At 45.0% G+C, this 72,089-nt stretch overlaps 1 protein-coding gene across 1 annotated transcript; it reads left to right on the plus strand.

Annotated features, from left to right (window-relative positions):
- Positions 1-6,184: 6,184 nt before the first annotated feature.
- Positions 6,185-40,449, plus strand: METRN (meteorin, glial cell differentiation regulator). Its single transcript, XM_069210555.1, has 4 exons — positions 6,185-6,438; positions 18,055-18,482; positions 32,181-32,240; positions 34,228-40,449. The coding sequence occupies exons 1-4, from the start codon at positions 6,344-6,346 to the stop codon at positions 34,542-34,544; spliced, it is 900 nt and encodes a 299-aa protein (XP_069066656.1). The 5' UTR covers positions 6,185-6,343; the 3' UTR covers positions 34,545-40,449.
- Positions 40,450-72,089: the final 31,640 nt, after the last annotated feature.

Genomic DNA, 72,089 nt, shown 5'->3' on the forward strand with positions numbered 1-72,089 from the left:
GCCTCCTACACCCCCCCTTTGGCTTAAATAGAGTTCAGCCTGCCTTCAAATCACAGACTGATCTCCTGAAAGTGCTAGTTAACTTTTATGGATAGGATATTATAAAATCCCTTGCCTACAATGTTAAAAATAATTTGGTAGACATTCCAATTTGTGCTAATTCAACATATTTTCATGTGTAAAATTCTGGAAATAAATAAGCGTAATGTATAGTTTTAAAGTCAGAGCGCAGAATGGAAGACAGAGCAAAACATGGGATTTAAAAAAGCTCTGATCTGGTCCGACGGACTAGACAGAGAGACCAATGGAGACTTTGTCGGGTAAAAACATGAATGGAAGCCATAATTTAAACACAATACAATAGTTTGAAGCAGCTGACTTCCCAGCTTATATTTTTTGTTAGACTTCTGCTTTCGTGGGCTTTAAAACATCTAAAACAATCCTCACAAAAGCTGTAGTTCTCACTCCTAAAATCCCTCAGGTATAATCAGGGCCAATGGAATTAAGCTGTAACGGAAGACCAAGTTATGATAAAATGTTGCCTAAATTACATGGCAGGAAAATGCATGTGGCATAATATGGCACATTTCCTGCAGTATTATTTCCCTCTTTTTTCAAGTGAAAAGAAAATGAGGTATTGCATACAGAAAGAGGCTTATCACACCTACTTCTGCATACATTGGAGTTTTTTTCTCCGTGTTCACCTGACAAATTTAAGCACGTTTGGCCCGACAAAATTTGTCAGGGTAAAATTGTGTTTGTGTGATGTGTAGGAAATACACTTTTTTTGCTTGGTCACCGTGGACTTTTGCACATTTTGCTGGACCCTATATTTCTGCTGGCTTTGGAACCCCTGCTATACAGCATTAAAATGCCTGTGCACCCTCTTTAAACATTGTCAAACTTGCATACTCCTAATTGGTATGTTTAACTTGACTAGAAGTCCCTAGTTACGGCCCAAATGTACCACGGGCCTGGAAGTTAAATGCCACTAGTGGCCTAAGCACCTATGGTGTCATCCACTATAGTGTCAGTTCAAACATAGCTTCAGGCCTGATTGTAACAGAGCAAAACGTGCAAAGTGAACTTTTCTAATTGGGATAAAACTTGCTTTTAAATATTATTAAGTCACTCCTGTGTAAGCCTTATAGCCCAGAAGGCTGGGTGCATGGTATTTAAAAGTAAGTCATGTAGAAATGTAATGTTAACATGTTCTGAAAGTGACTAGCATTCAAAAGATATTTTCACTGTGACAGGCCTAGCTGCCCTATGTAGAAAACAAGAGTACAGATTCAAATACTAACACGGTATCTCAGGAATGGGTGCTAATTAACCTGTTATTTTTAACAGTTATTAAAAATACAATTCAATAGTAAAGTTGGATTTAAATAAATACTAAAGAAAATTGACGTTTACAAAGTTACCCTTACATCTCTGAAGTTCCTGGGAGGCTAGTTTGCATAGTTGTATACCTTCTATCAGCCAGTGATTAGCCTTGAATTAGTGTGTAAATTGTGGGAAGCCCATGTATGTAGCACCTACTACCCCCCGTGGGTCTCTGAAGTGCTTGCTTACATGGATGGCATGCCACTCCATAAAGGGAGTGCGATTGGAAGGGTATTGTCTGTGTTATGAACCTAGGTGCAAAGTGCTTCTCTGTGATCAGTGTTGACCACTGACACCCGATATTTGTATTATAGGATGCAGCACTTGGCAGTGTGATGGATGAAAAGTGTTAGAGGTAGGCACACAATTTATGGTTTTCAGTATAATGGGACAAACAGCTTTTATATTAGTTATATGCAGAGTCTTGTGTGTATAGTACAGTATATTATTATAAAACAAATTAAAGCTTTAGACATGACCTCCTCCCCTTCCCTATTTCCACACATCCAGTTTCACTTACAAACCATCCAGTGTCTTCATGTCAAGTGTGGGTCTGAAACTTGTGAAACCAAAATGTAAGAAAGAAGTAATGACGTTTTATCGTGAGGGTGGATTTTCTTTGTATGGTTTGAAACAAACTTACTTGAACCTAGCTAGGAAGAAACCAAGAGCAGCATATAGATGGTTAGAAAATATGCCTCTGTCATGTTATGTTTTTTAGGTCAAGCATAGCAGCGCGCATGCGCTGCTATTCTGACATGTTGGTATGTATCTGGTATTTTAGCAATGCTCACATTATGCCCATCACTATCACTCGATCGTGGGCTTGCCCTTCAAAAATCCTTTCATGACATTGGTAAATGATTTACGTTTGGCCCTCCCTGGGGAGGTTTTGTTACCGCCGTGGCTATTGCCCCTGTTACATGGCTAATTGTGCTTTTGCCGATAAGTTTGACTGCGAGCGAACTTCTTTTTCCTTTTGAGTCTCTCCTTATCGCTGATGGTCATGGCGGCCGTGGCGCTAGGAATTGGCTTGCTTATGTCAACTGTTTTACTTTTCGTTTTCAATTTATATGACAAGAAAAGTCAGGTTAGGAATTTACAACGCTAATAGCCCTACCTCGAGCAAATGCGAGACCCCTTGCATTGCAAATGCTTGTTTTAGCCTACATGTACATGGAACCTTTGTCTCTGTACAAGCAGGATCATTATGTATCGCTCTGCCTGTCAAAGACTAGAAACATCCTGGGCCACTTTTTTTAAAACAGAAATCATCACTCTCCTTCGAAATCACAAGAATAATACTCAAAATTATCCAGAGCTTTGCAAAAATGTTCTTTATTTGAAGTTACACAAGTTAATCCAGTTGTAAGGATTTTGGGGTGTCTGCTCCATGTAAAAGAGTAAAGATTGATTCAGCTTACACGTGTTTCGCTCTGACTGCATAAACCAGTGAGGTTTCTCAAGACATGCAATTTCAGTCATAGCGAGGACGCCAGTGAAAATAGGAGAAAGAAATCTGCAGCATTTTACATCCTGAAAAGAAACTACACAAATATGCATTCATGGACAGAGACTTTTTTAAATAGACTTTTATTTTACTGATTGTAATGGAGCAGAAGTTGACGAGTGTTGAAAATACGTCTCTCCCTTTTTTCTTTTAAAAATGGGGCAGCAGAGAAAAATGGCAAAGCAAAGAAAACATGGCATACCATAACGTAGTGACATATTGTGACCTGTAGTTCGTGTTACTCGTTGACAGAATAATGCTTGGCAGACAAAGTACATGCTATCTCCAGCTTTACCTGGTTTTCTTCAAGTTCATGCCTAGCAGGCCTGAAGCAATACCTAAGTGGATTTGTTTTTTTTCTCGTTTTTTTACAAACTGACTTCATGCTGCCCTGGCGTCTGCCTGTACCCCTCTAGCACATCAACCTCCAACCTCCACGCACTTGTAAAACTAGTTTTGAAAGGAAATCGGCGCACTCCAGACGTGCAGCCTCTTAAAAAGGCCTGTCTTTAAAATTTCACCGAGAGCTGTGAAACAACTCATAAAAAATAAGAAGTAAAAAACCCAAAGTATTTCCTCGGAACGCTATCCTTATGTACACGAACATCGAACTATCTGTGAAAAACCCTATGGAAACAACAGAAATAATTTCAGTTTCATGTAGCACTTGCTGCGCCGTAAAAAAGGCCTCATTACAAAGTTGCCGGGTGTGGGGGCGTTTATTCTGCACTCCCGGAGTTAGGAATACAAGGGGTCCAAATAGTGCTTACCACAGCACAATTGCACATTTGAGGCAGTCACGTAACAAAGGCCCCCGCAGCCCCCAAGCTACAGAGGAGCACCTCAGACATGAGCGCTCCTCAGTGAGTTTGGAGTGGGGCGCCTCTGTGTACTTTTCAGGTGGGGGGCTTACGTTTCGTTACGCCACTAAGCTTGGGCCATGGTAACCTATTTGACCCTCAAAGCACCCCAATATCTATCAGCCCACGGGTGGATGCCAAAATGCCCCAGGTGTCAGTCCTGCTCCAAGAGTTGGTAATTCCGATTCCCTGGTAATTCATTATTAAGGCCTGGAGGCTCTAGGGCAGTCTTGTCCAACCTTTTTATCGCCGCGGACCGGTAAATGTTGGATAATTTTTCCGTGGCCCGCTTGGGAGGGCGCAATGCTCTGCGCCTCGGCCGCCCGCCACAGTGAAATGAAGTTGAAGTTCCTCGGGCGGCCCGGTGCCGATTGATCCACGGACCGGCACCGGTCTGCGGCTCGGGGGTTGGGGAACACTGCTCTAGGGGGACTGGACTGCTTTTAGGCGCTAAAATCTCTGGAAAACACGAGGTCAAGGGTCACACCGTCGGCTTATTACTGTTTTGGGGTGTTTAAATGAAACTGAGGTGAAACCTAAGCCCATGCAGTTGAGAAATGCAGACATGTCAAAAAATGAAGTCATGCTACCACAAAATGTGTTGCATTTCGCCGCATATCTTGACGAATAATTTGGTCTACCTTGCAGCACAATGGGTTCTCATTTACCGCATAATTTCAGTTTCTCTCGTTATAATGCTCTGAAACGCCTGACCAATTGAATGTGTACTTCTTTGATGCCAATAACAGCAGGGCTGGCCGTGTTTGGTGTTTTCATACCATTACTCTATACATCGCTCTGAAACCCGATTGGGTATAGTTTCCACTTTACAAGGTGACAAATAAACAAATAACATCACCAATAACAGCACATCTGGTCACTGTCTCTTCATATCACAGCAAGTGTGGGCAGGGGCAAGCGGTCCTGGTTGGCATGACCTTGACCTCCGCAGTGTGCAGTGCCAGAGCAGACAACTTTGGAAAAAAGTCAAAATTGATTTTCATTACCTTTCTCTTGAACTTTGCAAAGGAAACGATTTTAAAAATTCCGAGGAAGGCGCCTGATTGGTTTCTGCTCTGTGTGCAAAATAACATTGCCAATTTACGTGACAAAAAAACAAATCAAGAAAAAGTGCGTTCTTTTAATTTTCATTCTTGTGGCGTCCACGGTCCACTCTGCGGACCTGCTTGGTTGTAGACAGAAGGGGGCAGCTGTCTATAGAAGGCACCATTACTTGTCAAACAATGCATTTTTTCTTACTAAATGTTCATTCAATAGTGCTTCGAAGTAATAGCGCTCTACAAGCACCTAGATAAATAAGTCAGATCTTCATATCAGATTCGCTGTGCAGGAGGAGCGAGGAATGCCCACGCCCCTCCCACTAATCCACCCCCCCCCCCCCCCCCCCCGGACTCCTGAACTACTGATGAGTGAGCAAGAGTTCCCTACCCCAGGCCCCGTGAAACAACGTGCTGTCACATGTAGCGCTGACCGTGCAGAACTCAAACACAACACACTAAGAAATAACCAAAGGGAAGTCCAGTGGAAAAGATGTATAGACAAATACATACGGAGATTAACTATATATAACACTGAAGACAATCGCATAACCGATACGTCATCGAAGTGTCGCTGGATAAATTCATGGCTGGATAAACGGTAAAATAAAAAGACTAAACAAATAGATACGTCCAACAGTTTATAGTCATTTAACATGTGTCAACATTTTCTTCACGTATCTATACACACACATATATAACGTAAAAAAATATGAACATATATGTTTATATGGCCCAATAAATAAACAACATAAAAAACGAAAATAAATACACATATGTCATATGTCAGAATCAGAATAATGTATTGTACAATCGATAAGTATATGAATAATATGACAACAAAACACAGAATTTCATGCGTTAATACATTTAATAAAAGAGGCATGCATCAAGCACACGCATAAATAGCTATATCCATAAATTTACAGGAATATAAAAACCTAATGAAATAAATGTGCTTCTGTGTATTTCTCTGCGAATTTATTTAAATATGCGTGTATTTATTTGCCCACGCATATATCTGTTTTATTCCGGAAGCACTGGCGTAAATATTTACAGTCATGCCTTCACTTTTATATTTGTAAACATCTGCTTCTATTCCAGGAGGGTGATAAATCCATAGACCGGCATACAGAGAAAACACCCCCACGGCCCGCGCCCAGCCCACATCTGGACAAGGATTAGCTCCGAGCAGCTCCTATACTCCCTCCCCCACCCACTTCTTTGATGGCATTCCCCCCTGCAGCCCTCCCTTTGTGCGCTGGGGGAGGGGGTTTAAGAAGTTTATCGCCCTTCCACTCTCGACGGTCTCTGATTGGTCAGAAGTTGTCCGGCCCTGTCCGATTGGCCGGCCTCTGCCCCGCTTCCCCCGTGCCCTGCTGGGAGCTGCTGGTCAGTGTGCGGCGGTGGTCGGTGGTGGATGTGTCTCCGCGAGTCCCGGCGCCTCCCTCCTCTTGTGCTCGGACACCATGCGGGCTGCCGGTGGAGGGTGATGCCCCCATGCACTGTGTCGTGCGCAGGGGCTCGGCATGAAGATGCTCTGGGTGGCCTTCCTCCTGTACCTCGGGATGCTGCAGCCCGCGCTGGGCTCCTACTCCACGGACCTGTGCAGCTGGAGGGGCAGGTACGTGATTTCCGCGGGTCACTGTGTGCTCTTGTAATTCCTCTGAGTGAAGGGAGTGGCTCCGAGGCGGGGGCGGCTCTGGTCGGGGAGACCCCCATTTTGAAACAAGCTGATTTAAGCCTATGGTGAACGCTTGGCCGCATCATGTGCAACCAGTTGGGGGCTGGAAGGCATCTGTGCCGGCCTTGGAGGCGAGCGACCCCCTCTGGCCAATACTGGTCGTGTTTTAAACCGTGGGGTTAGTGTGCATAACAAGTGAGCTTTAATAGCACAGGGGACTTCAAGCGAAATCACGAACTCGCCCCGTAGCCATTTAAATAAGAGGTCGTGACCCGCGCCCTGGACCCTCCTCCCCATCCACGGGGTTTCAGTTCTGATGCCGGGGGCGCGCCCGCCCCGGAAGCAGAGATGGGTGATTTCTGAGGGGCTCTGGTGCGGAAGAGGGATGCTGTGGCTGCTCAGGGGGCTGGAGGGCTGGCCCGTGAATGGAGTGGTGGGGTGTCCAGGCATTGCCGCCTCGGAGTGAGGGATTCGTCGGCTAGCCTGCTGGTGGCCGGACCCGGGAGGCTGCACTGGGTGAACATGGTCGGGGTCACTTTGAAATGATGGTGGGGCGTCCATGCTGCAGGCGCATGGGGTATTGAACGGACTGCTTGCAGCTAGAGTCGGGCTGCCGGAGGGGTGTCCAGCTCAGGGTGCTTGCTGGAAGAGGTATGAGACTCAGGGTGCTGGAGAGAATTCCTCGCTCAAGGTGCCTGAAAGGGTGGCCACCTCGGTGCTAGAAGAGGTCTAACTATGGCTTAGGGTGAAGAGTGCAAGCCCCGGGTCCTGGAGGGATCCTAGTGGTGGGAAAGCGGCTTATAATAGTTGAAGTTGTTTGCTCCCCCCCACCCCCCCCGGGTCCTGTAGGCCTGACCAGGCTCAGGATGGTAGAGGGGTTGCCTTAGGGTGCCGGAGTGGTATCTGGGCCCAGGGTGTGTTGCATTGAAATGTTGCAGGGGTGTCCGGGCCGAGGGTGATGAAGGGGTACCCGTGCTACAGATACGTGTCCAGGCTCGGGGTGTCGCAGCGAGAGTCCAGGCTGACGGACGTTGCAGGCGGTGTGCATTCTCGGGTGTCCTGTGGGGAGGTGTCCTCACTGAGGGTGTGGTGGGGTGTCCATGCTGCAGAATCTTGGAATGTTGAAGGGGGTGGTGTCTAGGGTGAGGAGGTTCTATGCTAGAGATGCATGCAGGAAGGGCGAGGTACTGGGAGGAGGGGTCTAGCTCAGGGTGCCGGGAGGAGTACCTGGCTCAGGGTGCGGGAGGGATGTACCGGGTGAGGATGACGGAGGAAGGGTAAGGATGATGAAGGGTTTGCACACTCACGGTGAATGGGTAGGGTGGGAATGTACAACCTCGGGATACTGGAGGGGTGGACCGGATGAGGATGATCCAGGGGTGTAGATGGTGAGGATGATGCAGGGGTGTACCACCCCGGGATGCTGGTGGGGTGTACAAGAGGAGAATGGTGCAGGGGTGTAGATGGTGAGGATGGTGATGGGGTGTACCTGGTAAGGATATGCAGGGAATGTAGATGGTGAGGATGATGAAGGGGTGTACAACCTCAGGATACTGGAGGGGTGGACCGGATAAGGATGATGCAGGGGTGTAGATGGTGAGGATGATGCAGGGGTGTACAACCTCAGGATACTGGAGGGGTGGACCGGATAAGGATGATGCAAGGGTGTAGATGGTGAGGATGATGCAGGGGTGTACAACCTCAGGATACTGGAGGGGTGGACCGGATAAGGATGATGCAGGGGTGTAGATGGTGAGGATGATGCAGGGGTGTAGATGGTGAGGGTAATGCTGGTATGTACAACCTCTGGATGCTGGTGGGGTGTACCTGGTGAGAATGATGCAGGTGTGTACCAGGTGAGGATGATGCTGGGGTGTTCTGGGTAAGAATGATTCAGGGGTGTAGAGGGTGAGGATGGTGATGTGGTGTACCTGGCGAGGATGATGGTGAGAATGATGCAGGGATGCACAACCTCAGGATACTGGAGGGGTATACCGGATGAGGATGATGCAGGGGTGTAGATGATGAGGATGATGCAGGTATGTACAACCTCTGGATGCTGGTGGGGTGTATCTGGTGAGGATGATGCTGGGTGAACCTGGTGAGTATGGTGCTGGGGGGTACATCATCAGGATACTGGAGGGGAGCACCGGATGTGGATGATGCAGGGGTGTAGATGATGAGGATGATGCAGAGTTTTCCACACTCACGGTGATCGGGTGGGGGGGGTAGTGTGCAGCCTCGGGATGCTGGTGGGGTGTACAAGATGAGAATGATGCAGGTGTGTACCAGGTGAGGATGATGCATGGGTGTACATGGTGAGGGTGATGCAGGGTTTACACACTCTGAGTGATTGGGTGGGGAGGAGTGTGCACCCTCGGGATGCTGGTGGGGTGCACATGGTGAGGATGATCCTGGGGCGTGCACACTGGAGGTCATTCGGTGGAAAGGGGTGTACAAACTCGAATACTGGAGGGGTGTGCAGGGTGAGAATGATGCGGGTGAGAATGATGCAGGGATGTACCATCAGGATACTGGGGGGGGGTGGTATCTGGTGAGGGTGATGCAGGGGTGTACCATCGGGATACTGGGGGGGTGTACCTGGTGAGGATGATGCAGGGGTGTACCATCAGGGTACTGGAGGTGTATGCAGGTGAGAATGATGCAGAGGTCTAACATCAGGATACTGTAGGGGTGTACCTGGTGAGGATGATCCAGGGGGTGTAGATGGTGAGGGTGATGCAGGGATGTACCACCCCGGGATGCTGGTGGAGTGTACCTGGTGAGGATGATGCAGGGTGTGCGGTGAGTGGGTGGGAAGGAATGTACAACCTCGGGATGCTCTGGTGGGTGCCCACTTCCATGCGCTAGACCGATCCCAGGCTGCTGGCGGGAGGTTTACAGGCTCAGGATGCTGCAGGGAGGACCTCGATGGATCTCTCCCCGGTGCCGCTCGCCCTGTTTTCGCTCCACGCTCTGGCTGCCTGTCAGGGTTTGTTCTCGATCCAGAGCCCTCCTTCCTCATGCTCCCTCTTTTCCTCCATACTCCTTGCTCCTTAACTCAACGCCCCTCCTGTGCGACCCCTGGGTTGAGGCTCCAAGGACGGGGGTACTTCAGGCTCAGAGTCCTAATGCTGCCCATGGTGAATGTGGCTGGGAAGGGGGCGGTGGCAGGAGCTGCTCTGGCTGCTGGAAGGGCACCCTGGCTCCTGGTGGTGAAGGGGGTGGACACGCTCATTGTGCTACACCCAGCTCTGGAGATACTGGAGGGGTGGACACGCTCATTGTGCTACACCCAGCTCGGGAGATACTGGAGGGGTGGACACGCTCATTGTGCTACACCCAGCTCGGGAGGTACTGGAGGGGTGGACACGCTCATTGTGCTACACCCAGCTCGGGAGATACTGGAGGGGTGGACACGCTCATTGTGCTACACCCAGCTCTGGAGATACTGGAGGGGTGGACACGCTCATTGTGCTACACCCAGCTCTGGAGATACTGGAGGGGTGGACACGCTCATTGTGCTACACCCAGCTCTGGAGATACTGGAGGGGTGGACACGCTCATTGTGCTACACCCAGCTCTGGAGATACTGGAGGGGTGGACACGCTCATTGTGCTACACCCAGCTCTGGAGATACTGGAGGGGTGGACACGCTCATTGTGCTACACCCAGCTCTGGAGATACTGGAGGCTTTTTTGGATGAGGATACATGCAGGTGTCTGGGCTAAGGATGCTGGGGGAATGTCCAGATTCAGTGTGTGAGTGGGGTGTCCAGATTCCGGTTGCCTTTAGGGGTGTCCAGGATGCTGGAAGGATGTGTTTGGGATAAAGGTGACTGCTTAGGACACAGCAAGGAAAAATGTGTCCATTGTCTCAGGATGCTAAGGGGTTAGGTGGTGATGTTGGGCGGGCCAGGTGTCGCCCCAAGTCGGTAGTCTGTAGGGCCCAAAATGCTTTGGAAGTGTCTGGGCGCAGGATAGTGGAGGGGTGTCGAGGTAGCGGTGATGGAGGGAGTTGTACAAGTTCGGGGTGCTGGAGTGGTACCCTGGAACGATGATGCAGCCGGTGGATGTAGGCTCTGGGTGCAGCAGGAGATGACCAGGCTCAACATCCAGTAAAGCTGTCCTGGCGGAGGATGCTTGTGGTGTCTGAGCTGGGGATTCAGGAGCAGCGCTCAGGCTCCCGAAGTTACCGACAGTACAGGCTCTGGGCGCTGGAGGGATGTTCAGTCCAAGGATGGTGGGATTGGGTACAGGCTAAGGATGGTCAGAGGTTATGTTCAGGCATGGGATGATAGGGGAATGTACAGCTTTAGGATGCTGTGTGGGTTTGGGGTGATTGATGCGGTTTGCAGGCTGGGGATACCGCAGAGGTGACCTTACAGCCATTTCGATGCTGCGGATGGTCTTACAATCTCACTACCTCGGGTGCTGATGTTGGGGTGTATGGGCTCAGAGCACTGTATGGGGGGGGTACGCAGACTCAAGACGGATGGGTATGCAGGCTCGAGCCGGAGGGGTACGTATACTCGGGATGCTGGGTGGAGGAGTGTGCGGGCTGGTTATGCTAGGTGGAGGAGTGTGCGGGACCAGAGTGGTGAATGGAGGAGTGTACGGGCTCATGATGCTGGATGGAGAGGTGTGTGGGCTCAGGATGGTATTGGAGGGATGTGCGGGCTCATGATGCTGGTTGGAGAGGTGTGCGGGCTCAGGATGGTGAATGGAGGGATGTGCGGGCTCATGATGCTGGATGGAGGGGTGTGCGGGCTCAGGGTGGTGAATGGAGGAGTGTGCGGGTTCAGGGTGGTGAATGGAGGGGTGTGCGGGCTCAGGATGCTGGATGGAGGCGTATGCGGGCTCAGGTTGGTATTGGGGGGATGTGCGGGCTCAGGGTGGTGAATGGAGGAGTGTGCGGGCTCAGGATGCCGGGTGGAGGGGTGTGTGGGCTCAGGGTTCTGGGTGGGTGTAGGCTTTTGATAATGAATAGAAGGATGTACAGGTTCATGATGCTGGGTGGAGATGCGGATTCAGGGTGCTGGGTGGAGTTGCGAGTGGCTTTATGATTACGGGCCGATGGGTGTGCGGGCTGGGTGGAGGGGTGTGCGGGTTCAGGATGCTGGACGAGGGGTGTGCGGCTTTATGATGCAGGCTTGCGGTGCTGGCGCGGTGTCCGGTGCCGGAAGACGGCAGGGAAGTTCTCACAACTCCGGCTGCCCCCGCAATCCTGGCTCCCCTAGTCTGCTGGAATGCGCCTAGTTTTGGCATCTGGTCTTGGGGGAGGATCGTCGCAGCATCCTTGCTCCTTGTGTAAATACTCCCACTGATCTGTTGTCCAAATTTGTTAATTCCACCCTAAAGACTTGGCGCGCGTTTGAAAGGACATTGCATTATAAATGAAATCCGCTGACATAGGTACAAGTCTGCCATTTATTGGCCCAAGCTCTTCCAAACCTAGGCGCTGCCCCCCCCCCTCTTCGGCTGCTGCAGTGCCAAAACCATAAACCTGTTTCTCAGCGAAGTGCGGGTCTCCGAGGAGGAACATCTGTTGCCCACCCGGGGTCCCAGCGGGACAAACAAGACCGCTGCTGGGGGAGGGGCGCTGAAATCAGAGAGTTGGGGGCGGCGCGACGGCCTTCCGGGGCACGCACCCCCACCTCCCGCCTGGGCGCCAGAGCGTCTCAGCCGAGCACTGACCCTGTGGAAAGGGAAGGAGGGGACTTCAGATGGGACTGGATACAGTGATAAGAATCGCATCTCTTTTGTGGGAGGAAGCTGAGCCCACAGAACTCCGATGGGGGGTTCACGGTTGGGACTAAAACTACCCGCAGCCCTGGGCTGTTCAGTAGATTCATTTAACGCAGGTTTATTATTATGGAAAGTGATCCGTGTCCTTCATAACTCGCAGAAAGGCAGCATAACGGCATATTTATTCGTCCATTACAATTCAAAGATGCATCAGAGGGTTAATGTGACTACTGAAAACTTTTCAATGGGGAGTACTTCCATGCATTGTCCAACTGCGGCCATTTTAGGCAGGATACTTTAAACCCCTTGTCTGCCTCCCCACAACAATGTCGTGGCTTCTTTGCACAAGAATCGTCACGTGTCATCCATGTTCGATAAACCAATTTTATCGCCAATATTCCACTTTATAGGGCAGTTGTCCACAGTCTCTGTCACATGTGACCGCGTTCGCGTGAGTTGCAGCGACGTGTTTGTTGTTTCGCTGCTGTGCATTGCGCCACCGCCGTGGAACCACCGAAATATCCGCGTGGACTCACCAGTTCTGTCGTCTTCCACCCCCGCGCCCCTTACAGCAGGGGCGCACCGCGGCCCCCTCTCCCCTAAAGCCTCCTGCCATCACACAATATGAAAAAAAAAGTGGGGCTCGCGTGAATTACCCGCCTCCCACCCTTCTTTTCAAGGTAGCCCCAGAGATGCCCGTCCTGTTGAGTTCTGCATGCAGCTGTGATTTCCTTTGTCCTGGGAGCTGTGTGCATGCCACGGCCTATGTGCACAGGGGCACAATCTGCATTTTACTTAAGGGTTTTGCAGGAGTTGTGCCCCAATCGCTGCTGACAAAAGCCTATAGAAATTCACTCCCAAACAATTACCTGTTAAGTTTTATTCATAGTTGCATGCTACTGTTACCTTTTTTATTATAGGGTCGTTCCATGGAGTTAAGCTTTTCTCCGCTTTAGAAGAACAGCTAATTACGTGGAATCATAAACCATTTGAAGAAGGAACCTCTAGTATTTTATGTATGGATAAAGCTTTATTACCCCGTCCCTTCTGTGCATGTCCGCTGTGTCCAGATTCTAAAACATGGCGCTGGAGTGTTGACCTTCCGGGTGCAGACACCAGTTCTTCCGGCTGCCCACAACCGCACCCTAAATCGTGTGCATCGTAGGCCGTCATCTCCGAGGGTTGGCTCTGCTGCCATCTAGTCCGCCCGCTCTTGGGGTATTCTGTCGATCAAGAGGAAGCTGCGTGGTTTTTAGCGCCGTGTGCCCTCCACTACGAGGCAAGGTGGATGTAGAAGGAGCAGGTGACCACAGACATGTCCATTCAGCTGCCCAGGGTGTCTGTTCTGTCGGGGTGCTCTTCAGGCGCCTTCCAAACCAGGCATCGAATGAGTGACAAAGCTGGCACTGAATATACCAATGGTTACTGCAATGTGTCTATATTAATTGCCTTGTTATATTTTCGAGTTGATGGGTGTTTACACATTTTTTTTATGATATATTGTGCACATAATTTGCATGGACTCCAACTATAGTGTAGTGGGTATATATAAAAAGATGCTCTTATTTGTCACACTGTGCTTCCTTTTTTCCTGTGAGAACTAGCTTCAAATAAAACTGTTTTTTCAACAGGTTTACATCCACAAATTGTATGCAAAAATTCTCAACCTCTTGTATCCCTTAAACTCCGGCATTAAAAACTGACCTACCAATCACTTTTTTTTTTAAATCAACCTCTGCTTCTTTCTACCTTCTGTCTCCCTCATCTGTATACAACGTTATGCTAAAAATCTCATACCGATCTGCCTTAAAGCTCTTTTGAAACCATAACAATATTAATTCCAGCTAGTAGTTGTGCCTCATGTAGCTGCTCTAATAATCACATCAAATGAAACACGGCCCCACACAGCATGCAAACTAATCCCTATAACCACTAGCTAGACTCTAAGTAGTGTGCTGTTCACCATAAAGTGCTTCAGCGCCTCGTATGGGGTAGTAAGTGCTATACTATATATATATATATCTATATATATATATATATATATATATATATATATATATATATATATATATATATATATATATATATATATATATATATATATATATATATATATATATATATAAAAGTCTTGTAGAAACAGATAAAGAAAGTGTCTCTGTGAGGGGCGTGGTCTGGCCGGCAAGATGGATGTGGAGATCCGGAGACTGGTGGGGGACAAATTACCTTAGCCCAAGGCCTGTTGGTTGGCAACAAATATCCCTTTGGATCCCTTTGAGACATACATGCCAGCATACCCAATACATGGAGACTCACAATTCTTGTAGCCACAAAGGCTTTTTACTTTAACTGTCTCCCACCTACAATTGCCTCTGGTTTAACAGAAGTCAGTGGAGAATCTCCTACTTTCCTGTTATAAACTGTTGGCATGTTTACTGTGAGGTGGGGATTGCTGAACCTGGGAACATGTGAAAAGACCACATAAACACTAGTCTGTCCCAAATACAACCCTAACTCAACAACACTGTACCAAGTGAGTACTGTTCGGGCTTTGGCGCCCACACATACATACATCACTTTTACAGAGGTGTACTATCCCTTTGCTTTTGCTCAGGGTTAAAGTTAGGGTAGATACTGAGTTTGAAGAGGGGCAGTTTCTCCAGTGCTTATGTTGATGCACGTAGGGCTGTAGGGTCAAGTCAAAGGTAAACATTGTAAAAAAGGGGCACCATGACTGCGGATATTCCCATGGAACCTGGTGGGGGTCTCTTGAAGTTCTTTGATACATTTCGGACCGTCTCAAGAGTTGACTAATCGGAGGAGCGTGTTCTAAATTTACCGTACATCTTTGGGGGTGGGGCCCCTCGCCTGTAAGAGCCAGTGCTGTATGGATTATAGAATTTGCAATCACGGTAAAGTCTTTTTGGATGAGAGGGAGTTTCCCCAGATTTTTTTATGTCATGTTCTGATTTTAGGGGTGTAGATCAGAAAGGTGTCTGACTCCATCAAGACGTGAGAACACTTTATAGGGTCACACTGCACTACTTTTGAGTTTTGCGATTAGTGTTTTGGGGTAAATCTATGCTCGAGTTTGAGACTGAGAGGGGCGAGGAGGAGGGTGGGGGTAGCTTTATCCTTCAGTGGTTATGGATCATGGTACAGTTTGTAGAACAGTCTCACAGTGCAAATTGGAGAGTGTTTATCTGACTTTGACCCAGAGCAAGCGAGCGAAAGCCAGAGAAAGGGGGAAGCGACAGGGGAGAAAACAGTGGCAAAGGAAGACGGCAGGGCCCTCCGTGTGGGTCGCAGCCGCCAGAACCACCTCCCGTAGAATGCCAGGATCTTAACTGCCCTATCTAAAGAGCCGCGCTTGGTTCAGTGACGCAGCCGGTGTCATGGCCCTAGCACACAGGAGAAAGTGGCCACCCTGGCATAACACAGGATTCCGTGGGCCTCTCGGGTCTACGGGCCTGGTGCCTCTGCACCTGCTGCATCATAGGAACTTATGCCCCAGCCTTGGTTTGACATTACTCGCGGCTGGTAGGTTTGTAAAAGCCCACACCTGTGCACTGAGGACTGACTGAGCCCTTAGCAAACAATATAGTGCCACTGAACATGGGAGGTCGTGCGCGCCAAGAGCCATCAATAGTGAGAAGAGAGCTGAGGGCAAAACCTAATGCCGTAATGAAAGCATGCCAATGACTGGTGGGGCTTTTTCGAAGCCAATGAGGGTATTTTTAATCAATACAAAGTGATTTAATTTTATATTAAAGATGTAGATGTCAAGAGGGAAGTGGAGGTGACTAATCGGTCCTCGGCAGTCCTCGTGTGAGTTCGGGAGTGTGCAAGGCAGCAGCGTGTGAGCGCAGCTGCTTGTCCCAGGACACCTGGGCATATGCTTCCTGCCCCTTCTCCTGTAGTAGGGCACGTATGGAGGAATGCGCCCCAGAAAATATTCCTAGCGTACCTCGCTGTTGCAGTACCCACTTTCAGCCACTGGGGGCAGAGCTCGCCGGGCCAGCTGTCGTGTGTCTGTCAGCCTGGGGCTTTCTCAGAGACAAACATTACACTCGGGGTGACTGGCCACAAGGCGGGGTCAAGTGGCCTGTCCCACAGGTCACCTTTCAGTCAGTGTGGCCCTAAATCCCGGGCGTATCGCTTCTCACAGGCAAATGGGGAAACCTGTGAGATGTGACAAGCTAGTTTACAACATAAGTGCGCCTAACACCGCGTAAGACTGCGTCTGCATCAGTAGTGAATAAAATACTTTTAGGTCTAAACACTAAAGGATATCGGTAAGATATTACAAATTCATTCCACGAGTCTTTCCTAAGGGATACAATGAATATTGCAAATTTATTTCATGTAGCATATGTATAGCGCTTAACTATACAGAGGAGTAAGCGCTATACATATACACACCCTACATGGTTTGACTTACTGTCTATATAGGTACGCGCTTGAGGGCGCCACATACTGTATGGTTGGAAGGGAGGTGTTTTTTTTCGAGCCTCGTGGAAAGTGTTTTTGTGACATGCGCGATGACCACTGATGTGCGGTTTTCGTGTCATTAGAAGCTGCGCCTGGTAGCGCGATGGGCGAGGGTATGTGAGAGATTCATCCTCGGAAGAAAGTGGAAGAGCAATCAAGGGCAGCAATCTAAGTAAAATCTACACAACTTTTAAAGCGCCCTGATTCCACCGAAGGAAGCCAGTTATGTTGGGCAGGGGTTCACCCCCCAAGCTCCCGAACGCACCAAAAGTTCGGTCGTGCCAGCCCTAGCCAGGCTGGGCATCCTACTAGTGCTTCTTCACCAAGTAGTCGGTGTGGTACGCTATACGTGCCATCCAAGCCTCCAGCCTCTAGATTTCACCCGAGGAGGTGAAATACACTCTTTCGGCGCATGTCTGTAAACTACAAGGTGACCATTTCCTTCACAAGCCCTAAGAGGACCACTTTCAGTGGCACGATCAACCCAACATAACTGGGTTTCAACTTACTCAAGTTTATTTCAAGCACATTTTGGGGAACTTTAAATGTTTTTGTTTCATTAAGTCCGGGGCCTCTGGAATGATTCAGCAGTGGGGAACATTATTATGCGGCAAGGCTAATTGATTTATGCATCAAGAAAAGGGTAATAATGCAGCCCATCGCATGACTGTATTATGCTGTAATAGTGCCATTTTATCATGCATCAGTATTGCCTCGGAAAGCTTTCGCCTCATTAGTACCATTTAAACATCTGGGTGCCGCACTCGTCCTCTAAAAGATGACCAGGTAGGATTAGCAAAGGATCAGCAAGGTCTGCAACCGCACAGCCCATCGTGACCTACTTATATGGAACTATTGATTCATTTGAGCTAGAAACAGCTTGTTTCTTTACTGAAATCTACAAATTGTATCATGGATGGTGGTTTGTGTGGTGAATACAATATACCCATAACTGCGGAAAACGATGCAGAATATAACTCAATGCCACTGTTCCTGGATAATTACGCAGCTGATTTATTATTATTATGGTTCTTATTATTATTCCTATTATTGTAACTGTATTTATATAGCGCTTTATACCCCTGGCGAGGCGTTGAAGCGCTTTTCGGCGAGTAGCACGCAACTCCGCAACCAAAGACGAATTAGTGGTGGATTAGCAAAGGGAAATAATGAGTATGGTATTAGTATGAGTTAGTATGAGTGGAGGGTTTATTGTTGATTATTATGACGATTATTGTAATTGCTATTGTTGTTGTTATTATATTACTCGTGGTAATTGAAGGTGTGTTCTCATCTCGCGCGTCTCCTTTGCCTGCAGCGGCCTCTCGCAGGAGCCCAGCAGCGTGGAGCAGATCTCCCTTCACTGTGGAGAGGGGTCACTGGAATGGCTGTACCCATCAGGCGCTCTACACATCACCTTCTCCCCGAGAACCCCCCTGGGCATGTCGTCATCGGGCACCGGCCCCAGCCGTGTCACGGTCTGCATCAAGCCATCCAGCAGCTTCCGCGGGGCGCAGGCTTACCTGGAGAGGGACGGCCTCTTGGAGCTGCTGCTTTCCGAGGCGGACTTGGCGCTGCGCCCTCGCGTGCACTGCTTCAGCTGGCTGCCCCGCGACAAGGCCGCGCTCTTCCTGCAGGCCACCCCGCACCAGGACATCAGCAGGCGGATTGCCGCCTTCCGCTACGAGGTGCGCGGGGACTGGAACTCCAGACTCACTTTGCCACTGAACAAATTCAGCGTGGAAGGTAAGAGTCATCGCCCAGGCGAGGTGGCACGATTAGACGGCACGAACCCACATACGGGCAGGGGCCCATGCTACCACTGCCAAATGCCAGGGTTTGCCTTAAATTATTTTTCTGGCACTGATTTGCTTATTATTAATGATGGTCAAAGGCTTTCAATGAGTATCTCTGAGGTTACTTTTTATGACATGCACGATTACATCTCAATAAGTGTTTTAAGGTATTTATTTGCACGGTATATTTATTGTATGTATTCAGGGAGAAATTAGTTTTATACTGGTGATCTTATATTTGGATACATTTGACAGCATCTTATTTGTATACTGGTTATTGCTAAGATTTTAATTAATCATGCCAAGAAAGATATATAAAAAGGCCAGGGTTGTACTGAGAAGGAAATATTTTATCAAGACTTTGCCTTGGGTTCCATTCTTTTTGTGACTTTGGAACCTGGAATGGTACATCACCTTGGTAGTTACGCCCAAGCTTGTTTCTTCCCTGCTCTCTACTTCTGTCTCTATCTCCCTGTGAAAGTTCCTTTTCCTCCCTGATTTATCCCTTTGAAACAGTTTTCCTTTCTTTCTCATCCCCCTTCTTTCCTCCTATTTCTCCCTTTCTTTCTTGATCTAGGCCTAATGATGAAAAAAGTCCCAGCCCCCAAAATTGAGCGCCAGAGCCCACCGCTTACAACCCCTAGCACAAATTAAGCAGTTGGGAATTGCTGTCCGTGCAGTAGGTGTTAGGGTAACCACCTCTCGGCAGGTTATTACATACTCTATGTCCAGTCCTGAACCTCTAACCTACAAATCCCTGTTTTGAGGTGTGTTATTTAATTAGGTCAATGGAAGTAAAACAAAACTACAGCACCCAGAATCCATTAGGCTATCACACGGTGTCCTTAATGACCGGAAGGGAAGTGGTTTCCTTTTTGGGCGCACAAAAGTCTGAACTTGACCGAGCAGCACCTTTAGCGCATGGAAAGAATGTGGGGCATATTTATACTCCGTTTGCGCCGAATTAGCGTCGTTTTTTTAGACGCAAATTCGGCGCAAAACTAACGCCATATTTATACTTTGGCGCTAGACGCGTCTAGCGCCAAAGTATGAGTAAAGAGCGTCATTTTTTAGCGTGAACGCCTTCCTTGCGTTAATGAGATGCAAGGTAGGCGTTCCCGTCCAAAAAAATGACTGCGACGCAAATGCGTCGTATTTATACTCCCGGGCAAAAATCACGCCCGGGAGTTGGCGGGGCAGAAAACCCCGCATTTGCGCCACTTTTTAACGCCTGGGTCAGGGCAGGCGTTAAGGGACCTGTGGGCTCAAAATGAGCCCACAGCTGCCCTCCCATGCCCCCAGGGACCCCCCCTGCCACCCTTGCCCACCCCAGGAGGACAACCAAGGATGGAGGGACCCATCCCAGGGACATTCAGGTAAGTTCAGGTAAGTATACATTTTTTATTTATTTTTAGTTTTTTTTGGCATGGGGGGCCTGATTTTTGCCCCCCCTAAATGCCACAATGCCCAATGACCATGCCCAGGGGACAGAAGTCCCCTGGGCATGGCCATTGGGCAAGGGGGCATGACTCCTGTCTTTACTAAGACAGGAGTCATGTAAATGGCGTCTGGGCGTCGTTTAAAATGGCGCAAATCGGGTTAAGACGTTTTTTTTTGCGTCAACCTGACTTGCGCCATTTTTAAGACGCCCTAACGCCATTTGTCCCTACGCCGGCGCTGCCTGGTGTACGTGTTTTTTTTCCACACACACCAGGCAGCGGCGGTCTGCTTGCGCCGGCTAACGCCATTCAATAAATACGGCGCCCGCATGGCGCTTCAGAATGGCGTTAGCCGGCGCAAAATTTTTTGACGCTAAACTGCGTTAGCGCAGTTTAGCGTCAAAAAGTATAAATACGGGCCTGTATGTCTTAATGAACGGTGAGGCCAGTTTCCTAGGTTTTGTTAAGAGAAGCTTACCTACTCCTGGGTTTCCTTTGCCTTCTGGGAACCGTATTCCTATTCCTTCAGCTGCAAAATCAAGACGTACCAAAATGCAAAGAAAAACCCTTGACTGGATAAAATACACATATATGGATTTTGATAACTTGAGAGTTCGTACATGGATCTGGGTAACTTGAGAGTTTTGATAAGTGGGTAATCTCCTATGCAGGTCACAAACAGGCCTGAAGAGGTGCAACGTGTGCATTCCATGGAGACTAGTGCTCCCTCTGATTTTATATGATTTGCTTTTAAAAAAACATAATGTAGCACTATGTAGACTTTTAGCACTTTGAGTTCACACAAATTTGTCAACAATGTGCTATACTGCTCTACATGTATCTACATGTCAAAAAGAGAGAAGGGTGAGACAGCATGAAGAGGCATGATTGATGGAGTAGGCGCACGTATTATGCAGGATTCGACCCATTCGTCACTTGGCGCAGGTATAATAGTTTAAGGAGAGAAAAATCCAGAAGGATAGATTTAGATTGAAGAACGCCCTTCCACCTTTTAATATGACCATGGTACTTTGACCTGGAACCTATTGATCTTCCTTGGCTGGTTATTCTGTGGCATAAGGGAGCCACGATGACATATTTTTCTGTTAGAAAAGGGAGGCTTGTCTGTAGAACATACTGTAACAATTTGCCCCGTACAGATTACGAATTTTCCTATTTTCCCATGCCTTCAGGACTGAATTTCTCACGATCTGTTAAATGTTCTGCATTCAGGGTTTTATGCGATTTTCACACTCCAGCTGATCCTTCGGCTCTCTGGCTGTGGAGCCATGTGTACAACTCAATCTGTCATGATTATTCTCACATGTCCACTGCCAGCTTCCAGAGTGTGATCAGACTCACTGAGCATGGTCACGAGCTCCGAGGGCTCGAGCCATCCGACCTAGCGCGTGGGACCTCCTCTTCTACCCCAGTCTTTTCCTTGCACTGTGGAGCTTAAATACTTCGGCGAGGAGCCAACGTCACTGGCAAATTTGAACGGGTTGAGCTATTTACATTTAACCTCCGGGGCCACACTTTATAGAGACTTGGTGTTGTTACTTTGTGTGAAAAAGTTCGAAAATGGTCCAACACCCGAACGATTACTGAAGGGTGGCCTACAGGTGCTTTGATGGCTGAGTAGTCAAAATTCATTTTTTTTTTGTGGGAGTGGGGGGGAGGGGGGGTTGAAAAAAAATTAGCAACAGATAATTAAGTCTAGATTTTCTACACCTGGCTGCAAGGTACGTAAAGGTGGGAGTCAGGAAAAGTCAATCTATACTTCCCCTTATGCTCTCGTCTTTCGATATATTGCCCCACGATATTCTGTCCTCTGTATTTTTGTATGTTCATATTCTTCATGTCGATAGTCCGTAGTACGATCGGCTTTGATGTATGCAGTAGTTGAGCTAATGTAAAGATTTTGAGCCCATCAGGCAAAATAGAAATTTGCTTGCCACTCACTTATTAAGCCCATTTTGAATGCTCCATAAATAAATGCCTATTTCAAAAGACTTTTCTGTTTTTGTTGAATTAGATGGTTGTGAGTTCAGAGCCTACACATGTAGACTTTTCCAAAGAGCGCTGTATTAGCTTACATTTTCCGACTAGGGGGTCTGCAAGCTCTGGGAAGAGGGATTATGATTCCCTGTAAACGTTTTTGTGGCTACTGTCGTCCTGGCGAGTTGAGAGAAGCAGCAGCTGTTGTTTTGAGCGAGCTGCCTTGGCTCTTGGGATGTTTATAGGTGGAAGTTACCTAAAACAAGCAGCTGCAGGCTCATGGGAATGGAACACTGTAGAGTGTTGGAAAAGTGTGGCTCAATGGTTAGAGCAGCAGACCCTGTCTGGCCCGGGACCAGGGTTCAATTCCTGCCTCTGCGGGTCTTGGGCTCAATTTCCTCGGACCTGATAATTCACCCATCCGTGCCTAATCTAATTCATGGGTCCCACTCTGTAACTCTGGGCAATAGCTTCCTTAATCTCCACAATGGCCCCAACAGCGCTGGGATGCCTGGCTTCACCTTGGAGGTTGCCCAGGAGTGGGCACCTCACAGGGAAAAGCCAGGAGGGGTTCCACAGCAGTATGCATACAGTCCCTTGAGACGCTGACAGGTGTGTAGTGCACTATACAAGTACGAAGTTTACAGAGTAGGACAAGTGTCCAGGGTTGTCCATCTCTCCTTGACACACTACACTGTGCCTACTCAAGAAGGGCTGATATTACCACACCCTCCCAAAATAAGACAGATTTTGGGGGCATTGGTTTCTTAGTGAGGTGGAGTATTTCTCTAGATTTGGGGTTTTGGGGGATTACCCCAAAAGTTTGGGATTGATGTTTCTGGGCTGATTCCTGCATGTTTTCACCCGAAGATTTCGGGTACTTCTAGCAGTCAGAAGTAGAAACTTGTAATCTCGGTGGAGCCGGTAGGCTTGGGCTCATTCATATCTTTGATAAAGAAGGGTCATACGTTTTAAAAGCTGCACCTCGTTTGGGATGAGGTTAAGAGTTACCCAACCAGAGATCATGACATACAGAGGATAATACGAGGTCATTTTGTTTACTCTTTTTCCAGTGGCAGGGACAGACCCTCACATTCTGTTTGCACCTGGACTTCACTTGGCCCGCCTTCTGAGTGCCACACTGCCCTAGTTCTTGGGCTGCCAGTGCTCTCAAGCTGCATACACTGGCATTACTCCACTGGCAGGTAAAACACCTGTTTACGTGTGATGGCTGGGACGGCATTTAGGTTTGTTTAGCCATAATGGTTCTCTCTGACTCTTTTTAGCACCATTTTTCAAGGGACATATATGCATATTTCTATAGCTTAAAGCTAGTTAAAAGGCAGCAGCGCACTACCCATATTTAAAGGAAAAATACAGTCCGGAAGTGATTTGAAGGGCAGCGGTGTTCTGGGAGCAGAAATGTACTGTTACTGCCTCCGTGATCAGGGCTGCTGTAACTAGACGTCAGCGGAGACCAAATTGTGCAGCAGAGTTGACGAAACTGCAGCAAAAAAAGCAAATTGTGCAGCAAAATGCACCACATTTTGTGGTACTGGTATTTTCACCTAGGTTAACACTGATTAAAAGTTTCACCTCTTTAGTACCAGTTTAACACCCAGATACAACAATGAGCAACAGGAAGGAGACCAGTTAACCTATGCAAAGAGCAATACGTGCCACTGTGTTTTTAGTAACTTTTAGTTTATTTGAGCTACAAACAAATCGTTTTGTGAAAATCTGGATGATGTAGATATTGATAAATTATGTGGCAAATGCATCAAATCCACCATTTTGCTGAAAACACCACAGCGCAAAATGACATCATTTCAGTGGTCTTGATCATGATGTAGCTCTGTAACGAAATGGATCTTCAGCTCTTTTCTAAATTGGTGGAGCACTGGGGCAGTCCAGATGGATACATGGATGTTGCTTCAAATTTGGGTGTAAAGCCGGTGAAGGCCTGTTGACTTGCTATTTTTCTTTTTACAGTATGTTGCTTCCAGTCTGATGTTCTGGTTGCATGTGTGCTGAGACCCATCAAAGACAGTATGGGGCACATTTATGTAGCTTTCATGCAGTGCAGCAAGCCAAATAAATAATACAACACATTCCTGCCATTTATTTGCGGTGCCACACTTTTGGTGCCTAGCACCAACATCAGCACCCTTGCGCTGTGGTGCAAGGATGTCTGCGTTGCATGCAGGACTGTTTTTGCGCAGAAGGGACACTTTCCTGCACAAAAACAAAACTCTTATGGATTTTTCCTCTATTATAGGTGCTGCAAAATGCAGCACAAACAGAAAGACGGAAGAATTAGGAGAAGTACAAATATTTCTCCTCGCTATGCCTCCACTAAGAGGGGCATAGCATTTTGACACGTTCCTATGTTTACCAGTATTGATAAATATGGAAATGCACTAAAAACCCATGGGTGGATGCGTGGTTACACCCACGGTCCACCCAGGGAACGCCTCCCTGGGCAGAGTAACGCAACACAGTGATCTGCACTGTGTTCTATGCTCTGAATTGATCAAGCCATGCAGGGCCACCCAAAGGTGTCCTTCTGTGCCTTTATGAATCCAACTTAGGTTGTCTGTCGCCCATGCACCCCCAATGGTGTTGGGGGGGGGGGGCAAAACGTTCATAAATATGCTGCTGTGTTTGTCAGACAGAAATATAGGGGTGGTGCTAGTGATGGATTTATAAATATCATTCTTCAGTAATCCTTGTTACAGATTGGATTTACTCTGGCTTGTGGAAGGTGTCACCTTCACATCAGAAGCTAAATAATCAACCAATCCATCCAGATTTTGACATGTGGTGGTTAGATGTGGACTCCCCTTCTAGGGGATTCAGACAACCTGTTACAAGTAATTTCTATACTATTGGCCTGATTTAGACCTTGGTGGATGGGAACACTAAGTCACAAATGTGACAGATATCCCATCCACTGTATTACGATCTCATTATATCCTATGGGAATCGTAATACTGCGGACAGGATATCCATCACGTTTGGGACACAATATTTTATCTGCCAAGATCTATATCAGGCCCTAAATCCAGTTGTCAACATATTGCTGACATTTATTTTAAGAATATTGCAGATGTAACTTGAAATAGGTATTTTTTTTTTCAGTTAACATCTCCATTTAGTCAGTAGAATGAAGAAGTACAATTCTATATCCAGTTGGAAATATGTGTAACTGGTGATCTGGAAATTCTACTGTGGCTAAGCATGTTTTGATCTCTTAGTGGAGCTTCATTTGTCTTGCACCATGCAGCACTACACTGTTCACTATTCCTCTTAGAGAAGAAGAAGAGAGCAGAGGGGTGGTTTATAGGGAGAAACACTGGAATTATGCGGCGGGGAAGGTCCAAATTAAGCAGCTGGGTTGAGTAGATTATGCAGCAAGAAAAGGGAAATTATGTTTTGTGATACTTTTATTTCAGTAATTTGTCTTTTTTAGGTCGAGCGTTCAACCTTGTGTACACTTTTCATATTCTTCTTATGGCTTAAAGCAATTTCATGTGTTGGTTGCAGTGTCCTTTAAAAATCCTTGCTCGCTAGTGGTCTGTTTGCCTTTTTCTCTCACTTTTTTCTGTTTCAGAGCAGTGACCAACTAATGGTTTCTTTATCTGTCGATACTACTGGGTTCTTTATCTGTGGCTGTGAAGGACTATTTTTGTTATATCTTTGTTGCTTCCCTTTCACTATGGTTGTTTTAGGCTGGTACTAGCCTGCTTTTTATTGCAGCATTCCGGTCCTCTCAACTCCTCCCATGTCACTGACATTTGTTTTAGCTTTATTCCAGTGCTGTCCTTGTTTACCTCTGGCTCCTAAAATAAGCTTATTTTACAAAAGGAACACCCGGTCCTTTAGCTCACTGCTCACGAAAGTCACAATATGCCCTTTCTGGTAGAATGTAGCTACACCTAGAAGCAATTATATGAAACTTGCTTAGCCTGGCATTGCATTCGAGTCTCTCTCTCTCTAGGGCCCCTCCCTGCCAGCACTCACAACATCCCACACAGGGCATTGCTCGCACATGGCATTGCTTACCTCCTTTATTGGGGCTATAAATCTTATCAGGCTGCCCTGCTTGGTCTGTTAAAATAAAAAGAAAATACTTTTCCAGTCTTATTTTCCAATTTCTGTTCAGTTGTAATACAGTTATCTTCTTGTCTCTACTCAAGGGCTTGTGATTTCTGATCTCAGTAGCCACCAGTGACCACCAAAACATTGCAGGAAAGGACAAAATTATGAGACAGGGTTGACCAATTTGTGTGGCAAGAAAAGTCCAGTTCTGAATTTACAGTGCCAGTAGCTCGAACTCATGAAAATACCAGACTTATGGCATTGCAAATGCTTGTTTACACTTATTAAGTCTGTCTGGACATTGGTTGCACCTCATCACCCAAATGCAGCAATAAGCAACAGAAATGTGACAAGTCAACCTTTGCAAAGGGTTTTTCACTGCACTGCAGCATGTATCACTCAGTTTTTATTAACTTTTGAATCGTTTCTTAAAATCTGCAGATTATACAGCAGATGATGGAATATGTTGCAAGTGCAGCGAATCTATATTTATGCGGAAATCAATGCAGCCACACAATTGCATAATTCCAGTGTCTCTGATTAGAGGTGTTTCATAAAACCTCAGGTGAGGTAATACACATAGTCTCACTTGGAAGCAATTTTGGGCTGGTTAAATAAAGTGTTCACAAACTACTAACCCTAGATTGTAAACATGGACTTTTAAATGTTTATACTCACAAGTTTCACTGATGGTGTTTGTTAAAGATGGATTCATCTTGAGTGGTGACGCAGCCAGTTCTTAATGATCTGTTCAGATAATATTCAAGTATATTAACAAGTCATTTGCCACGCAGGAAACACCTTAGATCAGAGATGTTTTAAGGCATGGGCAAAGTGAGCTCTAGCTTCGGGCCCCAGTCTTTCTGATAGACTGGCTCTGTTCTCCACAGTCCTGTCCTGATGATCTTGAGTGATTCTTGAACACAGATTTACTTAGATATTATTTTCCTTCAATTTATTTTTAATATGGGTGATGCGTGGTAGTCTTATACAGATAGTTTGCAAAGAAATCTGTTTATGCTTTTGAACACCATGCAACATCCATAAAAAGTTCATTTCAGATCAAAACAGGACCTCACATATGAAAAATTGCAGAAATTATTTGCAATAATATTAGTGAGCTGCTGCTATATCACAATATTGAAATATCACCCCATGATACACATTTAGAATTGGGACCAGTGTGCCTTTTCAGTGTCAGTGGCCTGGCCAAAGAAAGCATCAAATAGCTAAAATAGGATCTTAAATTTAAAGATGTTCTGAACAGAGGCTCCCAAAGTACGTTCGGCCAAGGGATCCCAAAATCCTTAATCTGCCCTTGCCTTAGAGGGTTACGATATATCCCCTCAACCTATCTTTGATTCCAAGGAAATCAACAGAGGCGAGAGCATTCGCTCTGGGGGTGGGGACGGCGTGCAAATGGCTAAAAATTTTTATGGTGCATGCCAAACTGAACAGTTTATAATTATAAAAAAAAAAAAAAAAAAACACACCTTTAATAACGATGGTCTGAGATGATGCTTTTCCAGTTTCGTTTATTAAGCGAATGTCACAAGTCAAATGGCATGCGAGTCAAATCTTTCTGTTGCAGCTTATATTTTAGAGCTAAACCCCTCCTGTCTCTCTCCCATGTGCTATTAGTCCTCCAGTTCAAACGAGGGCACACATTGTGAGCTTCTGCGCCACGAAATTGTTTCTGTTTTTCTCCGAGTGCTGGTTAAATGTTGTTCTTACTGACTCCTGCTGTGTCCACTCTTAAGGTTTAGCACTGCAGACAGTGTGGCTGGCCCTTGCAGGCGCACAACCCTCAGGCCCACTGGCCTGCTGCGTGTTCGTGCAATGGCTGCCACCTCTCTTTCATGCTCCCTCCCCCATCCAAACTCTGTCCCCAAGCAGCAGAGTAAACAAAAGTTTGGAGTGTCCTGCTGGCCTAGTCACCGTTCACCCCCAGGCCAGACAAGGCCTTCTTGTTGTCATGGAGACCGAGGCACTGCGTCACAGGCTTTGGGCCTTTCACTGCTCCCAGCAGCCCCGCGGCCGGATAAGGCGCACTCCTGGTTACCATGGCTCTTAACTAGGACTTTTGGCCTGCCAGGCCTCTGCAGCAGGATTCATTGTTGCGGTGCTAGTTGTTTCAGGACGGAGGAGTTTTTTTTAAGGAAGGGGTAGGGGGAGGGAAAACGCATGGTCACGCTTGGGGCGGCAGCACCATGACCAAAGTTAAAGGGACTGGGACAGCAGCTTGCAGACTCTCGGGACGTGTATTTGTGCAGAGCAACGTCCTTCTCATAACCGATCGCATCTGAACACAGTAGCATACTCGCAGAACGCGCGTGCTTCACTAGCAGCTTGACAGAATTGTTCCTCTTAACTTTCTCTGCCTATTGCTTATTTAAGGTCGTTATCTTCGACTCATTTTTGTGGAGCATGAGCTCGGGCGCATTTCTGATCCCCAAATGTTCCGCCTTAATAGCTTCTTAGGAGCTGCTCAGGCTCTTGTTGCCTCCAGGTCCAATCCCCCAAAGATCACAAAGGTGGAGCCTACCGTCCTCGGTATTAGCCGGTTTCAGGACGACGTGGGTGGAGCATGGAAGATAATGTTAAGGCAGACGTGTTACCATAAGGTCACACCGAGTTCCATTTGTGGAGCCTTTATTCAGTGCAATAACCGCAGGCCTTAAACACTGGCCCCTCCAAACAGGCACCATTTATTGATTGCACCACGGGTCTTCCCATTGTTTGATGAGTCGTTGATATAACCCTATTTAACTTGATAAGCGCTCTTCGTTACCTACTCCCTCTTGACCGCTGATATCCCTCCAGAAGTTCTTAAACTGCCTAATCCCTAATCCCTACTCTATCTACAGTAACTCACACTCTTGTTTTTTCCTCACTTGTTATCATTCTGTCTTCCCCTTCCTGCTCTCCGCTCCACCTCTGTTTCGTAGGCGTTCCTGAACGCTTTGCTTTTTCTGTGCTCTTCTCAGTAGCTCCTCATACCTCAAACGTGCATATCCTGACGGTTTTAAGGCTGCGAGAGGTAGGTGGGAACTGAAACAAGCATTTTCAATGCAATGGGTCTCGATTTGCTCGAGTTAGCAAGCCCATTCAAAGCGCCACGGACGCCATGAGCCGAAGAAGAGACACAGAAGCAAAAAAGAAGTTTGCTCGCAATCAAACATATCAATTATCAATGTAACAGGGGCAGTCTGCAAGGCTGTAACAAAACCGCCCCAAGGAGGGACAAATGTAAAGCATTTACCAATGATAACAAAGGATTTTTAAAAGTCAAGCCCATGAAGGAGTGAAAGTGATGGGCGTGCAGTGGGTGTGGTTAAAAGCCCACAATACTTACTGCAACAGGTCAAAGTCCTTAAGCGCTCAACCTAGAAATCAACCTACTACTATTCCCTCTCAGCCTTAACACCGCTGTACCCTGCATTACACCTTCACTACTATTCCTTTAGGTGAGCCTCCACCTGCCTTGGACTGTTTACAGTATTGCAGCACATATTTATCTTATGTAGAAGGATTCGTTGCTCGTCCACCATTTCTTTTAGAAATTCATCTTCTGCCTGTAAATAAACTATATTAAATGACCCAATAAATAAATTGGATGCCTCTCTAAGCCAACTATAGGAGCATTTGTTGTTGTTGGAAGGAGCAGAAGTGATGTTGTTTCCCTTTCATCAATTCATTCTCTAAAATTGCATGTAACAAGTCTAGAAGTAAATCGCCACGTGGGCAGTTTAGTTTGAGGATCGCTCCACAGTGATAACCTTTATTTACAAATTACAGGGAACAGAGACTAAAGCTGGAGACCAAGTGAGATTTCCAAGTTTAGTACAGGGGGTAGAGGAGGTTAGGAAAAACCTGCAGTCCAAAGAACCTTAGCATTTGGAGCCAGTCGCATGAACCAATCACATTTTTTCATCTGTGTGCTAGAAGGGCCTTTCTTACGCAAACACAGCTCACTCTGGGATGTGAGTGAATTTAAACATATCCAAATTTAAAGGAACAATGCTACGCAACATCAAAACATGCCTTGATTAACGCAAACCTTAGTTAAGATAGAGAAACTAGGGCGAGTAGGCACTGGCAGCCGATTTCCTCTCCTTTTATCCAGGGGAATCTCTGTTAATTAAAATGACTGGATGGAAACCTTGTATTCTACAAGCTTCAAGTATATCAGTTGCACATGTGGTGGGTGACAAACTAATTCTTTTAATACAGAAGGACAGCTGATTTTTAGTGTTTCCAAGAGAACACCCATAGCAAGGACAGTTTACCTTGGCAACATTGATTGCCATCTACATCTTAAAGGCACGCATGCTAAAGTAATCACTTTTGCCGCCTGAGTCCATTCTAGATTGTCAAGCTGTGCATTCCACCGTCTAGTGGTTGGATCTGTCAATTTCTTCAAGTTAAACAGCTTTATCATTTGATGTCTGCCATAGCTGGAGGTAGTGAGTCTCATCCAGGTGTCGACTGTAAGCCCTCAATGCTCCAGTTGTTTTTATCTCTGAGAGAAACATTACATTATAATAAATTCCGTTGAAATAACTGATCTATGTAGCATTGTCGTACAATTACATTTATGCTGTGCTTGATATATATATATATTAATGGTTTCTTTAGAAGTTCTCTTTGTCAACAGCATGTAGGCAAAATCTAATACTGAGTTGCTGACTTGCGAGAAAGCATGGATTCTAACCTAGGTCCCCGAGGGACGTACCCAATTTTAGGACCATATTTATTGTCTCTATTTAAATTATTGTATATGGATGTATCTCACATGGATATGTTGAAAACGTGGCACAGATTAATTCCTCATGGAACTAAGTTAAGCACACCATACCACAAAGAGCGATCCTTGTTAATAAGCAGCCTCATGCTGGCCAAACAGCGGTAATTGAATTTCACTTACCTAGGTACAGTGGGAGAAGATCAGGAAGGGAGAGACATCTGGGGTATTAGCAAAGATTTTAAAATACATAATGTTCTTTTATTGAAAAATCATGTCATAACATTGATCCTTCTTCTATGTACTCCCATTTTGGGCGTATGTGGGAAGTGAAATACAGTGTGGTTGAGGGATTTTTGGGCTATTCACTGAAAGTGTTGAGGTAGGGGTATAGATCAGAAAATATCCGTAAATAACCAGGAAGATTTCAAAAATCGGAAATCGTGAGATTTACAAGTTAAAGATAAGGCATTGTAGCAACTATACTTCACTCAGGGACTTTCCATTTTTTAAGCTTTTCTATCCCAACTGCCTCATAAAGAAAGTAAAATGCCTGATGGTGAAATTTGCTGTTTCTGGTTGTCAAAGCAACCAAAAGCACTCATCATCGCTCCTGTAATGCTGTGTTTATGTCACTTCATCCAAGACATGGGTGATTGTAAGCAAGTCTTACTTTTCTGGTATCTGCATTTGGTGCCATCACAGATAAAGTTTATGGTGTTCAGGAATGAAACTGTGCCTTGGTGATTGTGTCACAATGAATGCATTTAAAGTGCTGGTTGATTGCTTGATGTGCTATATTGGCCATCTGCAGGTACTTGATATTAGTAGAACTTAACCTCAAGTTCACTCATGTGCATTTGTTTACATACATTTCTTAGATGCACTATGCCAGTCAAACTAAAAGTTGCTTAATAAACTTATAGTGCGGCCTAGAAAACTTTAAAAATCATTGCTTACTTCCTCACAGATCCCATGTTATAATCTCTGCACAAAGGAGAACAACATGGACGAGGTTTGCAACACCTATTTAGTTTTATTGGCAGTTGTAATAGGCATTATGAACCCTTGCAACAGTCAAGCACTCGTGAGACTCGTGTTTTCTGGTTAAGTTATTTTTTTTAACAAGTTCTAACTACTGAAAGAGAACAGCATGTCAGATGTGAGGTAGACATGCTGCTTAGTGTCATGGTCGGATGGGGGGCATCATAACCACTTGATTCCCAGCCAAATGTGTGTGATCATTGCACTAGTGTGTTTGAGAGTGAGCGTGTGGCACCAGCAGTCCTGTCCACTCCCCGCGATGCAGGGTTGTCTCTAAGGCTGATGTTGTGCAGCAGCTTTTAACAGTTCTCTTGTTTCACAGGGGTCTGCCGGCCGTGCAACGACACTGAGATCCTGATGGCGGTATGCACAAGTGACTTCGGTGAGTGAAAAGGCTGTGTGCAGCCGTTTATAATCCCTTCAGGTTGTTCCTTTTATTACACCAGCTCTGGAACTATAATGGGATTCATGCTTTTGGCTAAGCTGGGGAATTACTTTCTGGTGTGAACAGCTGGGCTGTGGAATAGCCCCGTACAATGTATAGCTATCTGGTTCGAGTTCTTGGAGGCACCGTCCCATCAGTGTGGGTGTATGTTAGAATATTAAGGACAAAAAATTCTACCTCCCAAATTACCGTGCCCAAAATTCCCCTACCAGAATATCCTTTGGCAAGCATATGTAGCGTAGTAGATTTACTGTTCTTAATTCCCCATCTGTGCACTTTGAGGATATATATAAAATGGCTAACACTAGTTGATGCGATTTATGTGTGGAAGGGACGGGACAAATGTTCGGTCTTTTACCGGGGTAGTTGCAACAATGTTATCGTCCTTCTTTTCACTCTGCATCTTCTTTCACTTATAGTAACTTCATTCGCGGATAAATAGGAATTTCGTTTTTGAGGCCACGGCCTGGTAGGTTTTAGTCTGGCCAGCTGGTTCTTAAGAAAGGATAGTTTCCTGCAGGCCTGAGGGGTCAAAGCTCCCGCTACTGCCGTGTTGCTGGTTGCCGTGGAGATGGTCTGCGTAGATGGACTGGGATTGTGGGCTAAATCCTGTCTTTCTTGACTAACTGGGTAACTTCAGCCAGCTGAAGCTCCGGGTAAAGGCATTCTTCATGGGCTCCGCAGTGCCGAGAGCCGCCTCGGATCTGAAGCCCGTCCTCGGTCAGTCACACGCTCCAGTCGCCAGCCAGGCTGACGCTGGCATGGAAACATGTTTGCTCTCGAACTCGATGGGTCATATGAAGAAAATGAATAAAATCTGGGCAGGTTGCCCAGGGCCAGAGGCAACTGCTGCCATTTTAAGACGTCACCGACTCGAAAGTTTCTCTTTTCCACAAGAACCAGTTTCCCGCCGCCGCACGTACAGTGACGTTGGGGGTCGAGGAGTTTCTATGACGTGGCTGACAGCCTTTTGAGTGTCCAGTTTCTCACATGCTATGCAGGGGGACTAATGTGACACAACTGGTTCAAGGTCTCGTATGAGACAACCCACCTTCATTACATAGGCCAAATGTTATCTAGTTCTTAACCCTTCCAGGAACGTAAACGTCTTCCTCCCCGTATCCAGTACACTTAGCGAAACTCCGCTCCATTTCCCATCTCTTTCTCTCCCAAGCTTGTTTATCCCTCCACACTCCACTCTGCCCAGTACCTCGCAGTTAGCTTGGAACGTCTGCTTCTTACCACCTGCTTAGCATTCGCCCAACCTTGGGCTAAATTCAAGACACTGATCAACTCAGGTTTTTCAAAAGGTGCCAGGGACTAATGTTCGGACTGGGGAGACCCACTGTACTTGCCTCATTCTTTTGTGTGACTGATGTTTGCCTCTCTCACCTCGCTTCACCACACACAGTGGCACACTTTGTCATGGTGTCTCTGATCGCGCTCCGTGTGGTAGTGTTGCTGCGAGGCTTGATGGACAGTCCACCTTTTTCGGCTGTAGAAATACCAAAATTGATTAACAGGGGCGTGGGGAGAGAGACGACAGGGGAGAAACGGGTGTAAGGCGGAGTAAGAGAGCAGGTGTTTTTCTTCCTCAGTGAATCAGGGCTCGATATCCACTTATGGCCTCATAGGCTGAGGCCCAAGTATTCCTGATCCCAATAGATGTTATGTTTTCTCATGTTGTGATGGCATGGATCCAAAGAGACTACTCCGCTTGCCAGGGGTGAAGGGTGAATTGGGACAATTCTCAAGTTGGTCTTCTGAGCAGAAGTTACAATCTGAAATGTGCTGAGCGCACCTGGTATGTACGAGTGGATTTGTGGTTTGTGCCTGGTGTGCATGATTTGATAGAGCCTATGCTGGTAGGGATGCTTTTTGAGGCTGGTGACACTGACCTCTCCCTTTCCTTTGCCTTCCATAGTTATCCGTGGGAACATCCGGACAGTGTCCAACGATGTGGAGTTGCAGGAATCTGTCATCAGTGTCAGTGCTATCAAGATCCATCGACAGAAGTTCACCTTATTCCAACCAGTTGGAAACTCCTTACGCTCAACGGGTAGCATCCGGACACTCTTACGATGTGGTGTGAAGCCAGGCCCAGGCAGCTTCCTCTTCATGGGTTGGGTGCACTTTGGGGAGGCCTGGCTCGGCTGTGCTCCCCGCCACAAGGACTTTAGGCGGGTGTACGAGGCCGCCCAGCAGGCACATGAGAACCCTTGTGAGGTGGTACTGGACTAATGCAAGCGCGGGCTTCGTTTTGTGGATTTCTTGTCCCCGCTCTGTTATGTCCCATCTCTCTGGAGGATTTTATCCATACCTCAGTGAGTGTGGTGTGAAACATTGCCCCAATTTGAGAACTCCAAGTTGAACAATTATTCATAGTCTGAGCATGGAACTGCTCCTGCTGCGTAACTGGAAAGTGTTCACAGTGACACACGCCTCACAGAAAGATGGTTTGGATTGCCAGGACCATTGGTTTCTCGAGAAAGGATTGGACACTGGCTCTTCCAGTTTCATGACCTTCCGTTATCAGAGCCAGTGCGGGTGACCTGGGATTCCTAGGAGGACCCTTGTTTACCATTCATGTGAACAGAGACTTAAGAGAGACACTAGATCAGTGCCTCTTAGGATGATTGGTGGACAGCAGTGTTGTATGCATTTAAGGCAAGCATTGTATTTTCCGTCAGCTATTTGCCTTTGTTGCTGTTTTTCATTGTCTCTTTTATGCTTTGAGCGATAACCAGTGGGGGATTGGAGGGCCGTCATCGTGAATGGAAGAGGTGTTATAGGTACTACATCAATGCAATAATAATTCCATGTTTTATATCAGAACTCTAACTATTTCTAAAATGGAAATCAAATATAGGGGCTTTTTGGGCTTACTCTCGATATCATAATGAGTCATAATTACTCAACCTTAGCCGACACCCAAATGTTAGATAAAAATACCATAAACACTTCTTCATCCACCACTAGATGGCCAAATAATGCCTATCATGTGAATCTAGGAAGAAACATATTTAGAGGTGAAAACCTAGGCCCAAATTTAAGGATTGATTGAGCCATCTAACACCACATTAGAGTAATTTTCTGATGCTAATGGTGCATTAGATTGCCAAAAAACGCTGCACCATATCTACAAAGTGGAGCAATGCGTGCATTGTGCCACTTTGCGGCCCTTTGCGCCACATTATGCTTGTGCCATGTATAATGTATGGAAAGGGGGAATGATACCTAGAAGATCTCATTGAGTCATTTTTGGCTGAAAGCAGGCGTTAAAAGGACACACCCATTAGAATCAATGGACCTCTTTGCACTGTGCTCCACTAGCATCAGATTTTTTTACACTAGTGGAGCGAAGCACCAAAATATCATCAAAATTTTTGATGCTGTTGTTCCTAATACTGCCATGGTGCGCCGTATCTTAAATACCGCACACACATGGTGTCGTTAGGGGGCGCAAAAAAAAGTGGTGCTTCACACTGTGAAGCCTACTTTCATAAAGGTTCACATGTACTTTTTGTTGCTCTTTGACATTGATTGCAACTCTAACCTTTCTTATGCTGTAACCAGCCATTCCCTTCTTTGCACAGCGGGGTGTTTCCTGCCACTTCCTGGGTGGCCTAATTCTTCGCTGCTTCTGTATGTTCATTCTCTTCACTGTTAGAGGATGTCTGCAGTGGTCTAGGTTACATTGATCTACTGCTCACTTCCTGATAATCCCCTCCAAGCAACCTAGTTGATTAAATGGGCTCCTTCTAATGTTGAGAGGTAGCGCGGGTGCACATTCCAAATGGTACATGTAATTGAAGAGCCAGAACCTGACTGGTTTGACCACCATCTTAAATGACAAAGAGAAAGAATATCGTGTGTAGTGGAGGTGTAGCACAATTTAAAGACATGCTCAACAAGCAGCTACTTCCAATACTAGTCTCTCCTTGCTCACATGTGAATGCAGTGTCATCAACTGTATAAATGATCACATTTTCAACACAGCTTGCAAAATCCATGAAAACCTAGGTATTTTGTTTCTGTGTATTTCTATCTGAAAATCTAGGGAATTGAGCATTTTAGCTATTTTGAAGATCCTCTTGCTAGTAGTTGGACACCTTTGTGTCAGGGCTTTAGGATGTGCTGTAAAGGCCAGAATCTGAACATTAGGAACTTGGGTTCCACTCAGTAGATGAGGCAGGTCAAATCGGAGAATAAAATATACCTAGTTGGATCAGGCTATAAAATAGTGTGAAATTGAGGCAGGTAGAATGCATGAATGAAAGATGGGTGATGGTGCAGAGGATGTAATTGAAGGGCCAAGGGAGGCGTTTAAGAACTGGCAAAGAGCTCAAACGCTAGAAAGGAAGCCCAGCATGAAGAGTTCTGGGAAATGGAATCTTTACGCCCTAAAGGGAGATAAAAAGGTTCAAGCAAGTGTTGTTCTGTATACTGTAATCAAGAAAGAGGTTTGTGCTAGATGTAGTAGATTACTGTGTGGCAAAATTGAGGTTCTGGGAAGCGCAGTTCTGCATACCGATGGAGCTAGTATTGCTGTGCCCTGCAGTGAGATAAATGTAGTCCTGAGTAACCCGTGAGGAAATAGCTACGTTTTGGGAACTGAAGCTTCCCCTGTACCCTATTGGGAGACATAGTATGTGTGGTGGTGAATTCCCAAGTTGTCAACCACCACAATGGCTGAACAATTCAGTACTCCAGTGAATCCCATATCAGGGCATACTGTAATTTGTTTTGTTTTTTCACATCAAGGTGAGGAAAGCACATTAGAATGCAAAGATGCCTCCAGGTCAATCTGTTACGAGAAGTGGGTGTACTTTTTCCTTGAGAAAGCCTGGCTGCTCCTCAGATGCCACTCATTTGGTCACTGTGGTAACTTATAGCCCTAGGTATGCCTCACTAGTGAAACAGCGAAATCAGATGTGTGGTCAAATACCAGGAATCTGGCTCTCACAATTGCTTCCTAAAAAGGAAAAACCTTTTTTCTATTGTTCAGTTGCTCACCTCTGTCCCAACGACCTAACTCCCCCTCCATGCCCCTCTCAACCTGCCTCTGAAACAGTAGAAGGGTCATTGTTATAGTCATTTGGGCATTCATTTCCCAGAAAGATACATAATAAGTAGATGATGCCTGCTTCCTTTTCAAATTATCTAAATGTATTTGCTGAAATCGCATTATATTCTATACTACAAGATACTTTAAAGATTTACCGCTGCTTTTGCACATGCCACTATTGTTTTTGACAACTGTACCAATGCCTCTCTTATAAGGGATGTCTCCCAACTGAAAAAGTTAGCTACATACAGGTCTGGCTTTCAGTGATTGTCTTCTCAGAGCAATGTGACTACCTCTACATAATATTGCGGTGGTTGTATTCTTCAAGGCAATTACTATTGTGTCTCTTTTGCAAGCAGAAACATGATTTCAGGACCGCCCTGTAAGACTCAAGACTTGCCCTATCTCCTGTATGTCCAAAGTCTCAGCACTGGTCTCTACTATTGCCAGGCATAGATCTGCCACTTCTGTATAGGACATGGCTTGTGGTGGTCTCCTGTATGCAGCAGGATATACCTATATGTGACCCTACTTTCTACACTAGATAGCATGTATGCCACAAGACCTTTGCATTTCTTATGTATGGTCTAAAGGTTCAACTCCTGTATGATAGTCACAACTCTGCCTCTTATGTATAGCCCAACTCACATTCTGGTCTATTGGTTCTGCACTCATCCAGGGCTCCAGTTTACCAAAGCACAGCTTTTTTCCTCTTTATTGACTAGACCCACACAGTTTTCATGTGTGAGCCTAGTCGTATGGAGCTGTTCTGTGTGGAAGAATTATCAATCCAAACCTCCATCCTATAAGTTATGAGGCTGGGCGGGGCTTCTTATTCTGTCCAAGTTTTTGACCTGAGTCCCTGCCTCAGAAACAAAAAACGATATCTGGATTCGTCCAAGCGGTGTAAGGGAACAAGGGCTTCCTTTAGTTCTTTCCTTTGAGTAAGCTCTATATAAACTAAGTTGTGCCCCTATCCCCCCCTGAACCATGTGTCTGTCCTTTTAAGATAAAGGATCATGAAGAAGATCCCTCTGACAGATCATTTAGCATCGCTGGGTCATTTTGCTCTTAAGCCCATCTACTCAGCCTAGCTAAGGGTTCAGTGCTTTCTTTCCTTTATAAGTTTTCCACTATGTGCACTAAAGTTCTACCCATACCAAACATTTTTTTAAAGATGATGCTGAAAATGCAATATTTTATTAAATTCTTGTTTTTTTAATGAACTTGTATATATTATATATTTTATGTAACATATTTCTAAACTTGAGGGGAAAGCAGGTATTGGAACAGGTAAAAGAAAAGCATGATCAATGAAATAGACTGCTATTTTTTCCGTGTGACAATACTTGTTCAGTGTTAGTCTCCTGAAATGTGGATCAGGAAGTAATAAAAGAAAAATGCTGATGTAATTTTGATAAGGTATTACCTTTTGTTTAATTTTTTTTTAAACAAGAGGCAGTTGTACCTTCCCTTCATTCCTCTCAAATAGACCTAGGGCCTCATTTACTAGGAAATGACGGAGCATGGTACTGGAACCCAGTTTGCTACGTTGCTCTGCGTCATTGCGAAAGGGCAAGGATCCGTCGTATTTATGACAATATAACACATTCTTGTACTTTCCTCTGCACTGGTGCACAAACTGCTGCCTACGCCAATGCAGGCACCCTTGTGCCCTGGTGCAAGGGTGCCTGCGCTGCAGGGATGATTGTTTATGTGCAGGAAGGAACAACTTCCTGCATATAAACAATCAATAATTGCGTTTTCCTCTTCCTATGTCTGCTGCCGAATGCAGCAGACATAGAAAGAGGAAAAAACTTGGAGAAATAATGTTATTTCTCTCAGTTGCGCCACTTAAACGCCACCCCTGAGATGGCGTAGGAGTCTGATGCATTTCCAGCCTTGTAAATCTGGGAATGCATCCGATTCAGTCACGTTCCATGGGTGATGTGTGGGAACACCAACAGCAACAACCTTTGAAAGCCCCTTTCATGCAGAGTTATGTGTGAAAGGCGGTCATATTTACAAGGCCATGAAAAGCCACGCAATGTGGCTTTGCGCGGCCTTGTAAATATGGTCCGGCACACTGCGCCACTGGAGCATTAAAAAAAAAATATGACGCTCCAATGGCGCACTGTGCTGCTAGGGCCTTGTAAATGAGGTCATTAGGGTTTTGGTTGATGCTACTCTTGCTAAACTGTGAATGTGGTCGCTCAAAACAAGTCAGTCAAGGATGTTATGGTGATAAAGACAGTCCCCTTTGGTTAATGCTAAGGGGTTTACATTTTTTTCAGTTTTGTTTTGCTCCATTTTAGCTTGTTTTAGGCCTTTTCAGCTGTCAGCCAAAACTTCCCTTATTAATATTTTATATTATACATGAAATGGGCTTTTGCTACGCATATTTCACGTATCCCATACTCTTGACCTTTTCATATCAATCCGCTCTGTAAGAAATGGTTCCGTTGGAATGCACGAGGGACTGTTTTACATCTGAAAAGGACGCTCAATTATAAACCCTTTGTCAAGTTCGTTTCTTTATCCCATATAAGCATTATGTACAGAAAACGTTTCTTTTTTGTGCTAATTTTGGCAATGCTAATAGGTCTCAAACAGCGTTTATTCTTGCCTTTGTCATACTTTATTTAGCACATTAAAGTCTGAGCTGTTGGCTTTGCCAATGTTTGTTTTACATTCCAGCTTCCTGGTCCACAATCGCAAGGCTAAGGCTGGTGTGGAGGGGCCGTAGAGCTTGTGCGGTCCGCCCTCCCTGGGACTCATTGGCACTGCTACTCCTCTCCATAATGACTGCTAGTGTCAGTCAGGGTCACTTTATAAAACGACCTTTCTTGTAATGCTGGAACACTGCCATGCCTCTGAGGCTATGTGTTTATGTCGTGTTTGTGCCATTGTGTAGGTTTTTGTACATATCAATGTCGACAATGTCACGAAGAGAAGCAATGTTGTAGTTTATTTTTCTGTATGATATTTGGAATATTGAGCGTTGACAGCATTTCTGTTTGTTTTTATTCGATATTGTTCATGTTGCAAAATGTTTTCTAATTAAAAAACGTATTTTTAGCTGTCCTCTGCATTTGGTTTTCATTTGGTCCTGGAAGGGGCGAAATGTTCTTTAAATGCACTACACCGTACAGTTCTGCCACCGAACCTCATCTTATTAACAGTAACCCAGCTTTTACATACCATAAACGTCTCTTCAGAAAGTGCTTGGAAAAAGGCACTGGCGCTTCGACCGGCAAGGTATGCTCAAATATTAACAGCAGGTTCATTAACCCACTGAGCTTTTCTGTTCTTTAGCCCAGAGGTGGGACCCTCTGCAGTTTTTCATAGAATCTTGAGTCTTTTCAAGAAGCACCCATTAGTTAACGGCAGGACTGTCACCCGACAGCCATTGGCAAAATCAATACATCTATCTTTGGCAAACCTGTACATTTTTTTATTTCATTTATTAATAGCAAACGTGTAATATACATTAAACGTTTCAAAACAATACAAAGTTTATTTGCCACCACAACATACAGCCAATGGATCAGCCCACTTAAGCTACTGACTCTCTTCATTGTGAATGACACCATTTTTTAGTGTTAACGTGCACATCCTCCTAAAACGTAGACCCACTTCAACGGCAGGATTGGTTGACCAACCTCTGGTTTCATCTTGATTTGTGTTTTATTTCTCCTATGGGTCACATTTTACCTATCGTTTTTTGCAAACACATGGACAGGAATTCAGTCTGTGGCAAATTTACTTCTTATTGTTTATTTATTAGAATTCTGGCTTTACCATATAATTGGATTTTCAACAACTATTACAGTGCGCGCTGCCATATGGGTGACAAAAGATACATGGGGTGACTTAATATTCAAAAAAGGAGTTTTTGATAAGGCAGAAGGTTTTGAAAGGCTGAATTACAGAGTTTTAACCACCACCGTCAGGGTACAATGGTAGACCTGAAGCCATGTTTTACACGCGTACTGGATAGCACTATGGGTGCTGCAGTTTAGTTGTGACCTTTAACTTACAGGCCCTGCGTACATTTTGTATCATATACTAGGTACTTCTATGTAAGTTAAATATAGCAATTTGGAATATGCTGATTTGACCAAGTTACAAGTAGAGCATGCCCAGCATATGCAGGACTTGTGGAAAGTTGTGATGTACTACATGCCGGAAACAAAATAAATGGCAATCAGTTCTTTGAATCTTGCGCCCCGGTGACTAAGAGGTCACCAGTGGCTAAGTTAACCATAGCAAGGTAAATAATTCAGACAATGCAATAGAAGCAAGTGTGACACAAGAGTAAAGGCCAAGAGTGCACACTACCAGGAAGAAAGGGGCTAACTGTCCTTCATGTGTCTAAAAATTACATATGCATGACTACAATATGGTCCTCAGTAAACCTTTACTAAACATTACTGTGTTGACATGCAAGCATATAATGAGGCACAGGTGGCACAGACAACACTCAAACATCTGTGCCAGTAACTAGCAGTTAAATAAGTGTGAAAAAGGCGCGAAGTGCCTTCCAGTAGCAAACAATAGGCTAGCCTGAATGGGCAGAGATGACTACTCTTATGTTTACAAAACATGCAGGGTGGGCCTGCGAGCATCCTTTTTGACATCTCATTGTCAAATCCTGCTTGATAGGTCTACAGGGTTTTTACACATATCACTGGAGGCACAATTGAACAGAAGGGAATCAAAATGCTAAATCATTCTTGGGTATTCACTGTCTAGTTGAAGAAAACCCTACTTTTGTTCAGCCAGACATCTGTTTCTCGGTATTACTTATACCTCTTTGGATACACTTGAAAGGAAGGTAAATAGAATGCCAAAACTATTCTTGTGTGCCCACAATCTGGTTGCTGGAAATAACCTACAGTTCTACCAGATTTCTTTCTCTGGATGGATTGTGGATACAGTTTCTCAAAATAGATTTTAGTGTTCGATGTGGGAGGACCCTAGGATTAACGTAGTACAGTCCCTATAAACACCAAGCCCTCAGAGCTCACATTTAGCGTGGGTGAAGACTTGTGTTGTCTTGAAAATAGCCAAAGTGGTTAAGGTTGGCCCCTGGAACTTTTAACCAATTAGTTAGTGTGTGACCAAGAGTCACTCTGACCAACTAGCTTGTGCCAAGAGTTAATGTGGCACCTCAAGGAACTCACTTCAAGAGCAGAAGATGTCTAAAACTGCTGTCAGTGACTCAGGAAGAGCCCTGAAGGACTGGACATGCTCTGTATTGTACCCACTACAAACAGGTGGACCTTTGTGACCTATTGACTTTGCCACTGCTTTTTGGCCATTCTGTACAGCAAACGGAAAAAGCAAATTGCGTTTTACAGATGCTGTGCAGCATCACAAAAAAAATGTATCCCTTGTCATTGGCACGTGTGATGTCAAACGTGTGCACATACATCATCACACTTGTACTTTCCAGCCAGCGTAATTATTTTATCATTTAATAATCTAAGATGGAAGACGCCACTTGAATCTATGTCTATCAGTATACAAAAAAAATAAAAAATTGTTAGTGCAAAAACTCCAAGCAAGTGGCAGCTCCCAGGTTCTCCAAAAATAAAACTGAACACATTTTAAAAAGTTTGGTACAACTATGGAGTGGGGTGGGGATATCAATGGGGAGTGGACAGGAGGGAGAAGAAACAGAGTAGAAGGGGAAAAGCAATACGCTTACTAGAGGGGGCAGCAAAGGAGCTAGTTAAGGTTATTCATCACAGGACGTGACCGTCCAGGGAAACATGACGTAGACAGGAGCAGAATCACTTATCTCCTAAGACATTTCATTTGCGACAGCAAGAGAAACAAAGAAAACAGCTATGTGATCATGCCAAAACCAATGATCCATAAACCACTGGCAGGTACAATTTCAGAACAATTGCAGATAGACGACACACAAGAGACATGAGAGGCAACCAAAAATGTTGAGTAATTGGCCCTCAACCCTTGCACATTATAATTAATGCTACCTTCCAGACAGGCAGTCCCAGTGGCAACTGCCAACACTGCATCACCAGCCACTCCAGCGACCCCAATTTACAATTCTCATCAAACTCGGGCCTCATTTACAAAGCCTTAGCAGCACACTGCACCACTGGAGCGTCATTTTTTTGATGCTCCTCTGGCACAGTGTGCCAGCCCATATTTACAAGGCCACACAAAGCCACCTAGTGAGCCTTTTCATGGCCTTGTAAATATGCATAGCTGCATGAAAGGGGCATTCCATGGGTGTTGGTTGTTAGGGGTGGAGTTAAAGTGTCGCATCGGGGAGTAATAACATGGTTTTTGCCCCGTTTTTCCTCTTTCTATGTATGCTGCATTCTGCAGCACGCATAGAAATTGGAAAACACCATTAATGATTGTTTCTGTGCAGGAAGGTGCCCTTTCCTGTACATAAACAATCATTCCTGCAACGCAGTCATCCATGCACCATGGCGCAAGGGTGCCTGTGTTGGTACTAGGCAGCAGTTTGTGCGCCAGTGCAGAGGAAAGTACAAGGATGCATCGTATTTCTGTAAACACAATGCATGCCTGCACTTTCAAAATGACGCAGTGCGGTGCAGCAAGCTGGCTTGCGGCGCCACGCTGTGTCATTTCCTTGTAAATGAGGCCCACAGTATGTAATTGACTAAATATTTTTAAACATACAACATCACAAACTGGTTGAAGAAATAAATATATTATGGTGCATGAAAATGTGCCATAATCCTTTGATCCAGATTATCTCACTGTATATAAAAGATAAAACAGATGAGCCATGCCTAAATTCGGTATTGGAAATCAGAAATAAGGTCAGGCAGCGCATGGACCCGATTATAAAGGCCAAACTTTTAAACTTTGTGACAAAAAAATGTTAATGCTCTGAGTTAAAGTTGGAACATTTTGCATTAAAAGGTGCATTTTGTGATATGCTACGTTTGAGGTATTTTCTCAAGCATTCACCCTAGTCACTTGACAACTACATTGGACTGAAATGAAAAACACTGGTTTCCACACAACCTCTCTTTGACAACACTAAAGCTAAAGGTAGGATAAGACTAAACCGCATCAGAACAAGAAGATTCAATACAAAGAGTTGTATGATGGAATTTCACATGCCTAAACCACGCCATATGTGGTAAATTCCCCCACCTGCCCCCTAAAATCTGATACCCTACCTTGCAATCCACTCCGCCCCAGCTCTGCCCCCTAAAATCTGATACCCTACCTCGCAATCCACTCCGAGCTACCCCAACCCCGCGGCCTAAAACGTGGTCACTGTCCTTAAAACTACCCGGACCCCCCCACCTTGAGCCCTAAAACAGCCTCCCACCCCTAAAAACTACCCCCAAACCCATCCCCACTTACCTCTCCTGTTCCTTCCAGCTAGTTAGCAACCGCACCCTGCCCTTAAAACTACCCCAACGCCCCTGCTCTGAACCATAAAACCAACCCTGCCCTGTCCTACCCTAAAACAGCCCCACCCCCCCCACCCTGTCACTGTCCTTCAAACTACCACAACCCACCTGGAACCCTAAAACAGACGCCGCTCTACCTTTAAAATTACCTTGACCCCCCCACCCAGAGCTCTACAATGGCCTCCCACCTCTAAACCCCCTCACCCACAAACACAGCCCCACTTAGTTCTCCTATTACTTCCAGCTACACCGCTCACTGCTCCTTCCTGTTCCTCCCGGACAGCTAGACCGCTCTCTCTTCCTTAACCACACATATCCGTGGTTCAGGCACATGCGTGGTAAAGGCAGAGTCGTTGTTGAGGCAAGCATTGTTGCGCTTGCGGGGAAACAGCACGCATGCCTCCGCCCATGTTGTCATGGCCGTTTCCCCAAACAATGGAGTCAAACAACAGTGCGTCCTGTTCCCACTCTTGCTTAGCCATTACACAACATTATGTATGCTGAAGTCATGGAAACTACCTCAGTCACCCCAAAAGCAAATAACCTAAGCATTCCGCTACTTCTGTATGCAGATAATTCAGTTTTGCTAACACTACCACAAAAAGCCTCACAGCTGTATTTAGCTACAGTGGAAAAATTCTGTGGCAAAATCTCCCTAAAAAGCAACCAGTCAAAATCCAAGGTAATAATCTGTGGTCCAAAATGAAGCTGTCACTATGCAAGACAGTAGCATTGAGTAATCAAACCATAGTACTAACGTGCCCTTAAAAATATAACTAGACTTGACTGTAACAATCTATCCGGGAGAAATCACATAAAGGACGCCCTAGTGAATGTGCATGGAGTGGCGAAAGGCATCAGAAAATGGAAAACCACAACATAAAAACCAAATAGCCTGGAAACAAAGACCAAAGTCAAAGCTACGTCGCAGAAATCTGGGGAAGACATTGAACCTATCAGCAACTGGACAATTTAAGAGGAGCTGTATGGAAAAAAAGAATAACTTGGCAAAATTATCAACATCTGTTCCGCTAAAAATACCAAACATCCCTCTAGTTTTCACCGTTAAGAGGCAGTTCAGCCAATCAAAACAAACGGTTGACGTAGCATGGAAAAGAGCCGCATCCCAAAAGAACCAGGTCATTCTGAATATACACAATGATGGATTAGAACTGAACCTGGAACACTTATTGGACTCACACTACACCAGCAACCTCAGCAGAAACCAAGTCAGATGTCCCCTGAAGCAGAAGAGATCAGCGTCAACAACGAAACGGATTCAATCGAAGAAAAACCACCCCAGATGTGAGTCTTTGAAGGACTGCTATGTATTGCTGAATATTGCATTTCAACTGAAAAGACTCATCTTCAAGGGCCAGAACAACCCGCTTTTAGCAAACATCCGGCCACGAGACAGCAGACATTCTTTGGTATTTGACTTTTGCAGTCATCTCTCAGAATCATTAACTCACTTTCTTCTTTTATGCAGGACTTATCTTCTGACAGCAAAAGGACATTATGGCCGCTACTAAAGCCTGGAAATACTCGACTTGCAGCTCCTTATTTCTGACCTTCATCTTGTGTATCAGAAATTCGAACTTGTGGTACCCTGTATGTTTTACTAACAAGCCATTTAAAGTTCTTCCAATGTGCCACAACCCAAATCTTAAAGGACATCAATTCCTTAGTTTTGAAATCCAAACTTTCGGGCTAATTTACAAGGCCCTAGCGGCACACTGCACCACCGGAGTGCCATTTATTCTTTTAATGCTCTGTTGGGACAGTATGCCAGCCCATATTTACAAGACCATGCAAAGCCTCCTTGTGTTGCTTTTCAGGGCCTTGTAAATATGGCCCTCTTTCACGCATAGCTCTGCATGAAAGGGCCGTTCTTTGGGTGTTGCTGTGGGTGTTCCCACGCAACACCCATGGAACACAAAGGAATCTGATGCATTTCCAGATTTACAATGCTGGAACTGCGTCAGATTCCTACTCCACCTCAGGGGTGGCGTTAAAGTGGTGCAATTAGGAGGAATAACATTATTTCTCCTTGTTTTCTTCTCTTTCTATGTGAGCTGCATTCTACAGCACATATAGAAAGAGGAAAAAACCATCAATGATCGCACATAAACAATCATCCCTGCAATGCAGGCACCCTTGCAACATGATGCAAGGGTGCCTATGGTGCCTGCGATGGCTCTAGGCAGCAGTTTGTGCGCCGGAGCTGAGGAAAGTACAGGTATGAGTTGTATTTCTGTAAATACAACACATCCCTGCACATTCTAAATGACGCAGCAATGCACAGTAAGCTGGCTTGCAGCTCCACGCCCACAGGCCCAATTTTAATTAAAAAAATTAACACTATTTAACAACATTTCCTTGCGCCGTCCTTGTGCCATATTTAGAAAATGATGCACCATGGTGCTAAGGGAAGGGTAGCGTAAAAAACATTATGCTAACCATTGCGACACGTCGTAAAGAAAAATGACGCTAATGCTACAAAAGTGACAGAATGATTAGCGGCAGGTGCTAGTGCCATTTTTGCAGCATTATCGTAAAAAAAAAAATGCCTACGACAATGCCAAACAAGCCACAAGGACCTAAGATGGACAATGCAGGTCAGGGGAGACCCCAGAGAGACCCCAATCAGCCCAGTACAAACCAGGATGGTCCAACAAAATCACAGGAGAAGCGGAAGTGTTGCTTCAGTGAGGAGAATAACATCTTGGTCAGAGAGGTGACCGAGCACTAACACCATCTCTTTGTCACCTCCAAATTGCCAATAGGCAGGAAGGAGGCAATATGGCAGTCAATTGTCAATAAAGTCATCACTGTGGCAGAGGTGAAGAGGACTGTCATCGATTATAATAAGTGTTGGCATGATTGCAAGAGCATGAATTTAAGAGAGATTGTCCAGGAACCAAGAGGCAGCACTGCAGACTGGAGGTGGAAGGCCCGCACCCGAGGAGCTCCTGGATGACCTGGAGGGGATGGGGGCAGCGGTCATCCCGGAAGAGCTGGTTACTGGAGTCTGAGGACAGGACAGCACAGACTTCCAAGACCTACCACGAATGCAGGGTAAGTTGCAGTGGGGGCAATCTTGAAACTAACAAATGGCAGAGGAGGGAGGCACATAGTACACACTGAATGCATGCAAAAGGGTTGCACTGGGACACAATAGTGGCCAAATACTTCTAACGTGCACACACCTTCCCCCTATATGCACAGACCATTACCCAATCCCTTCACTGTTGCAACTTAACTACCTGCCCATGTGTAACACTCATTGTGCAACATGTACTATGCTTGTGGCACAGGGTGGGCCAACAAGAACTGTGAGACGCCTCTATGCACCATTGGGAATGGCCACAAAAGTGATCAGACACAACATATGGGGCATGTCTGTGATCATCATCTGTGCTGTTGTACAAGTAGCTTCCATGTCACCAAGTAGCAAGGTTGCATGTGTAGTGGGAATGGTTGGTGTTGCGCACAAAGGGACTCCTTCATGCATAACATCGGCTGCAAGTGGTCTCACTATCGCACTAAGGGCCCATATATACAAGCAATACTGCAACAGTAGCATCATATCAATTTATGCCAATGTGGACTCGAGCCGCCTATTCCCCTTGTGCTACATTAACAAAGTCACACAATCTATACATAGATCCACTTTGTACATCCTTGCACCGCAAAATGCCTGTGCCAGATATGATTTATGCAAGGAAATAATTCCTATGCAGGGAGGGAAGAACAAATGGGGCAGACATTCCATAAAGATTGCACTTTGCTATCTGTTAACCTTATTTGTGAGGCCTGCCAAAGGCAGATGTGAAAGTGATACAAGCTTTCTAAGCAATGGACTTCCCTGTGCTTTGGTGCACTAGTGCCATCATTTATGGTGCCAGTGCTGTAAAGCACCACTATGGTGCCAAAACCCATGAGGCTAAAGGAGAAGTGTCCACCATGATGACCAGTAATGTAAATAAAGTGCTTCCATGGTGTTGTTGGCTGGGGCAAGGGGGCTGCAAGGAAAATATTGGTTTTGGATCAATGTACCAAATACACAGAAAGTTTGCCCTATGTGTGTTGCACAATGCAACACACAATGGACAACTACAATCTTTGGAAATACAAACTTGTCACATACACACACATTTGTCACTCCCACACTGCTCTTGAGTTCCTGGACTACACTGAACCAAATACAGATGTGCAATATTTGTACAGGCATCAGAAGCTGGGTGGGTCACACATGAGTTGCATAGGAGGATCCCAACTATACACGTGGAATGCCTACTACATGCAGTGTCAGGTGTGAGGGGGGACATGAGATTTAGGACAGGGTAAGGTATTCAGCATGTCTTACCATGGCCTGTTAATTATGAGCTACAACTATCCACCACTGGAGTGTAAGGTAAAAAAAAAATGCATTGGTAGAGCACTATGATGTCTGTGTCTGGATATTGTGGCACATATTTACCCATTTATGAAGAAAGACACAGTGTAACAGCTCAGCTTGCTGTGCAGCATCATTTTAAATGTGCAAGGATGTGTAGTTGTCACAGACACTCAGGGGCATATTTATACTCCGTTTGCGCCAAATTAGCGTCGTTTTTTTCGATGCAAATTCGGCGCAAAACTAACGCCATATTTATACTTTGGCGTTAGACGCGTCTAGCGCCAAAGTATGAGGAAAGAGCGTCATTTTTTTGCGTGAACGCCTTCCTTGCGTTAATGAGATGCAAGGTAGGCGTTCCCGTCTAAAAAAATGACTGCGCCGCAAATGTGTCGTATTTATACTCCCGGGCAAAAATGACGCCCGGGAGTGGGCGGGTCAAAAAACCCCGCATTTGCGCTGGATTTTAGCGCCTGGGTCAGGGCAGGCGTTAAGGGACCTGTGGGCTCAAAATGAGCCCACAGCTGCCCTCCCATGCCCCCAGGGACCCACCCTGCCACCCTTGCCCACCCCAGGAGGACACCCAAGGATGGAGGGACCCACCCCAGGGACATTCAGGTAAGTTCAGGTAAGTATAATTTTTTTTTTTTTAAATATTTTTTTTTGGCATGGGGGGCCTGATTTGTGCCCCCCTACATGCCTCAATGCCCAATGACCATGCCCAGGGGACATAAGTCCCCTGGGCATGGCCATTGGGCAAGGGGGCATGACTCCTGTCTTTACTAAGACAGGAGTCATGTAAATGGCGTCTGGGCGTCGTTAAAAATGGCGCAAATCGGGTGGAGGCGATTTTTTGCGTCAACCTGACTTGCACCATTTTTAAGACGCCCTAGCGCCATTTTTCCCAACGCCGGCGCTGCCTGGTGTACGTGTTTTTTTTCCACGCACACCAGGCAGCGCCGGTCTGCTTGCGCCGGCTAACGCCATTCAATAAATACGGCGCCCGCATGGCGCTTCAGAATGGCGTTAGCCGGCGCAAAACGTTTTGACGCTAAACTGCTGAACACATGACTCAAAGTGGCTAGGAGGATGCATGTGGGCAGCTCACACCCTTCCATCACTCTAACAACACATGTAGGGTGGAATTGGAGTCAGTTGCTTACTGAAATATCTGTAAAACCAAATGCAATTTATTTTGTATATCTCCATTTGTGGTGTATGCACAAATCCCTAACAACGTCAATGGCATGCATATGTAACACAGTCAAATCAATGAAAGGGGTACATATGCACAAGACCATGGTAAGTCAATCAAGGTGGGGGTAACACACAGAAAAATGTAGACTGTCAGATTGTGCCAATGGTGACTAAATAGAAATGATTCTCAGGTAGCACAGTGTGCCACCAGGGGGCCATAAATGTGTGCCTTGATGTGTGGGTCAGTACCATGTCACTAAGCCACCAGTAGCAGGTAAATAATGACTCACGTCAGCAGCCTCTACAGTCCAATATTGACCTTTCACTATCCCATAGCAGAGGATGAAGCCTTACCTCTTGCAGAGCTGCCCGTCCTGGATTTTTCAGATGGCCAGCTGTCGACCATCAATGCTGACACTCTTCAGGATGTCCTGGGTTCCTTCCACACACCAACTTCAGTCACAGGGAGGACACACAGCATTGCAGGGTCTCCACATGAACCTCTCAACACAGTGCACCGACTAAACCAGTCACGGCCTGGACTTTGAGCACGCAGACATTACCTTTCAGAGGACAGCGGTAGGAGTCCAGCGGGAGCTGGCACAGCAGGTGCAGGTGGGGATGGAGACCATGGCCGGCAGCCTAGAGGGAGTGTAGAGGTGCCCCAGTCCAAATAAGGACAACTCTGCTGCCATCAGAGGCACCCAGTCTCCGCTAGGTGGACTCCAGCAGTCCCTGACTGATATAGCGGCAGGCCTAAGGAAGAATCTGGAGCAATTGCCCTCCCAAAGTGGCAGCAGCATGAATGACAATGGCATGAGTGCTATCCAAAATGTCCTGGAGTCCATGCAGCGGAATCTGGCATCCCTCCTTGAAAACATGGCTGCTGACCACTGTGATGTAGCTGCTGTGTTGCGAAACCAGCAGTTCCTCCTTACTCCAGTGTTGACTTTGGTTTCCCACAAATGTCAGCTGCTGGGACCTTGGATGCCACATCTCTATCCCCTGAGTGTGTGTGCCTCCCTTCCACTTCAACAACAACACCACCCATGGCACAGGAGGTACCACACACATCAGAGGAGGAAGATGTAGAATGGACCACATTCACTAGAAATTACACCTGGTAGCCACAGTCTGTGCCACATGGACAGTATCTCTTTAGTTCTGTGCTTAAGATCATGCCAGTGTTGTGACAGCTGTCCTCATGCCCTCTTCACTCTACCACAGTTTACTCATCATGCCTGGACTGCCATAATCTCAATTCCTACCTATTGTCAATCTGGACACCTCCTCACTGATGCTCACCTCTCCTACACATCTCATGACATGTCCCTCACCCTTGGACTCTAATTGGACATTCAATGGCTTGGGATTTCTCATGGGGTCAGTGAACTGTACATTGTACATCATGCAAAACAAAACATGCACATGTAAATAGATGACCATAATCACATATGTACTGTTTTTTTCAGTGATCTATCAACTGTTCCAAATGTATGCATTGTGTGAAGCTAGGACAATGACTACAAAAAAGAAAAGGACAGGTGTAGCTTTCTGTCATACACAAAGCCACACACATAGACCCATACATGATTAAGATGACTGATAGCATTGTGGACTACAACACACTTTCTGAGTCTTCCAAGCATGTAATAAACAGGTACCATGCAAGTTTGCATATGACATGCGTGGTTCAGAACACAAGTGTCTGGAAGTATCCCTGATGATTGTACCAGGTCAACATTGATGTGACCAACAAAATAGGGAAATGTAAGACTGTGAAGGGCAGCCATTAGTGTGCTAGTATCCATTCCCCAAATGAGGTGGAGCGCAAACTTCCCAACAATGAATGTTACAGAACTTACAACAAACAATAGATGTTGCCTGATTACCTGTCTTAGAATTCGTATACATGCACAATCAGAGTGTAAGGAATTGCACTGAATAGTGTATTGAGTAGCTGATGTCATACTGCTGCCAATCAGACAGGTCCTTGGTCATAGGGGATACACATAGTCACATATGAAAATCAATACTGAATGCACACCCAAAGGCATTTGTCTAACCTGAGCAGTGCAGACATGATAACACCCAGACAGTGAATCATCATGTACACCAAATTATTGGAAACTAACAAGATTTATTAAAACTAAAAACCACTACCTAATAAAAAGCCTAAACTACACACTAACCTAACCTATACTAACTAAACTTAACTTATCCCTACAACTAATTATCCTTATCTAAACTTATCTTGTACATGTAACTCCACACAATGAATATTGCTCCCCCTTAAGAGACAATAGACAAGAAGGACAACATGAACTAAAGCTAAACATAGACTGCCTAAACCTATTGCCTAAACAAATATATACTTTTGGTATTTTTTATTTTATATTTTTTTCATGTAACCACTAAAAAATAAAATAAAAATAAAATAAAATCTAAATCCCTCCCCTCTAACTATACCAACTATGTCCTAAGACTAACCTACTCTATGCTACCTTACCTTTGCCTACTCATCTAAAACCCACTAAAACTATTTACAGTAAAAAACTAGGGGAAGTAAAGGTACTGGTAAGAGGAAAGGGTTCAAAGTCAATGCCTCTTTAGCTTCTTTTTGATGAACTTCAATAGTTTGTAATTGCACTCATCCTCAACCTCATTTTGATCTCCGCCATGTCCTTACGCATTTCGTCCTCAAATTTAGAGGTAGTGGAAGCTGGCGGTGGCTGTGGCTGGGATGCTGTTGTGGGAGGGGCCATAGATGTAGAGGGGCCAGAACATGCCGACCCACCCCTGATCCTCAGTTGTTTTTTTTTTGCTCGTAGCAGGCTGTTTGGCTGGTCCTCCAAGAGGGAATGTCTGCCACGACCCCAATTACTTCTCAGCCATGTAACATTTGGATATCCTGCGGTACCCTCTCTGGACCTCACAGATGTGCCGGAATCTTTCAGCCCTCTTTTCAAAGGCTTTTGTGCAGAAGTCATTAAGGCCGCTAAAACATGAGGGGAACATGTCATCAGAAACTGCGTTGGGTAGAGGAAGAACAAGCATACAATAGAAACAGCATCTTCTGATGACAAATGTAGTCTACCAGACCTCAGAAAATTTCAAGCCCAAAGTCTATACCAGTCTGTCACCCAAGCATCTCCAATATAATGTTCATGTTGCAGGGACAACCACTATCCGATGATGCACACCCTCTGCACAAGCTTAAAACATCTCCTACGAACCAGGTAAACACTCACCATGCACATCTGATACATGTGATGTGACCATGCTCGCTTATACTCATCATGATGAGTAGATCATGTAGGATCATCTGCAGACATATTATTTACTGCAATCCATAGACATGGAAGCACAATCATCCAGAGAGCTGAAATCTCAATGTGTAGTCAACTAGCAGTTGGTCTTGTCAAAAAGCTCCTTGCATGGCCGGTGCATCACTTCATTTTGGAAGAGTAGTGAAGCACCATGTCTCATTGATAAGCCCCTTGGAGACCTTGACACATGGTCCAGATTAACTTTTTGCAGTGTGTGGCACACAGTGCATTAACATGTGCTGTGACAAATATGTTACCAACATCCATATATTTCTGAGACCCAGCACCTCTGACACATATCTTGACTGACATCACTGTGTTTGTGCGCATATTTACCTTTTCCAAAGACTCACAAATCCATTGCAGCACATGTTGGCACCTGTGCATCATTTTTTCTCATTCCATTCTCATCATTACATCAGAGATCATGTTGATACCCAAGGATAGATAATGGTGTCTTACCTGGAAAGTAGACTCTGCTAGCTTGGAAGTGTGGATTCAGCCTGTCTGTATCCATGGAGATTCCGAACAGAGCAGCAGCTCCCTCCTCTCTTCCCACAGGGGCTTTCTGATGGGCTCTCTGAGTACCAGGCAACCTGAGCCCTCCTCTCACACTGCCCCTGTCCCTTTAGGTTTGTGGAGGGAACCCCAAGACAGCCACCTCCATTTTGGGAGCCCAGCTTTTTCCCTGTGCCCTAATATAGCCCAGTGATCAAAGATTCCTAGGAGATCTAGGTAAGGAGCCCGAATCTTTTCTGAGAAACCTTATTATTTGTTTAAAAGTGTTTTGTATTGCTACCCGTGCCTGTTTACTGTAGGCTCCCGTGGTTGTAGGCAGCTTGGTCTTTTTATAAGTGCTGTTTTTTCAGCCGTGACTATTTGAAATTTCCCTCCTAGTTTGTGGCAAATGACTGCATAAAGCCCCCCTTTTTCTTTTTTAAGTAAGAAGACTACATACACCTCAGTGGCTAACCAGAGTGTGTTTAGGAGACTGCTTCATCTATTTCTGTGATTTAAATTGTGTTTAGAAACTGTCTGCATCACCTGTTTTTGCCTTGAAAAGGCCAAATTTCTGAGTGCGCAACAAGCAGTATTTCAGTATTTTTTTTACAACCTCTCCCTTACCTGGATAGTAGACTCTGCTAGCTTGGAAGTGTAGATTCAGCCTGTCTGTATCCAGGGAGATTCTGAATAGAGCAGCAGGTCCCTCCTCCCTTCCCACAGGGGCTTCGGCTTGCTGATTGGCTCTTCGAGTCCCATGCAACCTGAGTCGTCCTCTCACACCGGCCCTGGCCCTTTAAGTTTGTGGAGGGAACCCCAAGACAGCCACCTCCCTTTTGTGAGCCCAGCTTTTTCCCTATGCCCTAATACAGCCCAGTGTCAAGGATTCCTAGGAGACCTAGGTAAGGAGCCCCAGACTTTTCTGGGAAATCTTATTATTCATTTAAAAGTGTTTTGTACTGCTATCCATGCCTGTTTACTGTAGGCTCTCCGTTTTTCAGGCAGCTTGGCCTTTTTAAAGTGCTGTTTTTTAGCCATGACTGTTTGAAATTTCCCTCCTAGTTTGTGGCAAAAGACTGCATAAAGCCCCTACTCTTCCTTTTTAAGTAATAAGGCTTCATACACCTAAGTGGCTAACCAAAGTGTGTTTAGGAGACTGCTTAATATCTTTCTCTGATTTAAATTGTGTTTAGAAACTGTCTACATCACCTGTTTTTGCCTTGAAAAAGCCAAATTTCTGAGTGTGCGAAAAGCAGTATTTGAGTGTTTTTTTTTACAATCTCTCCCTTACCTGGAAAGTAGATTCTACTAGCCTGGAAGTGTGGATTCAGCCTGTCTGTATCCAAGGAGATTCTGAATAGAGCAACATCTCCCTCCTCCCTTCCCACAGGGGCTTGGGGTTCAGTCAACTTGGCCCTTACATAAGTTTCTATTGATTATTGCATATGATGTTGTGTTGGGTTGTTGGGATTGGTATTTCTATTGGCTTAAGGATTAGGGCTGAGGTTGTGATTGGTACTAGAGTTGGGAGTCTTATTGGTTCCCGTTTTTAGGGTTGGTGTTGTGATTGATACTAGGGTTGAGATTCCTATTGGTTGCTGGTTTTAGGGTTGGGGTTGTGATTGGTTGTCAGGATTAGGGGTGTGATTGGTAAATAGAGCTGTGTCTCCCATTGGTTGTGGGGTTTAGGGTTACAAATTTGATTGGTTAGGGTTAGAACTAGGTTTCTATTGGCCGATAGGTCTATTTAAGCCTAGAGCTCAAGTTGTCTTAGCCCGGGCATCGAGGTTAAGGGCAAAGAGGACAAGGGCATTTGCCTGTGTGAGCCTGTTCGGGTCTGGCTTAGGGCCAGAAATCCTGCCCAATTTTCCATTTACCAGAAAGGACCTTACTCCCTGCACATCCATCAACATGCAAACACATTATCAGCAAAGACATCCAACTCATGCATCACAAACTGACCTCATACAGATTGTAATATCTCATCAACCAACACAAACCCCATATAACACACCTATACACATATCCACCAAACCTACTACAGTAAAACACCTTATTTCTCACAGCAAACACTACTCTGTCCATTCCACTAACACAACCTGCTATCGCCCACACAAAACAAAACCACTTTATACATTAATTTCAGCCATCCAGACACACACTCCCTGTTCATACAAACCAACAGCACTATCCTCTATTTGCTCCTGCCAGACCCCCTTTTAGCATGACAATACCTAAACCCAACCATCCAACATACCATCTACAAACACCCTTCCCCTCTCTTCACCAATTTCACACAACCATACAATCCTCACACTCCACTCCACCACACATATTACCTCTTCCAGTCATCACAACTAACACAAACACCCCTGGCCCACATCCACCCTTCTTGCACACCTCATACGCTTGTCTCCAAAAAACACCAACACCCCTTGTAATACTCTAATACCACTCACCAGCACTAACTCAAATACAAATCCTTCATAGAAAACCACTACATAAATATCTCCTCTCACTATTCCACAAAAATAAAACAGACCACACACATCAGCACATCAAAATAACACAAACTTTCATTATACTTTCTGTCACACCCACTCCTACCCTCATGACTACACAAAGAATACAAATCCTGACCAATCTTTACCCCTACATTCTCACTCTTCACAAACATCGAACCACAAGCACCCCAACACTGCAACATTCATTTACCCGCCTCTCATCCATTGCACAATTTAGAGCCTTACATTATGATCCATATGCTCCTCCACCACCCCTAACCCATACTCCTTCCACACTAAACAGAAGCAAAAAAAAAAAAAGCGTGCCACTCTTAACAACTTTGCATCCCCTTGTCTATTTCATAATAAGGCTACTCTACAAAGAAAGTACACTCTTCATGTCTCTGTCAGCCACCAAGTCCACCACCGACACACACAGACCCAACAAAATGCCTCCTAAGCCTGCTGGAAGAGGAAAACTATATTGAAACACAGGACTATTGTGACCCTCACACAGTTATCACAACTAGCAACACACCTGCTAGATGCTCAAAATATACTGCTCACCCTTCTCCAAAACAAAACATCACCACTAATACACACATTTTCTAAGCTGCCTGCTCTTAAATGCTCGATCACTCTAAAAAAACAAACACCACATCTACAACCTGCTCACGGATACACAACCTGACTTACAATTCATAACAGAATCAGGTTTGGGAGATGGCATGGCCCCAGTGTTGCATGAAGCCGTTCCTCCGGGCTATCGAACCATCACACAAAACTGTATAGGCAAGAGAGGAGGTGGACTAGCTATTATATTCAAACAAGCAATAATTCTCAGTAAAACAGACAACATTTCCATACAAGGTTGTGAGGCCCTCCTCACCAGATGCAACCCTACTCCATCTTCCTCCTATAACCTTCTCCTCCTTTTGAGACCTCTAACTAGCAACTCAACATTCCCAGACACTTTTCTAAATACAGGCTCAAACCTTATAACATTATACTCAAACCTATGCATTCTCAGGGACCTAAATATTTGGTTTGGCAAACCCAATATGCCCCATCCAAAAGCTATCACCACTAGCTTAGTCACATTGAACCTCCATCAGATTGTACACAATCCCACACACATCGCTGGACACATCCTAGATGTCATTCGTTCATAGATTCATGCCGATCACATGGTCAGACCACCATTTGATAACTTTATGGCATAAAACACCACAAATCGACACACCCCACAGCAACTTGGATACATGCATCTATCGGCCATGGAGCAAACTCAATTTTGAAAACTTAGAAACACAGCTAACAGCCAACACAGATTTAGATACAATGAATTCTGTTCCAAAACTTTTAGAGTGGTTACAGGAAACTTTTGATATCCTAATACCACCCCGAAAAACTAAACAGGACAAAAGAAAACCAACACCTTGGAGAAACACACAACTTAAAAAGATAAAGGAACATATCAGAAGGTTGCAGGGGTACTGGCTCAAAACAAACAACTTTCAAGACAAACTGCAGCTAACCAAACTTAACAGAATATACAAATCATCAATCAAAAACCTCAAAAAAAAGGTACTACTCAGACAGAATTCTAAATGCTAAATCTACAACCAAAGAATTTTATAAAATTCTCAATGAGTTTCGAAACCCTACATGCATGGAAGGAAGTCATCACACTACTCAAGATTTCACAAAAAACTGGCAACTCATTACACAACCAAGGCAAACATATTGGACTCCTGTTTAAAACAGAAGAAAACCATCAGCACCAACACCTTTCCTAAAATCCCCTCCAAGAATAAACCAACCCAGCCTCTACACTCCTTCAAACAAATATCACAAGGTGAATTTTTGGATTTGGTCAAAGCAAGCTGGCCTTCCGGTTGCCCTTTTGATCGTTGTCCACCACACATATTCAAGAACATACTTTAATCTATTTCTGCTGCCACACCTGTAAGAATCATCAACAATTCTTTACCTACGGGAACTTTTCATGAAAACCTGAAAAAGGCATACATATGTCAGTTATTAAAGAAAACAAACCTAGACCCGCCGGACCCCAACAACTACAGACCAATCATAAATAGACCAGGGCAAACTGGTAGAAAGAACAGCATTCGCCCAGATGTCACAATTTTATTGAAGACAATTCCATACTTTCAGACTACCAAACTGGATTCCACCCCGGAAGAGGCACTGAATCAGCAGTCATATCAATCAGGGGTGATCTTAAAAACACAGTGGGCTGCAATGGAGTTGCTGCACTACTTCTCTTGGACCTCCCGGCAGCCTTTGATACTGTTGACCATGACACACTAATTTAAAGACTCCACAAAGCCAGCATAGAAAGGACTGCTCTCAACTGGATTACATCCTTCCTTCAAAACAGAACTAATATTATCTATTCTTCCCCCTTCTCGTCCAAATCCTACTTCACAAAAGCAAGTGTCCCACAAGGATCAATCATCTCACCTTTGCTTTTCAACATCTACATGATATCATTACCAGAATTGATCAATGATTTTCAGTTTGCATGCTACAAATATGCAGATGACACACAAATACTTTCCTCAATTGGAATGCCCCAAAGACATTGAAAACTCACAGATCTTCAGTTGCCTCAGAGCCGTTGATCAGTGGATGACTTGGAGCCATCTCAAACTAAATGCTTCCAAAACAGAAGTAGTCACATGTGGTGACTGGAAAAATTATGACCCACTGTGCGCCTGACTGTCTCGGACCACCTCCTTAGCTATCCAAGGAAGTTAAAAACCTTGGAATTACCATGGACTCCAAGTTAACAAGGAATGCCCAATTGGACAAATTAGCACAAACAAGCTTTATCACCTTGAAGACTCTGTGACGCATCTTCCCCCATCTCGGATTTCCACACAAGGTGCAGGCTACTATTTCTCTTGTACTATCCAAACTGGATTATGCCAATGGCCTCTAACATGGATCATCTCTATCTATTATGAAAAAATTACAACGTATTCAGAACTCCGCTGCCAGGCCTCTATTACATGTAAAGCCACAAGCCCACATCTCCCCTGCCTTGAAAGCACTACACTGGTTATCTGTTGCCAGAAAATCCACCTTCATGCTGCTTTGTATCACCCATAAAGCTATACATGGAACAGGACTGCTTTTTATCAGAAACAAAATAACCAAATACATTCAACAAAGAAACCCTTGCTCAAGATTGGCACCCCGCCTTAGAACACCACCATACAAGGAAAAGACAATAGATGGTACATTCTTCTCTGTTCAAGCTGCCAAACTATGGAACTCATTACCCTCAAATATAAGATCCACAGATAACTATCTTGTCTTCAGTAGACTACTCAAGAGTTGGCTCTTTCCTTCATAACCACCATATTTGAACACCAATGGACTGCATATGCCTGTGTTGATAAATATTTTTAATCTGACTGTATATATTCTAGATATGTATAGTTCTTCAGGAAATATGTATCACTAGTATGTTATAACAATAAATTATACACATAGGGGGTCATTATGACCCCGGCGATGAGTGGTAATGTGGCAGCAGTACCGGCAACAGGCTGGCGGTACATACCACCACATTATGAGAATACTTCTCCACTCAGACCGCCATGGCAGTATCAGCTGCTGTGCTGGAAATGTCAATCTCCAGCCTGGCGGCGGGTGACATAGTACTGCCGGCGGCATTTTGATCCTGCCTACCACCATGGTTTTTGTGGCGTTAGCAACGCTACGAAAACCAAGGCGGTAGGCCTTCCCTGTCACCAGTAGGCGGCTTCCCCACCCTCCCTCCACGCCCACCTGACGCCCCCCTCCATCCAAACTCCCACCCTCCCAATCCTCCCACCCCCTCCCATACACGCACACACCCGCAGACATGCACCACACATACACCCACACACTCACACTGGCATGCATGCAGTCATGCTCGCACACATTCTTACACACATTCACACTGACATGCAGACCCGCACTCACTTTACCATTCTTACACGTGTTCACATAATACATACACCCACGCAAACAACACTACACACACAGACACATTCACGCACACAACCAGGCACACACACACACACAACACTCCCTTCCCCTGTCGGAAGCCCAACTAACCTTCTTCTAGGTGGTCTTCCGGCAGGGAACAAGACGGGGCGCTGCTACCGCCAGCAGAACACCGCCAGGCCGTATCACAGGTCATGGTACGGCTGGCGGCGTTCAAATGGCATGGCGGTGCTGGTGGTAGTAGCGCCAGTTTACCACCATCTGCCAGTATGATCACTGATGGATTTCCGCCCTTCTTGTGGCAGAAGTCCGACAGTGATCATAGTATGGCGGACGGATGGTAGACATGGGGATGGTATTTTGGCGGCCGTCACCATGGCAGTAGGCAGTTTTTACCACCAATGACATAAGGAGGGCCATACTCTTTAAACCTGTTTAACAAATGTATATTTACTCACAGTTAAATATATATATATATATGTATGTATATACATATATATTGCTCGAAACAATTTCTCCATCCAGAAAAAGGGGAACCGGACACCAAATTCAAAAATTTTAAAATATTGAGTACTGTAGGTATGAGCAGATGATTTGTGATTTTTTGGGAAGACAGTATTTTCATATGAGCTGATTGTGAGAACAAAATAAGAGAACTAGAATAGCTTAATTTAAAGAGGGGGAAGGAATTTATTCCATTATATATAAATTAGTTATTAAAAATGGATACAAGAGAGACAACAAATTGCGATGAATAGAATGTATTATCTTAAGAAAAGTTGGATTAAACATTTTGTTCTTTGATATATATATATATAAGAAAATCTTTTGTATGTGAATAGACACACTTCAAAATGGCTGCCATATTTTCCCTTTTGAGAAATCTGTCTTCAAAATTAGTCCTTTATCTGTGTCTTTGGGATTTTTAGGCTTATATGTCACCAGAATGAATCTGAATAGTATTGTGAGCAAGGCTACGACCGAAACGCGTCAATAAATGTATTATTGCATGGCCTTGGTGTCCGGTTCCCCTTTTTCTGGATGGAGAAATTGTTTCGAACAATACATTTTGGGCTCCTGGAACCCGTACCGGACCGCTTAAGAATCCGCCTCGACATCTTGCCAGGATTGTGTTTGTTTGTTTTGATATACATATATATATATATATATACATATATATATATTTACTCACAGTTAAATATATATATGTATATATATATATATATATATATATATATATATATATATGTGTGTGTGTGCATGTGTGTATATATATGTTTGTGTGTATATACATATATATGTGTATGTTATTCTATGCTTAACATGTTCATAGGTCAAATGTTTTATTATCATAAGCATTTCGCTATTCAAAAATTTAGGAAAAATAAATAAATGTTAGAAAAGTAAACTTATTAATTAACTTCAAATATTACAATTCTTGAAAGTCTGTGTTTATACAATACTACCTTTCTTCTCATATTATTATACCCATTATTATATTCCTTGAACATATATCCCCTTACTATGTATTTACATATCTATTTATTTATTACTCTAGTCCTACTGTACTAGAAAAACAAATCTATCAATAAAATTCAAATGATAAATAATAAAATTAAAGTAAAAATAATAATAATAATGAATAAATACAAGAAAAATTAAAATAAAGATAAAAATATATATATATATTTATATATATGTATATATATATATATATATATATATATATATATATATATATAAAATAATAAATAAAAATAATATAAATGTACTCTCTTGTAAGCTTTACTTTGTCTACCCATCACCCTATGTCATGTCTCTATCAATCTATCGTCCATCGCCACTCTCAATCATCCCAAACCCATTCTACTACTTTCATCTCCAAAATAACCCTGCCTAAGCTCTTCCCTCCTCTTCCACATCTAGCTCACCCCAAACCTTAGTTTACTGCCATGATCTCCCAAACAACCCTACTAGATTCTCCCTCATTTATCTCACCTTTGACTCATCCAAAACCCCTGCTGCTACTATGATCTCTCTAACCCTTTTCACAGCTCTTCCCTCCTCCATTTCTCCTTTACTCATCCCAAGCCTCATCCTATTAATATTAACTCACAATTAACACTTCTGGATTCTTCCCTCCTCTATCCCTCCATTATTCAAGTCAGTCCAACTAACAAACTTGTATATCCTCTGCTCAACTTAACTCATAATAATATCAAAACTGTACTGATATTTCCCCATACTAATCCACCACTAATTCCTCTTGGGTTCCGGAGTAGCGTGCTATTACAATTACAATTAATTGACCCACATGCCCTTTTAACACAGCATTGCACACATCATACTCTCTCACACACAACCCTTGATCTACTCATTAGACATAAAAGGTAACATTTACTGGTTGCATCGGTTTTTCAAAGTGTGAAACTTCGCTAATGGTGTAGGTCCACCTGCAAGACATGACAGGAAAACATAGCTTTGTGATTGTTGTACAAAGAAAAGCTTGGTCAACTGTTACACATTCCACTTGTTTAGCTGATTGACCTAGTTAACTTAGGTTTAGAAATGAGCAACTGGCATCTATAACATGTCATCTAGACAGACATTGTTAGCCCACAAAAACACGTACAGATATGGGATTCACCCATACCTACATGTCTCAAATACATATGCAACGATGTCTTGGGTACAGGACACTGTCAATTGTCAGCAACTTAGTACTTTGTATTAATTCTATGTGAGTAAGGAGCATCAACTCAGATGCTCCACTTTTTCTGCCGCCCCCTACCACCACATAACTCCACCATGTGTGTGCCGTATTTGACATACGGCACACTGGGCGCATGTCAGGACATTAATGTTGTAAACTATGACATTATAGTAGCACTTTGCATGCTTTGCACCATACATGAAGGTGCCAAACGTGCTAAGTGAAATTAGGCACATTGAAAACAATGGGAGTGTCATTTAACCAACCTGCTTAGGCACACATTCAAGTTAACTCTAAAAATGGCACAGTGGAATCTAGTAGATTCAACTGCTCATTTGTTTGTGCATCCTACCACTGAAAGGCACCCATTGCATTCATCATGCCTGGCGCACGCATAATGTGGCACTAGGGTTTAAAAGTGCCACACTGCTTGCATTGCGCAACTTTTAACATATGGTGTGACAACACTTGACTCCATCAGCCACATTACCTTCAAATACGATGACACTAATGTTGCAGTAGGAGCCTCTAAGCTCTTCTTACATTTGTGTCCTTGTTGTGTCACTCTGCAAATACATGACTCCAGGAACACACACATCCATGACTACCTATACTCCAGTGTCATGATTGTCATCACTTTAACATTAGTTTGCAAATTTCCACAGTTGTTAAGCCCATAATGGGCATAGACAGTTGTGCCTAGGACACATGAACACTTGCACCATTACAAATGTGTGCTTTGTTTTCGGCACTTTAATATGTATAAGCGATACACAAGGAACAAAGAGAGGAATGTGCAAATTGTCAGCAACCAGTGCATTGTGACTTCTCACTAATGCAGGTTGGCTAAGACACAGAACTTGCTGCCCTCACCTTTGTCATGACATGCTGAACTAATCCTCATGTCCTACAGTCAGGCAAATGCAAATAAGGATGTGGCTATTTATAAGGGGTACTTACCAATAGTTCCGCCGACCCGAATAAAAAGGTGGTCCAGGAGATCCCTTTCACAGGCGATGAGGTCTGCCCAATGATGCTTCAACTAATGGTCAGTGCACTCTACTGAGAAGATGCATCTGAGCTGGAACAGCATCTTGCACAGCACAGCTTCCGTACCGCTATTGGGTAGCCCATAATCACACGGCTACCCATAGCCACCATGTTTTGGAGGTAGTGGCACACCAACCAGGTGAACCCTCCCAGTTTATCCCCAGTCATCCTCTCTGCCCTTCCCTGACATGTGGCAGTTTCCCTCCACTGCAACCTAAATACGCCCCAAAAAATATGAAAAATACTATTGCTCAACTAACCCCAACTACCCCAACAAACTTAACTACCCCAAGAAAGACACCCGACAATACTGACACAATAACAGGACAAAAATGTACAATACAATAATAACAAATACTAGATGAAAAAGACACAGACAGCACAAACAAACGCAACATCCACCACTCGTCACACCAGCACAAGCACCACACAACCTCACTCAAGCACAGACTACAAGACTGTAAAGTGAAAGTAAATTCACTTTTCCATGTGTGCAGCAAGGAAGTCCTATTCAATCACTTCCTGGGCATATGTGTTGCGTTTTCTGATATGTGTCATGTTTTTTTACACATAACGGTTATGCGTGAATTTTTGTATGAAGACTTACAAGGCATAACCATTTAGTTTAGACGCGCAGGTGCGAGGTGTCATTTTCTGTATTTGCGATGTTTGATGGACTACCGTATGCATCATTATTTTTGACGCATGATGCGAATGCATGGATTTTAGAGGGAAGGCTGACAGGGCACCCAGATTCACATTCATAGTTACATTTGCTATGCATCTTTGTTTTACAGTAGGGCAACATATGTATGCATGAGTATTTCACTGTGCACCGGTAACATAGGAATGTGTTTCCATATGTTTGTAGGTGTGTGTGATGCATTGGAGGACTGATACTGTTTGCAAATGTGCATGTGTAGGAAGACTCTTTTCCACATATATGTTTACACATGTGTACACTGTGTGTACTGTGAGTGTATCTATGTAATGGAACTCATATTGTAGGTCTACCACATTGTTATATCAGAATTCCCAATCTTCATTCCAAACACAACATGAGATAGGATGGGCCATGTACAATACATGTTCATGCATATGATACATTTGACAAATGTTTAGCAAAGGATGCTGTTGACTAAGGCTGGGCTATTATCCGGTAACCCATGACAAGGTAAGCGCAAGTGTGTGTCACACTGTTGTGTTCTAAGGGCCAGACTTCATGAGGTAATGCAACATGTGTAATGTATAGTTCCCCATGCATGCAAATTGTTGGAGATGGTAGGCTGACGTGTGTCATTGTTGCTATGTATGTGACATGTTTGTGTATGAAAAGATATGTTTCATGTATGATAAGTAATGCATGCTATAGAGGTGTGTTTAGGGATGTGACAACTACAAATTCTCTATTCCAGCATGGATATATGTAGGCCACTGTCTCAAGGCTGTGTACTCATATCTGTGTTTACTATATTTCCCTATGTGGAAACATATGTACTATTCATATAAGTTTGTAAGTAAATATGTGATACAAACACATTTTACTATGTAAATTGGTCTCTTATGTTCAAACGCAAATAGACGGCACCACGCCTCTTCCTCATAGGTGGAACATGTGTGCTAAGGTATAGGATTCATATGATTAGGACATACACTTGGAATGTACAATGACTCACCCTTTTTTATGGCCAGATTTCCACATTAGCATATCATCTGTATGGCAGGACTGCTCTCAAGCAGTGATGGCACCTTAGTCATCAGTGCTCCAGTGGCGCTTTATATGCCTACGCAGACCCATTGTTGCATGTATTAACACAGGATGACTGTGGTCACCTCAGTTCAGTTCTCTGTGCTAAGGCAGCAGGCAGCAGACAGGCCCCTGTGTCTAGAGTCAAAGTAGCCTCCTCTGGGGATTGGGGGGTGGTTTGGAGGCTGCCATCCTCAAGATCTGTCATCAGCACTGCAATGCACAGTCACCTGCAGACATACACCTGCATAATTGTGGTCCTATGGCCAAGTATGTTTTGTTAACTTTGAAGTTGTTGATGTCCGGCTTGTTTGTTTTGGACATGTCGCATCATTTGCTTTGGTTTGACATGACTTGGCATACATAGGGGAGATCATTCCTATGATGCTTGTCTGGTCATTGATAGATTGTGGAACTGGGTCATATCTGCAGACCCAGACTACAGATCCTGTAATTTGTCACTTGCTTCTGTTACGCTTGTTTGTGATGGCCAAGCACATAGTTGTAGTTGTTGCCAATGTGACTGCAATATGTACAGACCTACACAATCTCTGTCAACACGTGTCTGGTATTACATGGAAACATGGTTGTGTTGTATAGTGAGTATTAGTCTATGTGTGTTCTTTCACACACGTTGAGGTATATTTTGTCGGGTATACTTCTAGTTCAACATTGCGGACATAATTTCTGCAGATTACTCTTTGCACCCATCTTCATCATGAACATTGTCCCCTCATTCATGCACAGCATACTAAGTCAGTACCTTGTAGGTGGGCATAGCTTCTTCTACAGGCTTAGCAATATTTGCCCTCACATTTCCAGGCTTCGCTAGATCACGACTGACCACCACACTTTACAGGACACCAACCACAAGACTTGTGTAGTGTCTGGGTGAACTCCACACATTGGATTTCAATATGACGTAAGGGAGACTCTCAGCTGTCCTTCCACATTGTTTATTCGACATGGACACTCACATTTGCAATCTACAACCTTTTTCACATTCACTATGAGTGTATTTAGATTGTGTGATTATTCATGACAGCTATGAGTAGAGAAGATGCAACATTTAACCTATCTGTGTCCTTCATTTGGCAAGGGTCTGTGACTTGCTTAGACATTGCTTGACTTACATGCATATTCCAAACTGGATTGAGTGTGAGAGATCTAGACATTTAGGTGTATTGGACCAGTATGTTGCTCTCTCTTGGTCAAACATGTGAGTGACACTGAGGAATATATTTTCTGTTATCACCTGTGATAGTGACATTCAGACATTTCTTGGTTACATAGCAGACACCAACCTGCTATTGTAGGTAATTGCTTCTCTTTTCCTACCTAGGCCATACATCTGTACAGCAGTCTATAAGTGTGTTTCCAGGATTGCTGCAGGCATATGTCAAGGCAGCACACATGTGTGGTATGTGTGTGACAATGTAAATTGTTAGTGCTTCAGACTATGCCTAGATTTCACTCACACATTTATGTGGTAGTGCATTGTTTTAATTTGTTCTTAGTTCCTGACTATTTTCCTACGTTTTTGACATCTGTTGTGATTTAGTCATGGTCTCTGAGATGTGGGCAAGTTAACTATGCATGTGAAGGTGAAAAGAAGTACGCCATGAGAAATCAGAGTTCAACTGATTTGTCTAAATGACAAAGTTGTGCACTTGGTCTCTTCTGAGTGCTCCAGCAGCAGAGTTTGGTTGTTCCCATCCTCCTGTTGTGCATCATTGTCCATATCCTCCTCCTCATTGGGGGCATCTACCTGTTCGTCCCGGGGGACATAGGTGCGTACACAGATGTTGCGCAACATTGCACAGAAAAGTATTATTTTGCACACAAGGGGTGGTGCATATAACAGCCTTCCTCCTGTTAGACTTAGGCACCTGAACCTGGATTTCAGCAGGCCAAATATCCGTTCCACCACATTCTTGGTCCTTTTGTGTGCATCATTGTAAGCCCGCTCAGCATCAGTTTGTGGATTTCCATATGGGGTCATGACCCATGGCTGGATGCCGTAACCATGGTCCCTTGCAATGGAATGTGAAAAAAAGTGTCAGACATGCATACTTGTTAATTGCTATGTGGCATGGCACATATTTGTTTTCAGTAGAGTGGTGATTGAGACTTGCATCTAGTATTGTGTGTTGTAGGAGGCTGGAGTGGCTTGTAGTGGGTACCAAGTGGTACTTACTCCTTGCACCAGGCCCAGGTATCCCTTATTAGTGTAGAGGGGTGTCTAGCAGCTTAGGCTGATAGAAAAGGTAGCTTAGCAGAGCAGCTGAACTGAGGCTGAACTAGGAGACGAGTGAAGCTCCTACAGTACCACTAGTGTCATATGCACAATATCATAAGAAAACACAATACACAGATAACTAAAAATAAAGGTACTTTATTTTTATGACAATATGCCAAAGTATCTCAGTGAGTACCCTCAGTATGAGGATAGCAAATATACACAAGATATATGTACACAATACCAAAATATGCAGTAATAGTAATAGAAAACAGTGCAAACAATGTATAGTCACAATAGAATGCAATGGGGGCACATAGGGATAGGGGCAACACAAACCATATACTCTAGAAGTGGAATGCGAACCACGAATGGACCCCAAACCTATGTGACCTTGTAGAAGGTCGCTGGGACTGTAAGAAAACAGTGAGGGTTAGAAAAATAGCCCACCCCAAGACCCTGAAAAGTGGGTGCAAAGTGCACCTAAGTTCCCCAAAGAGTACAGAAGTCGTGATAGGGGAATTCCGCAGGAAAGACCAACTCCAGCAATGCAACAACAATGGATTTCCAGAGTACCTGTGGAACAAGGGGACCAAGTCCAAAAGTCACGATCAAGTCGGGAGTGGGCAGATGCTCAGGAAATGCCAGCTGTGGGTGCAAAGAAGCTGCCACTGGATGGTAGAAACTGTGGATTCTGCAAGAACGACAAGGGCTAGAAACTTCCCCTTTGGAGGATGGATGTCCCACGTCGTGAAGAGTCTTGCAGAGGTATTTTCGTGCAGAAAGACCGCCAAAAAGGCTTGCTAGCTGCAAAGGTCACAGTTAGGGTTTTTGGATGCTGCTCTGGGCCAGGAGGGACCAGGATGTCGCAATTGCGTGAGGAGACAGAGGAGGTGTCCAGCAAGACAAAGAGCCCACTCAGAAGCAAGCAGCACCCGCAGAAGTGCCGGAACAGGCACTACGAAGTGGAGTGAACTGGAGCTCACCCGAACTCACAAAGGAGGGTCCCACGACGCCAGAGGACAACTCAGGAGGTCGTGCACTGCAAGTTAGAGTGCCGGGGACCCAGGCTTGGCTGTGCACAAAGGAAATCCTGGAAGAGTGCACAGGAGCCGGAGCAGCTGCAAAACACGCGGTTCCCAGCAATGCAGTCTAGCGTGGGGAGGCAAGGACTTACCTCCACCAAACTTGGATTGAAGAGTCACTGGACTGTGGGAGTCACTTGGACAGAGTTGCTGAGTTCCAGAGACCACGCTCGTCTTACTGAGAGGGGACCCAGAGGACCGGTGATGCAGTCTTCTGGTGCCTGCGGTTGCAGGGGGAAGATTACGTCGACCCACATGAGATTTCTTCGGAGCTTCTAGTGCAGAGAGGAGGCAGACTACCCCCACAGCATGCACCACCAGGAAAACAGTCGAGAAGGCGGCCGGATCAGCGATACAAGGTTGCAGTAGTCGTCTTTGCTACTTTGTTGCGGTTTGCAGGCGTCCAGAGCAGTCAGCGGTTGATTCCTTGGCAGAAGGTGAAGAGAGAGATGCAGAGGAACTCTGATGAGCTCTTGCATTCGTTATCTAAACAATTTCCCAAAGCAGAGACCCTAAATAGCCAGAAAAAGAGGTTTGGCTACCTAGGAGAGAGGATAGGCTAGCAACACCTGGAGGAGCCTATCAGAAGGAGTCTCCGACGTCACCTGCTGGCCCTGGCCACTCAGAGCAGTCCAGTGTGCCAGCAGCACCTCTGTTTCCAAGATGGCAGAGGTCTGGAGCACACTGGAGGAGCTCTGGGCACCTCCCAGGGGAGGTGCAGGTCAGGGGAGTGGTCACTCCCCTTTCCTTTGTCCAGTTTCGCTCCAGAGCAGGGCTGGGGGATCCCTGAACCGGTGTAGACTGGCTTATGCAGAGATGGGCACCATCTGTGCCCATCAAAGCATTTCCAGAGGCTGGGGGAGGCTACTCCTCCCCAGCCCTGACACCTTTTTTCCAAAGGGAGAGGGTGTAACACCCTCTCTCTGAGGAAGTCCTTTGCTCTGCCTTCCTGGGCCAAGCCTGGCTGGACCCCAGGAGGGCAGAAACCTGTCTGAGGGGTTGGCAGGAGCAGCAGCTGCAGTGAAACCCCGGGAAAGGTAGTTTGGCAGTACCCGGGTCTGAGCTAGAGACTCAGGGGATCATGGAATTGTCTCCCCAATGCCAGAATGGCATTGGGGTCACAATTCCATGATCTTAGACATGTTACATGGCCATGTTCGGAGTTACCATTGTGACGCTATACATATGTTGTGACATATGTATAGTGCACGCGTGTAATGGTGTCCCCGCACTCACAAAGTCCGGGGAATTTGCCCTGAACAATGTGGGAGCACCTTGGCTAGTGCCAGGGTGCACACACACTAAGTAACTTAGCACCCAACCTTTACCAGGTAAAGGTTAGACATATAGGTGACTTATAAGTTACTTAAGTGCAGTGGTAAATGGCTGTGAAATAACGTGGACGTTATTTCACTCAGGCTGCACTGGCAGGCCTGTGTAAGAATTGTCAGATCTCCCTATGGGTGGCACAAGAAATGCTGCAGCCCATAGGGGTCTCCTGTAACCCCAATACCCTGGGTACCTCAGTACCATATACTAGGGAATTATAAGAGTGTTCCAGTATGCCAATGAAAATTGGTGAAATTGGTCACTAGCCTGTTAGTGACAATTTGGAAAGAAATGAGAGAGCATAACCACTGAGGTTCTGGTCAGCAGAGCCTCAGTGAGACAGTTAGTCATGACACAGGTAACACCTACAGGGCACACTTATGAGCACTGGGGCCCTGGCTGGCAGGGTCCCAGTGACACATACAACTAAAACAACATATATACAGTGAAATATGGGGGTAACATGCCAGGCAAGATGGTACTTTCCTACATGTGTGTTCCTGCTTGAATGCATGGTTGTATTGGTGTGTGGTGGTGCACTTTTCAGTCATGGGGTGTACCTCAGGGACCTGGTGATTGTCAATTATTTTCTGGTCTGGCAGTTCAACCCATGCAGAATATGTGTGGTGTTGTCTATATTTGTCCCTTAGTCCCATTACTTTAGACCAGTAGAAGTGTGATGTTTGAGTAATTTGTACCTAGTTTGTGTGCTGTGTGCCATGAGACAGGCGTTGCACCCTGTGTGTTGCATGTGAATCCCCCTCCCTTGTCCTTGAAATACCTCCCTTGCAAAAAGTGTTGTTGTTGCCAATTGCTGGTTGCCATGCGTATGTGCATGCGGTTCACATACACAGTGTGGTACAGTTGTATGGGATGTGTTGTGATGTATGCAACGAGATTCCAGACACCTGTGGGAAAGGACAGGGCTTGAGGTGCTTTTCTGCACTGCCCTGCATCACCTATCCAGCCCTGCAAACTCCTATGTCTCCTTATTATTGTGCGTTTCCAGCCTCTACCTGTGCACTGGCAGTAGTTCAGCTGCCACAGTCCACTGTTGGCACTCTTGTATCATGTTAGGGAAATGTGGGATTTACGGGTATGATTGCTGGTGTGCTGTGAGGTGTCAATTCCTACACATGCTCTATCAATGATGGTGATGTTTTATTTTA

This window comes from Pleurodeles waltl, chromosome 10, assembly GCF_031143425.1.
Source record: "Pleurodeles waltl isolate 20211129_DDA chromosome 10, aPleWal1.hap1.20221129, whole genome shotgun sequence".
In the NCBI taxonomy this organism is placed as follows: Eukaryota; Metazoa; Chordata; class Amphibia; order Caudata; family Salamandridae; genus Pleurodeles; species Pleurodeles waltl.

Coding starts and splice junctions, on each gene's coding strand:
- METRN (XM_069210555.1), top strand. CDS start 6,344: ATGAAGATGCTCTGGGTGGCCTTCCTCCTGTACCTCGGGATGCTGCAG. Junction 6,439..18,054: donor CTGTGCAGCTGGAGGGGCAG/GTACGTGATTTC, acceptor CTTTGCCTGCAG/CGGCCTCTCGCAGGAGCCCA. Junction 18,483..32,180: donor GAACAAATTCAGCGTGGAAG/GTAAGAGTCATC, acceptor CTTGTTTCACAG/GGGTCTGCCGGCCGTGCAAC.